Raw genomic sequence first — 72089 nt, forward strand, 5'->3', positions numbered from 1 at the left:
TGCAGCTTGTGATGGCATATTGCCGTGGCCTGGATTTCTGGAACTGATGTTGGGTCTGCTGGTGTGTTCTGGTGTTGTGGAGGCTACTTGTCACAGTGGCCAGGAGTGGTAACACCTACCTCTGGACACATGGCATCCGGACCTTGGTTAGGAGTAAGGTGAGGTGCGAGGTGTAGGTACAAGTGCGGCGGTAGAGATGACAAAGTCCCACTTTAAGCAACTTTCAAACTTTACTTGAAAACAGGTTTCTTAGTGCAAAAACAGTTACAAACAGTGCAAAAATAATCAGCAATAATACTCCAACAGGTAGATAGGTGAGTTATTAGAAGCAGCAGTAAAGTAACAGGTGTCAGTGACCGGATAGGAGGGCCCTTGCCTAATGTACTATGTACTCTGCCAGGATGTAGTGAAGTTTCTCTAGATTGTTGAAGATAATCTCATACTCATGTATGGATAATTCTCAGTTATCTCACCTTACCGCCTTCTGACCCACAGTTTCCGTCCGAATAGGGTAGTACGAGTCCCAGGTCTCTGCACTTTGTGGAGCTGTCTTGTAGAAACCTTCCTACAAAGCTAAGCATCTTGTCAGTGGAGAGCGGCTTGTTGGCACTGTGCTCTACTGCAGGTTCAGTTTTGAAATATCCGTCCCCTTTCTCTAAAGTGGTTGAATGTCCTGTTTTAGCGTTAAATCCACGGCTTAGGCAAGATTAAAGACTCCCCTGTCTCCGGTTTCCCAAGGGGTCTTGTCTAGTGACCCATAGTGGTTGGGTAACTAGCTGCAGGAACAACTATGTACAGGTCCTGCCTGGCCTGTAGCCAGGAGCTAACTACAAAAAAGAAGTAGTTACTATACAGGAAGTGTGTGTGTGTGTGTGTGTGTTTGTGTGTGTGTGTGTGTGTGTGTGTGTAGCTGGACCTAAGGTTAGCTGCAGCTGTGTTGTGAGAGTGTGACATCTAGTGGCTGGAGTAAGGAACAGCAGCCTCCTGTCCAAACCCGTGACACTAGAATGATGCTCTTTTACCAAGGTGTAAGAAGAAAAGAAAAAACACGTAGTGGGACACTACAATATCACTAGGATATGGCATTATTTTATGATCAGTGGGGGTCAGATCTCTGGAACCCTAATTGATTGATGTATTAAGTGGGGCCATCGCCCCATCAGTGCCCAGTTCCCCTTCTAATTTTCTCCCTCCCAGTGTCCCCAGCCACCTAGCTGTGCAGGGAACTGCAGACAACTCTTTTGACTTGCATGGAACTGCACTGCATATTCCTGCACAGTGAATGCAGAAGGGATACAGTGAAGGGGATGCAGCAATAATTCAGCACTGCATCCCTTCATTTTCAGGGTTGTCAATGGTTCCAAAGGTTGGACCCCACCAATCATATAAGGATATATAACATAGCAGTATGCCATCATGGTATAATATGGAAAAATAATCAATTTAGACCAACCCCATTCATGTAAATTTCAGCAGGTAAGAAGAGCTTTTTATAATTCTATTTAGCTTGACCTGTAACCCATGTACAAGTAAAAGCATATCTCAAATAACGATAACCCCTTTAATAAAATGTCTTATAAAAAACAAAGGAGAAGTAGCCTTGTGTCTGGTGATACTTACTTAAAGAGGAGTAGTAGACTCATGATCCAAGTGGAGTTGTTCCAGTGATTTGAGTCCTGATTCCATTGCTGGTGCCATTCATTTCTACACCTGACAGGTCATTGACAGCCTAGATAGCCAAGGGGGTGGTAAATTTTGCGCTCCCATTAAGGACTGAGCAGTGGTGATTATCTTCTTGGCTATATACAGTATGCCCTCATATCAGGATTTAGTACGAATGGCACCGACCGATAGCTAGGAAACAGGAGGGCCCAGAAATAAAATCCTGAATCCACAAAGTGGCAGCTCCACCTGGATAATTATAGAGCAAGGTTTGTCTAGAGACTAATGCTGCGTTTACATGGAACGATTATCATTTGAATTTTTGCAATAACGATCGCATTAGAGCGATAATCGTTCCGTGTAAACACAGCAAATGATCAAGCGCCGAGCGAAAAATTGTTAATTTTGATCTTTCAACATGTTCTCAAATTGACATTCGTCGTTCGCTAAAAATTTGCAGATCGCTTTGTGTAACCAGTCTTTCAAAGATTCACCCTATGTGAAAGATGGGCTTAAGTGATCTTAAAAACCATCACAATAACGACTTTTCTTACAAATTTTCTAACGATTTATTCGTCTAAACGCTGATCGTTATAAAACAGCAAACTGTTGCTTCAAAATCGTTAAACGATTGATTGGGTGAATTATTGCTCCGTGTAAACGCAGCATTAAGCTCCTCTTTAACAGAATAAAACTACGAAGTTAAAATCAGCATACACTTTGGTGAAAGGTTGGCTGACTATGTCTCTATGTGTGTATGTGTATTGAGGCCTCCATCTTTTCCCTGACAGATGATGCTGGTGGTGAGAAGGGTCCGAGAGGTTGGATTTCAACTTGACCCTATAGATTTCCTAGAGATAAGCTTCACCAGGGATGCCTGGGAGCAGCTTACCTTCCCCCGATGAAGTGTAGGAGGGTGCAACTTGACTGTGCAAAAGCTCTTTAAAGGAGAAGTCCAGTCAATGTTTTTTTTAAATATTTTGTATTGCCCAATAAAAGTTATATAAATCACCAATATACACTTATTACAGGAAATCCACATAAAGTGCTTTTCCCCTGCACTTACTACTGCATCAAGGCTTCACTTCCTGGATAAAATGGTGATGTCACGACCCGACTCCCAGAGCTGTGCGAGCTGTGGCTGCTGGAGAGGATGATGGCAGGGGGATGCTCAGTGTCCCTCCATTGCCCTGTGTCCCTCAGTGTCCCTCTGCCATCATCCTCTCCAGCAGCCACAGCCCACACAGCTCTTGGAGTCGGGTCGTGACATCACCATTTTATCCAGGAAGTGAAGCCTTGATGCAGTAGTAAGTGCAGGGAAAAAAGCACTTTATAAGCATTTCCCGTAATAAGTGTATATTGGGGATTTGTATAAATTTTGGGGGGCAATACAATATTTTAATTAAATTTTTTGCCAGACTTCTCCTTTAAATGGCAGTGACACTTTAGCATATAGGAAGAGGTACTAACTTTTCTTAAATATGTCTACAAATGTTTCTGAAGGTTCTTCTTACAGCTTTTAAGAAAAACTTACTGTGGACAGAACTTTCTAGCCTTCCTGTCACATTGAGAGGAATATAGTCAGTCTGTACCCAGTTGGCCATGGCTGCTTTAAAGAAACAATATGGCATTCATTGGCACAGTAAGTAGAAGGTAATGCAGAATGAATGTTCAATAAATGTCCAATGATTCAAGCACTATACAAATAGGTATAATATATGTAACATTTGTATCCCACCATTATAAATAAAGCAGAAGCCCTTTATCCCGGTGTAGATGGAGTGCTGAGTGCCGCAGAGATATGTGGTTATATAAAGCAGTACTTCTATGATCCATGTGCTGTGTCGCATCTTATCTCACTTTGTCTCTGGTTACTGTATGTTACTCTTTCTACTTCATTCCACAGGCATCTACAACACCCACTTCAGGCTACTACTGCCTAGTCTTATAATCAGTCCCATTCCACTCCATGATGTCACCGGTGGCTCACCGCACACTATTTGTCATCCCCATCTGGTTCTGTGCATGACAGTATCTAAATTGTTGTATTTTATGGGCTCCTTCACGAACTACCAGCATATTTCATAGTATATAGAGCAGTATGTGCTGAGGATGCTGTGTATGTGCTGTTATCACAAGCCAATGAAACAGCTTGTGTAATACAATACTGCAACAAACTGTTAAAGGGGTATACCACTCAAACATAACTTTTCATATGTTGCTGCCCATGGTGAGACTAACAATTCATCCCACACTTATTATTATCTATTAAGTCTCCTTCACCCAGTTCTAAACTGCTGATTTCTGCTGAAAACACAAAAATCTGAGTGTGAGCTTTTCTCTCTGTCTCCCCCTCCTCCCCCTCCTTTCTGAGACAGATAATGTACACAAGTTCCTTGACTAATTGAGTCATTTTCACCTGTGAAACAATCATCACTGATTGGCTGCATATCTCCCAGGCTAATAGGGATGTGTGGGCGATGAGTGATGGCAGCAAAGGGCCACATGAACGATCTAGGGACCAATGAACGTGCTCTGTAAATGAGCTGGGATCTACAAGATCAGTGACCATTTACAGCATGGCCCAAGCCATCTAAAAGGGCCCTTAGGATGGTTCCCTGTTCCTTATGTCCCATTCCTTGTGTCCTAACTCTAGATTGGTAATTTTGCGTAGATTCCCAACATTTATGGACCAGGATCATGTAACCAACCTAAGCATGTGATCCCCCTCCCAACCAGCAACCCTACAGCAGCAGTCAGTAATATGGGCATCATTCCTAATCTCTATGGGAATTCTTACCAGCTATTTCCACTCTTTCCCTGAGCCAACAGATGTCTGTGGACAACCATATATTAGTTGGGTTTACAGACCAGGTAAATACTTTTCATATTTGCACTAATATATAAATCTTCCATGTAAAACATCCTCCAGTTATGTCACTTGGTATCCTGCTTCGTAATTCCCCACATGGTATTACAGCTGCTGACCAGTTCTGCATAGCCTAGAGCGCTGGAACGTGTCAGCCTGTGCATGACATGTGCTCCTGGTTTACATCCTGCACAATAAACATGCAGATATATTCATGGAAACATGGTCAGGTATGTGAGGGGTGCATATGAAGTATTGGAGCAACTGGCATTCATCAAAGTCATTGCCTATGGTGACCTTGTTTTTACATATATCATATCATATATCCTTTAGATATGTTACACTAGTCTAATCATTTCCATTTATTTGGATACATTCAAAGACAGGGTTGGTGGCGTTGCAGGGGGACTGAACATTTACTGCCCGCATTTCCTATACGTTACATGCTCACTGAAGATCACATTATCAGAAGATACTTCTAATAAAAAAAAAAGGTAAGTGTTTCTTTATTTATGTACACCACAGATGTGTCCATAGGACCCCATGTACATGGCATTGGCCAAAAAGGTAATACTAATGTATACTGCGCAGTACATATTTTTCCTACAATGAAAGCCTGGTGTGAGATTTGTTAGTTTTATTGCAAATAGACACAATTGAGGCAGATTTATCAAAACTGTCCATAGTAACCAATCGGAGCACAGGAGAAATGAAAGCTTTGTGGTTGATTGTTTTTCTTCTAGTTACTAGTTCCCTCCAAGAAGGAAAGAGCATGCTCTTTAGCGCCACCTGTTGGAAGGTACCATGCCATCAAGTCAATGCTTAAAGGTTCCCTAACACTTTCAAAGACTGAAGGGCCAATGATTGTTCGGTGGTCAGTTATCTCTCCCATTCTCCCCATTCACCAAACCGCTAGTACCACCCATTTGATGAGTATGAATACTTACCGGTCGTGTCTTTTAAAATCCGCCTGGTGCCTTGGTTAGAGCAAAAAATTATCTTTTAATCTGTAGCAGGCAAGTCAATGTGGCCTAGAATGTCTTTGCCCCAGGTCTGCGACATCTCTCCTTTCTTCCTCCCCACTCTCCTCATCATTAGGAACACCCCACGGCAGGATTTCTCCTATTCATTACTTGTCTAAACTGCACCTGTGCTGTAAAGACAAGCAATGAATAAGGGATGAATAGAAATCTTGCCATGGGGTGTTTCCAATGATGATGAGGGTGGTGAGGAAAAAAGGAGAGGCGTCACAGACCTGGGGCACAGACACTCTAGGCCACACAAGTTTGACACAGCGCTGCAGATTAAAAGAAAATTTTTTGGTCTAACCAAGGCACTAGGCGCATTTTAAAATACACGACGGGTAAGGATTTACTGTCATCAAATGAATGGTACTAGCGGTTTGGTGGGTGGATACAGAGTTGTTTTAACTCTTATGGAATTCTACTATGCAAGACAACTTGCACTGACTGGATTACCAAACAGGCTCCATATTGTGAACTCTAGATCATCCATTGCAAACTGTTAGCAACCAACATCAGAGGGTTGAACACAATGTACTCTCAATGGCAAAAATAACAACCAGAAATGGACTTTTACATTTATTGTGGAAAACTGTAAAATTGAAAGGAAGCTCTAGTACCCTGTTGGGCCTCCTCAAGCCTAGATACAAGATGAGATATGGCTGGGCATGGGGATTGTAGGCCCTCATCGGTAGGGTCTATCCCTATGTACCAGTCTGCCACTTACCTTAGTCATATGATGTGTTTTGATTTTGTAATGTTCTGTTTGTTAACCCTTATTGCTTGTATAGCGCTCTGACATCAAGGGCACTTTAAAAATAAATAATAATAATAATAATAATAATAATAATAATAATAATAGAGTATTTTCCTACAGATGTTGCAGCTGGGCCATCATATACAATGGCTCCCTATATCATCACACCAGCAATTGGGAGAGTGTGTCGCTCCACAGCAAAGGCAGGATTGAAATGCTTACCGCAAGCCCTCCACACTCCAACCTGACAAAAGTCAGATCCCAAGACCTTACACTTCCAGTGTGTAGCAGTTCAGATTTCTCATTCATGACACCACTGCAAACGGAGGCAACAGTGGGTGGTTGTCAATGGCTGGTCACATAATGGGTGCTGTGACACCAAATTACCTTCTGCTAGGCTCCTATAAATTATCAGGGCAGAGGCAGGGGTGTGAAATGAAGGCTGACGTCTGTGTCTGGAAAGTCGACAAGGAGACCATGGGAGCTGCTCAAGCTTATCTGCAGAGCAAATGATCCTCTCTTCTAGTGATCTGGCTGGGCTATCCAAAGTTTGTTTCCCCTTGTATGACTTCAAGTAACCAGTGCTCCCAACATCTTGGTAACAATGGTTTAAATGGGGGGCAATGAATCGAAATGACCAGCTTCTCTCAGGCCAATGATGTGCTCTCTCTCAAGGCCTGATTCCCATGTGTGGCACAGTCCTATTCACAGGCACTGGCCGGGGGTGAAGCACTGGAGGCGGGCCGGCCCGTCTTCAGTGGAAGGAAACCCCCGCTCCTCTGTGACGTGGCCTCCAGTGCTTCAACCACCGCCGGTGCCCATTAATAAAATGGCGCTGTACATGGGAACCAGGCTGCTGGCTGTGGCACCGTCTTCCTCCGTGTTGCGCTGTTCTATCCATGGGCAAAACTTAAAGCAAATGTACCTGATGGTACATTCACTTTAAGCCCTATGTCATCAGTTTTCTGAAGTTTGATAATTACTTTAAAACAATTGTTAGTTGATCTCATATCATATGTTAGGTGAACTAATAAGTAGGATGATCCTGAAAATCTTCTTCATAAAATCAGGTAAAACCTCTTTTTTTTCTCTATACTGTCTATAAGATAATAGTACTAATAAATTACCATCCTATAACCAGAATTCTACTCTCTAAGCATCATGGGCAGATGTTGCACGGCCATCAAGAAAAAACCCTACCAACGTGTGTCAGTTCCAGTGAAGTAAATAAATACCACAAATTCTCCTAATTCCAACCTAGGGCTAGCAAATTTATCATGAAGGTCACTGTGGGGTTTGTGCCACATTTTAGACTTTAGTGATTGGGTTACATTGGCATTCCTCTTTACAAATGTCTTAGGTCAAAGGGTCGCTTTTTCTAAATTAAATCATGGACCCAGTGGAGATGTGATATTTTACTGTTCAGGAGCTGGTAAAACACTAAGAGAACTCGGTCCAGCCTATCCCACAAGTGGTTGACAGTGAGTAGGGGTGTGTTCTGCATGAGGAGTACATCTGCTCTAGAAAACTTAACGTGCACAGCAAAGGCTTCCAAGTCTGACTGCAAGACTTTTTGACATCTCACTGAAGCGGTCTTAAAACCTGAAAATGAGACACTGTCTGGCTGCCTCTGTTCAATGGGACATGTTCACAGTCCTTGCTCTAATGATACTAACAGCACAAGCTTTTCCCCAGACAGAGATTAAACTCAGTCAAGGTGAGTGCACTCCATTTTTTTTCAATATTAGAACACTATATATTAAGTTAACACTATATGACAGTCAGTGTCATGTAAAATTTGGCCTATTTGTTTTAAGTGATGAGAATATATATTCTCCTAGGTTTGGAATGCAAATTGTTAATCTAAATTATATGGGTTTATACCTTTTGAGTAAGTTTTATGGTATCCTAATGAGTTTTATGAATGGGTATCTCCTACTAAATTAATTACAACCCTTAAAGAGATAAGAAATCATTAACTTGCCTAACTGTCTAGAGGGGTACCTATAACACCAATACGAGTAATTATATTACTTTTGTTTATGTTACTTTTTGTTTTCTTTAAAGCGACTGGTAACCAATTACTATATCTTCTCCTATGTCTACATTTACCACCACTAATCCTCCATGGTATCATTATCTATCTGTATGTCACACTATATAAGTGTCTAGAGTATGGCCACCCTACCTGTGCCTATATATCAGGACAAGCTCAGTAAACATGAACCAAGATTTTTATAAAATCACCATGTGTTCATCTCAATTTACTTAAAATGTAGAATCTGCTTTGACTCATCGTTCGATAGCTCTCATTCCTTGGATAGATTTTTGTTTTCTCTCTAGCAGCCAGAATATATGGGATGTACCCGTATAAGCTTGATATAACTATATATATCTTGGTTTACATCTGAAATTGACAGGGGTATACCTTTACTAACTGAGTTTAAAAAGTTTTCTTGGGCATTTTTCTTTGGCAGAGATTTGAGGGATCTGTTGCCATTCTAAGCTTTGTCACCATTCAAGTGAGGAATATTGGCAGCAGTGCAACTTACATGATGTCATGTTTCCTCATTCTTCAATTTCACTTAAAGAGCAACTATCACATATTTATAATTCCTATAAAGCGCACGTAGGAGAGTAAACTAGACCGATCCTTTAGATTCTGCTTGGAGCTTTAGTTTTATAAATATCAAAAATATAAAATGTTTGTTTCATTAGTTTTACATGTTATTCAGAATAATTAATCATTATTTTTGGGGTGTGGAACCAATTGTCTGCATTTCAGTGATTTCTTATGGAAAATTTTTCTTTGGTTTAAGAGTGATTTGGATCACAAGCATGGCCCTTGAAAGAATTATGCTCGTAGTCCAAGGCACCACTGTATTTGATTTATTTGTGACCTCAATTCTTCAAACGAAATAAACCAATAAAGATCATCTAAGCAACATATTTAAGAAGTCCTACATCAGCTTTGACTGTCCATCAATGCTCATCTTGCAATTGGGGTGTTGGTAAACTGACACTCTTACTTTAACTGAGAGGAGTATTACCTACCCCCAAGGTTATCTCCTGTCCACAAGATAGGGGATAGAAATCCCATTGGTGGGGGTCCAACCACTGGGACCTCCCTCCCAATCATGAGAACAGAGGAAAATGAAGAGTTCACATGCATGTGAAACCCGCACTCAATTTATTCCCCCCGTATGGTTAAGTTACCACCAGATTAACTCTTTCTATGAGTAATGAAACCCCCAGAAGACCTTTTGCATTGAAGTTGTTATAAATTGTGTTCAAGCTTGTTGCTGTGTACAATGCAAAGTGTACCAAGACAATGAAGCGCACTGCAAACCTAGATCACAAGTGATGAATGTGCTCACTTTTCCATCTTTGTAGTTTTGGGTGTGTATGTATTAATCTTCACAATTAATGATTTTTGTGTCATAACTACATCATCCAGTGATTGATGAATACGGCACAAATCACCTGCAACACTTTTCAGGATCCTACTAAACCCCTCTGATAGAATCTTATAGCAAGCAACTAATACCACAAAACGTCACTTACACCAAAGATGTGCCAGATTTATCAAACCACATAAGGTGTGATAAATATGAGAAAGGAGGTACCATTGTAGACTGTCTAGTCTAAGTTTATGCAAAGTATTAGTAAATCTGCCCAGTGAATTCACATTACACTATACACAACTGGTCCTGCATTAAAAAGTTTGTTGCGATTACCACTTTCTCTTTCTGCATTTTAGCTTTCACAGATGTGGCCCAGCCATACGCCTGTCCTCTGTTTTGGACTGAGTATAGCGGGAACTGCTACAGGTTCTTCCCAATAAATAAGACGTGGGCAGAAGCAGACTTCTACTGCGCTGAGTTCTCTCTCGGCAGGACTACAGCCAAATTAGTTTCTATCCACAGGTACAGTATACAGCTAGTTCTCCGCAGGAGCTGAATATAAGAGATGTTTATTACCACCAACTTGCAACAACTGGGTAAACAATGGGTTTTATATCCAAAGACATAGAACAGTAGGATTGCACTCCTCCAGATTTGTCTTGGTTTTTAGTAGGATTTCTCTATTACTGTAGACAGTAAAATGGAAGTTTATGGTAGGTATTTGAAGGAACACTCTAAACAAGACTAATACCTTATGTTATGACTAGGACAGCATGAGACCACGTATATAGCAGGGGGTTAACTTTGGTGGTCTTTGAATTCCTGTGACAAGCTTTGCCCTGTGTGGATATAATAAAATGTATCACTTTGCACATCTATACACATATTTTACATAGAATTGGTATCTTTATATATGTATTCTATTACTTATCTTGTACTGGTACCAGTTTATAGCATGTATTATACTTCACAGCTGCACTGACAAATCTAGCCTGCTGATAGCCGCCTATAGTGATGCTGAGGAGAAAGGTACAGTATGTGTCCGCCAGTCCTACAGAGTTATTCACGGTAAGCTCCACTCCGGAGCACCTTTAGGAGCACTGCCGTGTCATGTGGCCCACCCCTCAATTCATTCATCAAGGGACGGGCTGGATGGCACAGCAGTGCACCTAAAGGGGCTCCATAGCGGAGTTTACCCCGACTTACAGCGCTGGATCGGCTTCGAGGAGAAAGGTGAGACACATACATTTCTCCTCAGCGTCCCTGGCGCTATAGGAGGCTGTCAGCAGGTAAGTAATGATGCAGTCTCCTAGCATTCGTTACTGGCTCAGTCTCTGCAAAGTGAGAAATGAAGCTTTTTTAGAGACAAGTGTTATACAGGTATATATTGGATGTGCAGCATCTAAGCTTGTGGATGGTGGGGTGACCTGCACCTAGAGTAAGGGGGTGACAGTATCATTTTAACATTATAAGACTATGATGTTTTCATCATGTATCCATTAATGGGATGATAGGCATCTCCTCAACACATATGTCATAAAAGGTTATTAAGAAGCTCAGGCTAATATCGTAATTGTGAAGCTATGTTCATTCAACGTCCTATTGTGCCCGTTTTTCGTCCATCTTTTTGGGCAGCCGCCATTGTGTTGAATACGGACATATTTTGGCATCAGAATAACAGCCATCCAAAAAGGGGTTGTATGAATATAGCCTAGAATGGATACTTATCATGGGATCCTATTGATTGGAGTAATGTAGTCTAATATACAGTAGTTTATAATATAAATAAAATATTAATTCTATTCTCTATTTGTGTTATGCTAATGTATATCAGCCATGTGAAGAAGTGTCCTGGCACTAACCAAATTTGTTAAAGGAGTACTCCGGCAATTTACTTTTTAAGGCTATGTTCACACTATGTATGTGTGCGGCTGTATTTTTTATGCGGCTGGAAATGTGCGGCTGAAACTACGGCCGTGGGAAAAAATAGACATGCGGCTGAAAACATGCGGTCATTTACTTGGAAATCTGGTTCAACTAAAAATAACAAATAAAATCTTAAGAAAGTGATGGAAACACCTCTGGATGCATCTGGGAAAGCAGGGAAACAGTTTACATGAATTGCTATTACCGGGGTTTGCGATCCTCTGCAGTATGCCGATGCCTCTCATGGTTAATATATTGAATTAATAAAACACATTTTCGTTGTAATAAAGTCCCTTTCATTGTTCAATAATTACATTTAAACGAATCCATCATTGTGCAATTAAATATACTGTTAAAATAAATATATATATAAATAAATGTATATTTATATATATATATTTATTTTTTGACAGTATATTTAATTGCACAATAATTAATTCGTTTAAATTAAATTATTGAACAATGAAACTGATTTTAGGGGGGACCCTATGTGTTATTTTTTAATTATTTATTTATTTTAAAAAAAACCTGCATAGGGTCCCCCCTATTTTTATAACCAGCCGGGTTAAAAACCAGACGACAGCAGCCTGGTAACACCAGGGTGGGAAGAGCCATTGGTTTAGGCCCTCCCCAGCCTAAATCTTACCAGCCTGCTGCCGCCCGATCCAGGAGCGCCAATTTTGACTCTCCGGGACCACTGGCACCCGGCTCTTCCCAGTACCCCTGGTGGCATTGGGTACTGGGGTAATAATGGGGGGTTAGTGTTAGCCATTTTATACCGGCTAACACTAGGCCCCGACTTAGTAATGGATTCCGTCTATTAGACGGCTTCCACTACTAAGTCTATAAAGTAAAGAAATAAAGACAAGACACAAGTTAAAAAAATTTTTATTCAAATAAAAACACCCCCACACCCCTCATTGACCATTTTATAAAAAAAAAAAACAACAAACAACCGCTGGTCATCGACGTAGTCCACGGAATCCGACGTAATCCACAGGATACCGATATCTGAAAAACAAAAAGGGAGAAACACACAAAAAAACACACAAACAGGAGCACAACACCCATCATTGTAAGCGGTGTTGTGCTCCTTACAGTATGCAGCATCTTTACAGATCGCTGCTTACAGTCTGGCCCCCAAGGGGTTAAGGGAGGATGTATCGCATCCCCCTTAACCCCTTGGGGGCCAGACTGATGTCAGACTGCACCCATCCCAGCAAGGAAGGGGTTAAGTGACCCCCCTTCCTTGCTGGGAGGGATGCAGTGCAGGGGAGGGGGTGGGGAGAGCTCTATACTCACCCCGATGTGTCCTCTTCGCTGGTCCGCAGCACAATGAAGTCACTGTGCTGCGGTCCCGCTAATTATATGTGCGCTCAGCCGATCAGCCAATCAGCTGAGCGCACATATAATTCTAAATGTTTCTTCTAATAATGCTATTGTGATAACATAATTAGAAGAAACATTTGATGTTTTAATTAAAGTAAAGTGATGATTAGTACAGAAAGCTCTATTGCCGGCAATATGAATTAACGGCTTATGGAGCTTCCTGTACTAATTAATATTTAATTAATAAAACACATTTTCAATGTAATAAAATCTGTTTCGTTGTTCAATAATTTAATTTAAACGAATCAATTATTGTGCAATGAAATATACTGTCAAAAAATAAATATATATATAAATATACATTTATTTATATATATATTTATTTTAACAGTATATTTAATTGCACAATGATGGATTCGTTAGAATTAAATTATTGAACAACGAAAGGGACTTTATTACAAAGAAAATGTGTTTTATTAATTTAATATATTAACTATTAGAGGCATCGGCATTCGGCATCATTGCCGGCTATTTTTTAAGTACTCCGTATGGACCGCCTGTCAATCCACGGCCGCATTTCCAGCCGCAAACAATGGTCTTGTTCATTTTTTACGGGTCTGTTTACGATCGGGCTGTAGATTCATACATAGTGTGCACTGTGCAGCCGCATATCCTATACTTTCCGGCGTACGCATGAACCGGAAAAAAACGCCCGCAATACAGCCGCATAGATACAGAGTGTGAACCTAGCCTAAAGCTTAAAGTGTACCTATAACTTTCAAAATCTAAATAAACAGTAGATGTAAAATGAAACAAGTTTGCAATATACATTTATTTTATTTTTTTGCTGTAATCATGCTGTAAAACAAAGCTAAACTTACCAGAAATCCAGGTCCAGTCCCTTAAGGCAGATTTTCGAATTGTGCTGCTTGTAAAAAACAGACTAAATAAACACAGGAATTCCGGCCAGTACAGAGAGTCACGGCTCAATGAGCCCATCAGTCACATGACTGCCTTCTCTCTGTGAGTGCTCAGATGGCCCGGGATACACAGGACTTCCTGTTTTCTGACTATTTCCTTTTTCTTGAGAAAAAGAGTCAGAAAACAGGAAGTGCTGTTTTCAATGATAACTAAAAAAAAATAATAATTAATGTAAATTGCAAACTTGCATTATATCATATCTACTGTGGATTTAGATTTTGAAAGTTATAACAACAGGTACACTTTAATTACCACACATTACAAAGTTAAATAACCTTGTAATGTGTGTCAAAAAGGTATCTGGCCCCGACACTTTTTTAGCCTCGATCTTTTAGCCTACCCGTGATGCACAACCTTCAGCTGTGGCAAAACTACAAATGCCATCATGCCAGAATAGCCAAAGTGTCTCTAAACATGATGGAAATTGCAGTTCTGCAACAGCTGGGGGCTGCAAGTTGTGTAACCCAACATGTGCAAGATGTCAGTCCACCCTAAAACAAAAGTTATGATGTAACACAGAGTTGTTTAGTTGGGGTCTGGGTGTTCATGGTCACGAGATAGAGTTGGGAGAAGAACACTTCACTCCCCAACTTGTTGTTGTATCTGTCTTCATGCAGGACTTAATAATGAACCCAACTTCTCCCCGAGGGAGCTAAGACGCACTTCTCCTGACCCCAGACCCCAACTGATCAAAGATTTTGACATGTCAGTGTCAAGAAATGTTTAAAGTGACTTTAATACTTGAAAATCAGTGCAAAAAAGTAAGTTACAAAGTTAGGCCAGTTTCTCACAGCTTGAAAAACCTGGCGTTCTGTGACGCGGCCGGGTCACAGAATGGCCGGTGTTAGTGAAGATCATCCAGGCGGGTACTGCAGTACCGGCCAGATGATCTTGAATTTGGATTCAGGCGCACCCGTGTGCACCCGCATTCCAAATCCCCATTGTACACAATAGAGAGTGCAGCCGAATGAATAGCGGCCACACAAAACTGACATGTCAGTTTCTCGTGCAGCCGGTTGAAATCCCGGCCGGAGCGTATACTATGGGGGACATTTACGCTCGCTGGCGTAAATCATGATACAAATCTACACCTGCTCGGAAGCAGGTGTAGATTTCGTACCCCGGGCGCAGGTACGAGCGCCCAGCCGGATTCACTAAGAGGCGTGTTCGCCTCTTAGTGAATGCTGCCAGGGAAATGGGGCGGGGCCTAATATAAGACCGGCGTACGCCGTTCTACATAAATCCCCACCTATGTGTATATGCTCTAGTCAGGATTCCATTCATTCAAATACAACATATGTTTTGCATAAATCACGTCTGTTGTTGCAAATTGCAACAACCGCTGTGATTTATGCAAAACATACGTTGTGTGAACATGGCCTTACTCAACTTCACCATATACACAGTGTGTGTGTGTGTGTATATATATATATATATATATATATATATATATATATATATATATATATATATATTGTGGTGTTTGTTGGAGTTTTCTATTTTAGATTTATACATACTGGATATTCCTCAAACTGTTCATGCATTATTTATTACCCAAATAATTCACTATGAATTACAAAATGTAATTGTAAAAATCTGACTGCCAGTTATTTTAGTTATTGAGATGGATTACATAGAAAACATTTCAGGTATTGAGAGTAATACTTGGATAAACCACATGTGGGAAGTGCATGAAGCCGTCAGCAATGAAGGATTATAACAAGATGCTTCGCTACCTAACAGTTTGGTGTTTTCTTCTCTTCTCAGCTGGGAAGAAAACATTTTTGTGTTTGATCTCGTGAACAGTCAAGTCCCGGGAATACCTACCGATATCTGGATAGGATTAAGTGACAGAAGGCAGGTATGTATCCTATTAGACAGCTATAAATCATTGTCCTCATTCTATCTACAATATTCATAACTATTGTTCTGTGGAGAGGCCGAACTTTTCTGAACCCCCTTGTGGCTTCTGGGGTTGTGTTCTAAAACAGAGTTGGTAAAATCAGATGTTTACCATATACATTTATTTAAAGTCAATGTGCCACTAGGTACATCACTATGTTTTTGTTTTTACATGAACAGACTGGCACCAGCGCGGGGATGCCGATGTCGCGCAATGGCGTAGCTACCATAAAGGCAGGGAAGGCAACTGCTACGGGGCCGCGGCAGGAAGGGGGCCCAGGAAAGCCTGCTCTGCCTTCATGGTAGGTATGCCAGGGACAGCCAGCCACCGCATCCCCCCGTCCCCCAGGGGCCCAGAGAGGGACCTGCCACTGTACTGTTCAGCCTGCTCACTCTAGTGCAGAGTGAGTGGGCTGAACATCCGAAGACAAAGGAGCAGGACCTGTCAGGTCCTGCACACACAGAAGGAAAGGAATGAAGGACCTGATCACATGATCCAAAGGTCCTAAATACTTCTGTGTAAAAATCAGCCCGACTACAGGAGAAGGAGGGGAAGCCTGGGAGCTGTAAGTGCTGTGTCTATGTATGTGTGTCAATGTGTATGTATGTATCTGTGGCTATATATTTTTATGTCAGTGTGTGTATGTATGTATGTGTGGGTATATATATACAGAAGGAAAGGAATGAAGGACCTGATCACATGACCCAAAGGTCCTAAATACTTCTGTGTAAAAATTTGCCCGACTACAGGAGAGGAGGGGAAGCCTGGGAGCTGTAAGTGCTGTGTCTATGTATGTGTGTCAATGTGTATGTATGTATCTGTGGCTATATACTGTATTTATATGTCAGTGTGTGTATGTATGTATGTATGTATGTGTGTGTATATATATATTGTGACAATCTGGGGGTTACTCACTTGCTGGGATCGCCACCTCCTGGGCCTGAGACGGTGGACATATCACAAATTGCAGTCCAGTCAGTGCGGTATGCTTTATACTGACCACAGTCAGCTTTATTTATCTGTTCAAAAAAAACACAAGACATAGGCAACACTGCCAATAAAATAAAACCTGGGCTGTCTAGCCACTAACTAACACATTACAGCTTCCCTAGCTGACTTTCTGACCAGGAGCTCCACCTGAACTCCAATTCCCACTCCAGAGGCACAGAACTGCCTCTTACAGCCCCACCATGCCACAATATGTATATGTCAGTGTGTGTCGGTATCTGTGGGTATATATGTATATGTCAGTGAGTGTATGTATGTATGTATGTATCTATCTGTAGGTAGATATAGATATATAGATATATATATATGTGTATCTGTGGGTATATATGTTTATAGGTCAGTGTGTGTAGGTATCTGTGGGTGTATATATATGTCAGTGTGTAGGTATCAGTGGGTATATATATGTCAGATTGTAGGTATCTGTGGGTATATATATATATATATATATATATATATATATATATATATATATATATGTCAGTGTGTATAGGTATCTGTGGGTGTATATGTACAGTCATGGCCAAAAGTTTTGAGAATGATACAAATATACATTTTAACAAAGTTTACTGCTTCAGTTTTTAAAATGGCAATTTGCATATACTCCAGAATGTTATAAAGAGTGATCAGCTTAACAGCAATTACTTGCAAAGTCAAAATTTGCCTAGAAAATGAACTTTATCCCCCAAAACACATTTCAACATCATTGCAAACCTGCCTTAAAAGGACCAGCTAACATCGTTTCAGTGATTGCTCCATTAACACAGGTGTGGGTGTTGATGAGGACAGGGCTGGAGGTCAATCTGTCATGATTAAGTAAGAATGACACCACTGGACACTTTAAAAGGAGGCTGGTGCTAGGCATCATTGTTTCTCTTCTGTTAACCATGGTTATCTCTAAAGAAACATGTGCAGTCATCATTGCACTGCACAAAAATGGCCTAACAGGGAAGAGTATTGCAGCTAAAAAGATTGCTCCTCAGTCAACAATTTATCGCATCATCAAGAACTTCAAGGAGAGAGGTTCCATTGTTGCCAAAATGGCTCCAGGGTGCCCAAGAAAGACCAGCAAGCGTCAGGACCGTCTTTTAAAGGTGTTTCAGCTGCGGGATCGGGCTACCAGCAGTGCAGAGCTTGCTCAGGAATGGCAGCAGGCAGGTGTGAGTGCATCTGCACTGTGCACTGTGAGGCGGAGACTCTTGGAGCAAGGCCTGGTCTTAAGGAGGGCAGCAAAGAAGCCACTTCTCTCCAGAAAAAACATCAGGGACAGTCTGATATTCTGCAAAAGGTACAGGGAGTGGACTGCTGAGGACTGGGGTAAAGACATTTTCTCTGATGAATCCCCTTTCCGATTGTTTGGGACTAGAGATGAGCGAACCACGAGCATGCTCGAGTCGATCCGAACCCGAACTCTCGGCATTTGATTAGCGGTGGCTAGCGGTGATTAGCGGTTTCCAGACAACCTTAGAGCTTTATCCAAGTTCAGCAGCCCCAGCTAATCAAATACCGAACGTTCAGGTTCGGATCGACCCGAACCCGGTTCGCTCATCTCTATTTGGGACATCTGGAAAACAGCTTATTTGGAGAAGACGAGGTGAGTGCTACCACCAGTCTTGTCTCATGCCAACTGTAAAGCATCCTGAAACCATTCATATGTGGGGTTGCTTCTCAGCCAAGGGAATTGGCTCTTTCACAGTCTTGCCTAAAAACACAGCCATGAATAAAGAATGGTACCAGGATGTCCTCCAAGAGCAACTTCTCCCAAGAGCAGTTTGGCGATCAACAATGCCTTTTTCAGCATGATAGAGCACCTTGCCATAAAGCAAGGGTGATAACTAGCTCAGGAAACAAAACAGAGAGATTTTGAGTCCATGGCCTGGAAACTCCCCAGATCTTAATCCTATTGAGAACTTGTGGTCAATCATCAAGAGACGGGCGGACAAACAAAAACCAACAAATTCTGACAAAATGCAAGCATTGATTGTGCAAGAATGGACTGCTATCAGTAAGGATTTGGTCCAGAAGTTGATTGAGAGCATGCCAGGGAGAACTGCAGATGTCCTGAAGAAGAAGGGTCAACACTGCAAATATTGACTTGCTGCATTAACTCATTCTAACTGTCAATATAAGCTTTTGTTACTCATAATATGATTGCAATTATATTTCTGTATGTGATTGTCAGGATGGTATCTCTGCGGAGCATTATGCGCCCCTCTGCTCGTGCTGTTCGGCCGAGAAGGCACTGATTTTCTTGTATCCTGTTTCTGTGTTTTTTTTTTGCTGTGTGTGAACTCTGGTTTATTGCTCACATGGGTTGGGAGACACACCCGACTTTACCTGCTGAGTTCTGTCTGGCCATGTCATGGTTAATCTGTGTTCTGGTTCTGCTGTGACTGACAGGTCTTCCTGCCAGTGGATCTGTCTTGTTCTCAGGTGTCTGTGCTTGGAGACCAGGGGGATGGTCCAATTACGTTCCTATATAACAAACCTCAGTCTGTGCACTTATGGCTGGTTATTGACTTGTCTCTGCCCGCTTGTATCCTCTGTGTATTTGCTATCCCTGATCTTTGCCTTATTCCTTGACCTCCCTTGCTTGCCGCCTGCCCTTGACTATATTGCCTGGACTTTGACTACGTTTATAGGATTGTGATTTTGTACTTTTGCTGCCCGATTGTTGTGACCCGGACTGTTTACTATTCTTCATTATGTTTGTCTGTCTGTCTTGTATTTGTGTTCCACCTAGCCAATGCAGGGACCGCCGCCTAGTTGCTCGCCGCCATCTTAGGGCGGATTGTGGCAAGTAGGTAGAGGACAGTGGGCGGGGCTGAGCTTTGGGCTCACTGACTTGTCTTGTCCTGCTGTCCGGTTCCTGACAGTGATAAAAACATCTGACAATCACACATAAAAACCAGAGGGCAGCAGATCATGTGAAAATATAATATTTGTGTTATTCTCAAAACTTTTGGCTATGACTGTATATGTCAGTGTGTGTAGGTATCTGTGCAGGTGTATATATATAAATGTATATGTCAGTAAGTGTAGGTATCTGTGGATATATATGTATATATTAATGCTGGGCTCTAATAAAAGAACCCACCACTAAAAGAAAATGCAGCAGATATTATTTCTGGTTCAATAGCTCTTATTACACTTGGAAGATGATTTCCCTGTATACAGTCTATTAACGGAGTATACATCTGCACTAGTGTAATCACATTACAGTGTAAATGTGTGTATGTCAGTGGTGGCCTCTGTGTGTATATATGTGCGTCATTATGTGTATTTGGGAGTTTGCCATATATTAGGAAGGTGTACAGGATTCATGGGGTCCCATGATTCATACAGTTTTTGGCTATGGGGCCCCATGAATCCTAGCTACACCCCAAAAGCCGCTGCCTTTTTTTGAACCGTGGCCCAGTTCTTGCACATGGAACAGGTTTATTCCCCAGCCCTGCATGAAGCACTGGGGGGTGGCCTGTTGGCAGTGGCGTAGCCACCGTGGTCGCGGGGGTCGCCGCCGCGATCGGGCCCGCCACAAAGGGGGGCCCGCGGGGCCCTCAGGGCCCCGCAAGGCCCTCCCTTTCAATCACTCTTGTGACCGCAAGCATTGTTTTGCTCTGGGATGCGCGCGCTGCCGGGGATAAGACGCGACACCCCCGGCAGCCGCGCAGCAGCCGGGGACAGACCAGGAGGAGTGAGGATCAACGTGGGAGCGCGTTGTGAGTTAAGTTTTGTTTTTTATCAGCCTGTACGGGTGGGGGGAAAGAGGGGGGCATCTATGAGGGTGGGGGGGAAAGGGGACCATCTATAAGGGAGGAGGGGGGGTGAAGGGGACCATCTATAAGGGAGGAGGGGGGGTGAAGGGGACCATCTATAAGGGAGGAGGGGGGGGTGAAGGGGACCATCTATAAGGGAGGAGGGGGGGTGAAGGGGACCATCTATAAGGGAGGAGGGGGGGTGAAGGGGACCATCTATAAGGGAGGGGGGGTGAAGGGGGCCATCTATAAGGGGGGGGGTGAAGGGGACCATCTATAAGGGAGGGGGGGGGGGTGAAGGGGGCCATCTATAAGGGAGGGGGGTGAAGGGGGCCATCTATAAGGGAGGGGGGGTGAAGGGGACCATCTATAAGGGAGGGGGGGGTGAAGGGGACCATCTATAAGGGAGGGGGAGGGAGAGGGGGCCATCTATAAGGGAGGGGGGTGAAGGGGACCATCTATAAGGGAGGGGGGTGAAGGGGACCATCTATAAGGGAGGGGGGTGAAGGGGACCATCTATAAGGCAGGGGGGGTGAAGGGGACCATCTATAAGGGAGGGGGGGGGGTGAAGGGGACCATCTATAAGGGAGGGGCGGTGAAGGGGACCATCTATAAGGTAGGGGGGGTGAAGGGGACCATCTATAAGGGAGGGGGGGAAGGGGACCATCTATAAGGGATGGGGGGAAGGGGACCATCTATAAGGGAGGGGGGGAGAGGGGGCCATCTATAAGGGAGGGTGGGGGGAGAGGGGGCCATCCATAAGGGAGGGTGAGGAGAGAGGGGGCCATCTATAAGGGAGGGGGTAAAGGGGGCCATCTATATGGAGGGGGGAGAGGAGGCCATCTATAAGGGAGGGTGGGGGGAGAGGGGGCCATCTATAAGGAGGGCAACATGGGGGGAGAGGGGCCATCTATTTGGGGGGGCAACATAGGGGGAGAGGGAATACACAGAGGGGGGCATATATTATTAGGGGGTCACATAGAGTCAGGCTACCCACTAAATGAGGGTGTAAAGGGGCCAATACAAATGTGCAGTATGTATATAGATGAGGATGGTGCCAGAGTGAGGAGACTAATATGTCTGTCTGGCAGATTCTGTGGATTCGTGGCTCGGAGAAGTTCTCATAACGGCCCAGGGCAAATGGAGAAGAAGATGAAAAGGGAAGAACTCCGATCAGAGAAGACGTCCCCCTGTGAGTCACCTGATATATCTGCACTGTAATGTATATGGTGTATAGAGCCTGTGTAGAGCTGGGGCCACCTCTATATGACTGGATGAGGTGATTTAGTGTACTGGATTTGGTCAGTAACAATATGGTGGTGATGGTAGTGGTTGTGGTGTGGCAGTAATGTTTCCTCCCTATATACTGGTATTACTGGTAATATAGGTCTCAGTATACAGGATTTGGTCGGTAACAGTATGGCAGTAATATGTACGGTGATAATACCTTCTCTTCCAATATGCTGGTGTTAGTGGTAATATCTGTCTTGGTGTGTGTATATATATATATATATATATATATATATATATATATATATATACATACACACCAATAGCATCACTTGGTCGTGAAAGGAGGGGGGGGGGCCCAAGTTGGCCTCTCGCACCAGGGCCCAGGAGACATTAGCTACGCCCCTGCCTGTTGGCCCCCAATGTGACAATCTCTCCTCCCCTCTGTGACACGGCTCTATTGATTATAATGAAGCCACATCACAGAGGGAAGGGGAGATCATCACACTGGGGGTCGGCGGGCCTGCCCCCAGTGCTAAATGCCAGGCCGGTGCTGGGGAACAAACCAGCGCTGTGCATGGGAACAGGGCCGCAGTTCAAAAAAAGGACAACAGCACTGGCATTGTTCATGTAAAAAACACATAGTGATGTACCTAGTAATTTACTGTAAAGAAGTACAAATGTGTTGTTGTTTTTTTTTTGTTTTTTTAGTAAGGTAACTGAACACTTTTTACAATAATTAAAAAAAAAATTAATAATAAGACCATTAATAGCAACTAATCTTCACACGCCATTTCCTGTTTTGCTTTTTGCTGATTGTATTTTCTATGTAAAGGAAGGTGAGTTTGAGTGGACAGATGGCACACAGAATGACTACAGCTACTGGGATGGAAACCAACCAGATGATGTCAGCAACAGCTCCCCAGAAGATGAGGACTGTGTACAGATATGGTATAGATACTACAGTGGTACGTACAGCACAATGCCAGGAAACTTTATGTGATACTTTTTCTAGATGTGGTCAAACACATTGGATGGACAGTGGTTGTATTTTGCTTTACACATTATGTATTTGGCCCCTTTAAAGGAGAAGTCCAGTAAACATTTTTATTAAAGTATTGTATTGCCCCCCAAAAGTTATACAAATCACCAATATACACTTATTATGGGAAATGCTTATAAAGAGCTTTTTTTCCCTGCATTTACTACTGCATCAAGGCTTCACTTCCTGGATAACATGGTGATGTCACTTCCTGGATAACATGGTGATGTCACTTCCTGGATAACATGGTGATGTCACGACCCGACTCCCAGAGCTGTGCGGGCTGTGGCTGCTGGAGAGGATGATGGCAGAGGGATGCTCAGTGTCCAGTGCCCTGTGTCCCTCAGTGTCCCTCTGCCATCATCCTCTCCAGCAGCCACAGCCCGCACAGCTCTGGGAGTCGGGTCGTGACATCACCATGTTATCCAGGAAGTGACATCACCATGTTATCCAGGAAGTGACATCACCATGTTATCCAAGAAGTGAAGCCTTGATTCAATAGTAAGTGCAGGGAAAAAAAGCACTTTATAAGCATTACCCATAATAAGTGTATATTAGTAATTTGTATAACTTTTGGGGGGCAATACAATACTTTAATAAAAAAAAAAAATCCGGACTTCTCCTTTAAGTGTATGTTCTCCTGGTTTATAGGGAGGCATCCCTAGACAGTGTACCCTTCTGCTGTTATTATTGTTAGTTTTAGCTATTGTGTTATACAGTAGACCTTCTCATGACTACAGCTGTTGTCCAGATGTCTTACCATTTTCTAAACAGACATGGTTCATGTTACCCTCTTATCTTTCCAGGACTTCCTTTGTATCATCAATAATTAGAGTTTACAGGCGTCTCACATGGTTATGTGTATTTTCAAACATGATAAAAAAAAAAAAAAAAAGAAAGAAACATCGCTAAGAGGCCCTGTAAGACAGCTAACAGCGGTGTTATACTGAACTGTATACTATTTTACAGGGGTCACAATATATGTTGTGTATATAAGCAGCTGTTGTTTTTAAAATACAGGTTGTTATTATTTAATGATGGCTGTAAATCATTATCATTATTAACGGACGTTATTATCAAAAAAGGCTGCTTTTCGCCTAAAAAAAAATGTTGTGTGAAGGAAGCCTGAAGAACCCATTTGCAATATTCTGCTAGTAAATGATGAGTTAATAAAGGGCCTCTCAGACTCTAGAGGATGCACCATATCTGGGCACTACACAAACAGCCTGTTGCTTTGAATTAGAACTGGGTACTACTTTATATTGCCTGTGGTGAAACTGCTGGGAAATTTAAAATTGGGATTTGGCAAGAGAAAATCAAACGATCGGTCTAGGGGACAAGATTATTCAACTTATACCCCTGACATATTAAACCCTGCTGAGCTCCCTGCATTTTCTACTTAAGGGTAAAAGGGGTAGTTACTCTCCTTAAGGAGAGCTCGTCATAAGGACGTGTGGAGACTTACAGACAGTCAATGTTCTAAGGCTCCTTGACTGAGCGAGACTTGACTTGAAGGGACATCTCTTTGCTTAAGAGGTGTGAGAGCTACTTTGCATATCCTTTCTACTTAAAGGGGTTGTCCGGCGATAAAAAATTATTCACAGAATAACACACATTACAAAGTTATACAACTTTGTAATGTATGTTATGTCTGTGAATGGCCCCCTTCCCCGTGTCCCACCACCCCCACCCGTGTACCCGGAAGTGTGGTGCGCTATACATTACCTGTCACGTGCCGACCACGGTCTCCGATCCTCAGCAGTGACGTCTTCTTCGGGAGGCCAGCGGATCTTCCCGAGTGCCGGCCGCCCTCTGCAGCGTCATCCGAAGCTCAGCCGCGATTGGCTGAGCATAACTGTGCTCAGCCAATCGCGGCTGAGCAGCTGATGACGTGGCCGCGTCATCAGCCGCTCAGCCGCGATTGGCTGAGCACAGTTATGCTCAGCCAATCGCGGCTGAGCTTCGGATGACGCTGCAGAGGGTTGCCGGCACTCGGGAAGATCCGCCGGCCTCCCGAAGAAGATGTCACTGCTGACGATCGGAGACCGTGGACGACACGATATGCGGTGAGTATAATGCACCACACTTCCGGGTCTAGCGTGGGTGGGGGGAAACACGGGGAAGGGGGCCATTCACAGACATAACATACATTACAAAGTTGTATAACTTTGTAATGTGTGTTATTCTGTGAATAATTTTTTATCGCCGGACAACCCCATTAAGGGTAGAAACATACGTATCAGATCCACAGCGGATTTCACCCTACAAATTCACAGAGAAATACACTGCGGATCACTTGCCTGTCAGTTTCTATGAGAATCCATACTCGCAGTGGGATTATCGGCCGGAGGATACTTTACCTGCTGCACAATCCGGCTTGCTTCGGGGGTTCCTGGCTGGACGTCCCGATCAGCCAATCAGTGCGCTTCCCCACCGCAGCCACTGTTTGGCTGAGCGAAATGTCCAGATGCTGGGAGCCCCAGAAGCAAGCTGGAGCGTGGAGCAGGCATTTCCATACTCGTAGCAGGATGACAATCCTGCTGCGAGTATGGATTCTCATAGAAACAGGCAGGCAAGGGATCCGCAGCAGATTTCGCTGAAAATTCGCAGCGAGAAATCTGCTGCGCATCTGGTATGTGTGTTACTACCCTAAAGAAGTTTTCTGTTACTCACAGAGAGGTCACCAGCAACTTGACCTTGGATTAACCCTCCCAGAATTACAGAGTGCAGAAACAGCTGACCAGGGACACTTTTGGCGGGAAGGGAGGAGGATGGGGTTCAGAGTAGAGATGGAATGAACAGCTTATACACAATACACTGCAATACACTGGGCTCCCTGAGCTGTCATCATTTGCAGCACCAGGAGGCAGAGCGGGCCTCTCAGGTTCTGCAAATGTCCCCTACAGTACAGTACAGGAGCAGTCCGGTGTGTAAAAATCATTATGCGCAAAGGGGTGTGTGGGGTGGGAATAAAAAAGAAGTTATAGTCACGGTACCTGCTCCTGGACCCCATTGGCTGTCTTTTGAGCTTCCTGCCGCCAACTTCATGACCCTGCTGAGAGATTCCCCGCTCAGCCAGTCAGTGACTGCATTTTATTATGGCTGGACATGTGAAAAAATCCCTAATACACAAGAAGGAAGCCCTGTTATGACTTAGATGTAGCAGAGCTGTATGTGTAATTTACATGTAACTTTGGCCACTAAACAAGCTTTGCTAAGACAGCGTAATAAGTGTTATTGTCAGTGATAGAGCGCGGCAGGGAGGCAAATAAGAAACCATAATGTACTTGAATATGTCTTAGATTTAGCAGAGGTGTATATGTCATTTCCCTTTAGAAGATTCAAATGCTGCTGTGTTATGTCTGTGTGACAGCTGTCCCTCTTTGTTTTGTCAGTTAGAGGCTGAAAACGCCTAAAATTACATTCCTGATGCCAGGTATGACTATGAGGTAGCAGAGCTGTAATTGTCATCTGCCCATCTTGGGACTGGACACATTGAGAAGTTCCGACATGCGCCTATATGCGTTGAAAAGTATTGTGTCATTTTGTGAATGACTTTGATATAGTAGAGCAGTATGTGCAGATTAGAAAACTATGTAGAAACCATGTAGCAGAGCCGTGTATGTCGTATACTCTTATCTTTTATAGTTGATCAATTACTATCAGCTATGGCAAAGTTAGAGGTGTGGTAATTTCAGGAGCAGTGTGATCCAAAATCCGACCACTTCTCTCTCCAGAGCAGGAGAGGGACGTCACCAGCCCGACCACTGCTGATAACACAGAGAGGTGGTCGGGAACCTAGACAACCAGCCGTAAACATGAAAGACACATCAGAGGATCTAGCAGGGAAACAGAGCGAAAAAAGGAATCAGAACCAATTGTTAACTTTTTTATTAACTAAAGTTTTAGAGTCCTATTGAAGCTATACAATGATTATTGTCCCATGTAATAGGGCCCTTAGGTGAAGAAATGGGGATGGAATCATGGCCCATGCAGTTGTCCACATGATGTATAATGGGCCAGCATAGCTTTCTGCTATGTCTGTTGCAGCCTAGATGTTTTAGGCTGATGTCTGTTGGTATTGATGGGAATAGATGTTATTGATGGTATTGATGACATTGTCTCTCTCTCTACTCCGGCATATCTATGATGACATAATCAGCTTTTTCCTCCACAGTCTTCTCCACTCTTCTGATCTGGTAATATTCTGTTGCCGGCTCATATGTGTATCTTGTATACCGGAACAGACAGCTTCTCACTAAGTGTATTAGATACACAACAGGGATGGAAAGTACCGGAATGTCTGCAAAAAAGAAATAGAGAAATATGTGTTAACATAAACAGGGAACTATACATAATAGATTATGTGCCAGATGGACAGCAGTATGGTCATTGACAAAGAACTTATTCCTACCTCTCAGCCTCATGGCCACTCTCCTACCAAGATCCTCTTGAAACAAATAGCAGTAACTAGTCTTTTCTCAGTTCTCTGGGAAAGCGATGTTTACCTGTCTAGTGACAAAGTAAACTGACACTGATCCCCATCCAGCTGAGATTATTCTATCTGTGATGTCACCTTATATATGTATCTATGACATCATCAACAATTACGCATATTAATTTCCTGGTTGGTGTAAACAACTGTATGTGAGTGTATGTGCTGCACAGTAATGGCTGTATACCTTTGTAGAGTTATATACTGTGGCTTCTGCAATCTGAAGATTTTTACTTGGTGTTGAAGTAAAAACTGATCAGTGTATTATAGCGGCTTTGTGCTTGTCCCTACTTTTGAGTCCCTTTTAAAATAGATATAAAATACAGCAGTATTCCTAATCTAATAATGTGCTACATTAAAGTCTATTGAAAAATGTCAACCTGTGCAGCAGCCCTTTATCCGATTATAAATACAGATTGTTTTATACCTATTTTATGGCTTTTATTTTTGTGTGAACATAGCCCAAATGTCCCTCTTTTAGACCTGAGGCATAGATGGGCATTATTGCCACCAAAGCTATCTATATAGATCCAAACTGTATATCAGACCTAAGCCTGTCTACTTTTCTATCATTCTGATCAGTCATGTCAAAATCTGGCCTATGGTGCCCTTATTTTTGGCTTGCCACACTCTTCCATTGCTGTGTTAAATCTGTCCACCCTGACGTCGCAGCACATTATAATATGGGTGGTCCGGATGACCGCTCAGACCGCCCATATTATAATCTCGTGTGTCAGTAGTGCCCCGACACCAGCAACGCGGTGACCTCCCCGGGCGCCTCGTGCAGCCTTAGAAGACACAGAAAGGGTGAGTCCAAGCAAATGGGTCCAAGCAGGAAGGGTGAGTCCAAGCAAATGGGGCAGTCATGAACAACTACAGTAGGGGCTGGCTTCTAGTTTTAAGACTATTCTGGAGGGCTGGCTTCTACATAAGATACTTGGGGAGGGCTGGCTACTATATAAGACTATTGGGGAGGGCTGACTACTATACAAGAGACTATTTTGGGGACTGGCTTCTATATAAGACACTATTGAGGATGACTGGCTTCTACATAAGAAACTATTGGGGAGGGCTGGCCACTATATAAGACAATTGGAGAGGGCTGTCTACTATATAAATTATTGGGGAGGGCTGGCTACTATACAAGTGACTATTTTAGGGACTGGCTTCTATATAGGACACTATTGGGGAAGGCTGGCTTCTACACAAGAGACTATTGGGGAGGACTGTCCACTATATAAGACAATTGGAGAGGGCTATCTACTATATAAAACTATTGGGGAAGGCTGGTTACTATTTAAGAGACTATTCTAGGGACTGGCTTCTATACTGTATTAGACACTATTGGGAAGGCTGGCTACTATATTGGGTACTATTAGGTGTGCTGTCTACTATGTGGGGCTCTAAGAGTAGGCCTCGCTAGTATATGGGGTACTATTGGGGGGGGGCTACTACACGGGGCACAATTATGGGATTTCCTACTGCTTCAGGGATATAATGGGTAACTACCATGTGGGGACATTTACTTTACGATAGGCAGTGCCAGGAACACTGCATGAACTCTTCTTCAAATAAAAAGATCGGGCCGCAACTTTTTCTAATTTTTAAATTTTGGCCCACTGTGTATTTGAGTTGGACACTCCTAATTCAGATTCTAAAAATGACTATTTTATGTTGATTTTTGCTCTAATTAAAACCTCTCACACAATGAACCATGTGTCCCTGTTGGGAGGCATGCTTTACATGCAGGTCATCACTCCCCCAACAAAGCAAACATCTGTGTTAGGTTACTATCAATATATCTAATAGCAGGTCATGCAGTCTGCACATATGTGATCAATACACACCTACAATCCCACCAAGCGGGCCTTTCCTAACCCTTTCCATACAGAGAAGGCTCCATTCTCATTGTCACTGGTCGATGACAGCAATAAATACTTATCTAGCGGGCTGTCTTCCCCTTCTGCGCTGTGTGTCAGAGCGTGATATTCTAGAACATTCCAGCCTTGGGTTTTGTCAGCCTCTTATTGTAGAGGGTGACATTATGTGTCTGTGCCAATGCAATCTGCAACTGAAGGTGGTTGTTTGACACTTCCCCATTAGCATATTTCATCTAAAGGTTACTCATTTGCATACCTCCCGTCAGATCCCTGGAATTCAGATTTTATTTTACTCATTCCCCTTGCAATATCTATTAAGAGAGAGATATTAATATTTCACAGCCAGGCTTGTGGTGTGTCGGTGTCTACAGCGGAGCAGCTGTTTATTAACGTAATGATCACATCTCAGAATCATGGGAATTATTGGCTCTTTTTTAAAGGTTTATTATTCCTATTTATTAGTAATAGAAGTAACTATTTTAATACATCGGGGGCAGGGGAACTGGTCAAGGTCACCTGTCAGACTTGAGATTGGGCTCAGAATTATCAAATGTATTGCCCAGGGTTATCTCGTGTCAGGTTCTGCTTACAAAAATCTTGTCTGTGTACCCACAAGGAGGATGAGTGGAGTAGTCCAGGGCAGGAAGAATCACAGATAGATGACCCTGTGGACTGATGCGGCCATTGTAAAAGGGGACTTTGTGAAATATAGGAAGTTTTTAACCCCTGGGTAGATTTGGGGGTGGTGTCTAGGCGTATGCCTTTGATGTTGTGTGTGCAGCTGAGACAGTTCAGACACAATGATAACTTGTATACAGGGGTGAACTACTGAAAGTCACTGCACAAAATCCAAAACTATAATTTCTCTTATGGCAAAGGGTTGACAGCACTTAAATATGGATGAATTGAATGTGGACATAGTTCCCTTGGTAGTTGTTAGCAGTTCAATTTGATTTACACCCCTATAAGATGCTAGAGTGATGTATGCATTAAGTTACACTCTACTGTAGAGCGCCTTCATGGGTTGTCTGTTGTGTAGACACTTGGGAAGACTTTACACCTGGTTAAGTGAGGCACAATTTCCTATACTAGTATATACTAAGGCACATTGTGAGGTGTAAGCCATTGAGCACTAAATCTGGCCCATTTAGAGTTAAGTGGTTGCAGAAGAGTCCTTGCACAGCTAAATTCCCTCTTCTGGCTAGACCACTCTCCATCTTGGAGCAGGAACAGGAGTTTAGAGTTGCTTGCAGCTCACTTTGCTCATTGGAGAGAGATCCCTCAGCCTTCTTCACACTATAGTAACTAGGATACACGTACCAGGACACTGCATGTCAGTCACCAAACAATTCATTTAGTGCACAATAGTAAATATAGTATAAGGCAATCTTCACACAATGTAAGTTCTGTATTAATCACGGCCATTGTTGTACAACGGCAACAATGACCGTGATTCATACAGAACTTACATTTTGCTGCAGGCTGAGGGAATCCTGGACGGAGTGTATACAAATAGTATACACTCCGGCCGGGATCACTAGCGGCGCAGCAAAAATTTACATCAGTTTTCTGAGGCCGTTATTCATTGAAAAACCTGTCAGTGCACACAATGGAGTGTGCGGCGAATTGGGATGTGGCCGCACATGGATGCAACTGCATCCCAATTCATTTGGAGTGAAGATCATCCGGCCGGTACTGCAGTACCAGCCGGGAGAATTTCATCTGTGTTTAATTGGGATGCGGGCGGATCTCTGTGCGTCCGCATCCCAATTCACCACAGCACAAAATGGAGAGTGTGGCCACAGCCCCACTCTCCATTGGGTGGACTGACATGTCTGTGCAACCTCTATTCAATAAATAACGGCCGCACAAAACAGACATGTTAGTTTTCTGTGCGGCCGTTTGGAATCCCGGCCAGAGCATATACAATGTGTGTACATTCCAGCCGGGATTCTAATCATTCAAATACAATGCATCTTTTGCATTTATCACAGCCGTTGTTGCAAATTGCAACAACGGCTGTGATTTATGTAAAAGATGTGCTGGGTTCACATTATGTTTTTGCAATCCATTTTTTCATCCATTTTTGCAAAAAACTGTTGAAACTGTTTTTCCATTGACTTCCATTATTTAAAAACCGGATCAAAACAAATCAGTTTTTTTAAAGGACATAAAAACGTAGTTGACCTTATTTTGTGTCTGTTAAAAAAAAAATGATCCGTTTTGATCGGTTTTTTTTTTTTATAATGGAAGTGAATGGAAAAACGGCCGCACACAAATGCACAAGTTTTTCTATCCATTTTTTTCATCTTTTTTTGCAAAAACAGATGAAAAAAAAGTGATTGCAAAAACGTTGTGTGAACCCAGCCTAAGACATGACAGAGGGGAAAGGAAGGGATGCAGCTGCAGCTTCTTACTCAGTGTTCAGGCTTGCTTTACATCTAAAGATGTGACTACTTTGTGGGTATACTTCTAAATACTGTCAAAAAAGTGTTCAAATGCCATAAATCATACCCATCCACTCAACTGTACTATATCTAAGGCTAGGTTCAGATTTTTTTTTTTTCGTGCAAAAACTAACCCCAACTAATGTCACAACTGATGCAATATGCTGTCACATGATAACAGTAGTATTATGACTAGGAAAGAGAAAAACATTCCGATGAAGTGACCCAGAAACATAGGTGGTGAAGCACATGTATTCAGGGTGCTGAGTCCCATGGGAATGCCAACAGGCCACTCTGGCCAGATTATTCAGATACAGAACTAGGGCAAGCAAACAATCTTAAGGCCAAATCACATGGCCTGAAACCATGCTTTAAGAAAGCAATCAGCCAAGATCATGCATGTCGGCTGATCATTGCCTTTTAGCATGACATAAGTCACTAAACCATTATCGGCTGTAACGGCTCGTAATCGGCCAAGTATTGCCGATAATTGTTTGGTGTAATAGCCCCTAGTGCACCAAAGCTGTAATAACCATAGGAATTAAACTCCCAATAGCATAGAATCTGCACCGAGGATCAGTATAAAATACTTACCTTCATCCTCAGCGCCCCGTACACAATAGAGACATATCAGCAGGTTAGATTCTTCCTTAAAAAAACGTGTAAACTGGTGCTTATGTGCACTGTGTGATTCTTCTAGCCTGTTCATACTTAAAGTATACTCGCTATATAAATAGATACATCTGTATACATGTATGTATATAGCAAGACAGAGAGGGGTGAGAGAGTGAGACATAGATAGAGACTATAATAAGATAGATAACGTAACCTAAAACAAACTTTACACCATCTCATATCATTTGTTCTCTTTCACCAGCTTTACGTTCCTGGAATGACAACAGCTGCAATCGTGAATTTCCTTTTGTCTGCAAGATCCCTTCTGTGACCCATATGTGATAACAACAGCTCCCGGTCTGAAGATTCTGAGAAAATTTGTACAAAAGTTTACTCCAGGAAATTGTACATGATATAACATTCACCCACGGACTGACAGAAGGAAGATAGCCATCCAGAGTATTTATATATCGGAATTCAGATCACACGATTGGTTTCCCACGAAAATTATATCCAAAGCCAGTTCAGAAAAGATATTTATGGATATATAGAATGTGCCTGAGGTTTTGTGATGTAATATAATGAACGTTCAAAATGGTCTGCTATTTTATTTTTTTTTCTCGGTGTAGAATTTATCAGAAGGAATTTAAGCATTCAGGATTGTGCAAACCATACTTATAAAAGAAAAAAGAAAAAAAAAAAAAAAAAAGACAATCCAGCCTCAGTTCTGAATATGAGTTAAGGATCTGATTGTGTCTATTGATGCATTGACATGCAGATAAAAAAAATTGTGTGATTAAAAGGGTATTCAAAGGTCTTGGCACTTGTCCAGCCAGAAACAGAACAAGTCACACATTGTGGATCAGATAATAAAATGGCTCAGGAAGGTAACAGTATAATATGGATACAATTAACTACAATTATACAAGTAACAAGAATGTTTTCATCCCCTTGCATTTAACATTAGTATGGATATCTGACATTAGAACCTATGATATTTTATATTAATTCCCCTGATATTTGACATTTGATTCCCTGATACCTGACATTAATTCACTTGATATTTGACATTCATTACCCTGATATATTACATAAATTTTCCTGATTTTTGGCATAAAATTTCCAGCTATTTGACATTACATCCCCAAGTATTTGATATGAAGTCCCTTGATACTTGACATTATCTCCCCTAAGATTTGACATTTGATCCTCTGATGTTTCATAATAGCCACTTTAATATTTGATATTAGATCCCTTTATATTAATAATTCGTTCCCCTGGTATATGACATTAGTTTTCCTGATATTTTACACTTTACACAGTTTCCTGATATTTTACACTTTACACAGTTTCCTTGAACTTTGACATTAGGCATCTGATGTTTAACATTAGCTCCCATCAGGGGCGTAACTACCGCTATAGCAGCCACAGGGGCTGCTACGGGGCCCATTGCATCAGGGGGCCCCTTGAGCTGTCATCATTTGAGTGACAGGGTTCTGCAAATGGCCCTCCTGATCACCACTTTCTGTTATACAGTTATGACTACACTTGACGGCTCGCGGGGGCCCCAATTTGCTATGGGGCCCAGCCATTTCTAGTTACGCCCCTGGCTCCCATGCAACTTGACATGAGATTACCAGATATTTGATATTAAATCCCCTGTTTGACTATAGTTCTTCTGATGTTTGACATTAAATCCTCTTATGTTTGGTATTATTTCTGATATATGACACTAGTTTTCCTGATATTGGACATTCATTTCCATGATGCATTACATAAGATCCCCTAATATTTCACATAATGATTGACATTAGTTCCTCTGATATTTGACATGAGATAATTAAAATGAATGTAAAAGTGAGCCAGCCAGCCTGTCAAATGCTACTGTAGACAAGATTCCCACAGTCTGTGGTTCCTGATCTGGAAAATCCCTCTAAACATGTCCCTCATTTAGAAATAAACCAATAAGAGGAATAATTGTGACCATTACAGATTATTTTATCGTCCATCTGGGTTGAGGATAATGTGGCCTAGTAAAATCTGTGACCTAATAGTCCAATGTATTTTGTAAAATATATAAAAGCAAGCTAACATCACTTTGACAATACAGATCTATATCAATTGATTTTAAAATTTATTTTCACAGAAATCCCTTTACCATAAATGATAGTCTCTTCATCATAACTAGCAGTAAAAGTTAATATGGTTGTATCTATTGCCGAGCCTTAGATCAGGCTCCTTATGAAGGAGAACACAATTCTCTCGTTGCTAATATTGTACACATTCTAAGCTCTTCTAATGAAGTGAAAAGTAATTACTGTAGATTTTATGGTGCCTGAAATGTATATATCTAATCAGAAGCATATATCTAACCTGACGCATTGTATTTATTGGAACACTGTTTAAAAGCTTTCCTCAAAATGTTTAGGGATATGTTGACCTTTACAACCCATTTTTCTTCCATTATTGTGCATCTCAATGACAAGTAATCAATTTTCTGAATATTTATAATTTACACTATGGGGGAGATTTATCAAACATGGTGTAAAGTGAAACTGGCTCAGTTGCCCCTAGAAACCAATCAGATTCCACCTTTCATTTTCCAAAGAGTCTGTGAGAAATTAAAGGTGGAATCTGATTGGTTTCTAGGGGCAACCGAGCCAGTTTCACTTTACACCATGTTTAATAAATCTCCCTCTATGTCTCCATGGCAACAGACTACAATCTGATCTTGCAGTCACATTTCTATCCATCTTTTCCCTACTATTTGCTAACTTACCAACCAACCAACAGTGCTTTAGTAAGTAGTCAGGAACAAATATACTGTAGAGCATGGGTCTCCAAACTGCGGCCCTCCAGCTGTTGCGAAACTACAACTCCCATCATGCCTGGAAAGCTAAAGCCTTGGATTTGCCTGTCCAGGCATGATGGGAAATGTAGTTTTACAACAGCTGGAGGGCCGCAGTTTGGAGACCCATGCTGTAGAGCAGGCATGTCCAAACTTTTTTCGAAGAGTGCCAAATTTGATGAAGTGAACATGTGTGAGGGCCAACCATTTTACATGCTACATGCTATATGCTTTATAACACAGGCAGATAATAACAAGCTGTGAAACAGTCGCACATCAGATAATCGAATTATAGCACAGTGAAAGGCAGTCAGGGGTTAATGAAGGGTATGACAGCTTGCTGCCACAGATTCCTATATGTTCCCTTTATGTATCGTGAGTGTATAGCCCTGCTTTTCCTTGCCTACAGTAGCCAACTCCTCTTCAGAGACTACCACTACCTATGTATGGCTGCAGAAATTTTTTGTTCGAGGACCCTGCTGGTCTAACCCTTCTGGAAGAGTAGGGTGGCGTTGGAACTTTTAATATATATTATTTATATAAGATATATATAACTAAGCTGAGGTCATCAGCCTCCTTGACCTCTGAGGAGTTGTAAGAATCTCCAGCCCTAGAACTAACGACGTGCGAGATCTCCAGCTGGCCGGATCACCGTCAGTACTCACTACTGAAATCTCGGAAAGCCGAAATCTCACGATGTCCGAGATGTCAGTACTCAGTACTCTAGTGCACGAAAAAGGAAAGCCGAAATCTCGGACATTGCGAGATTTCGGCTTTCCTTTTCCGTGCACTAGAGTGGCGTGGCGACGAGAGCGGCAGCGGCAAGGTATCTGCTGCTGCTGGATACCTGGAGGGCCGTAAAAGTTCGGAACGCGGGCCGGACTTTGGACATGCCTGCTGTAGAGGATGCATTGGAATAACCACAAAATGGTTACAAAGTTGGAATTACCTATTCAGATATAGTACAAGCAAAGAGAGCATTACAACAGGATCCATGTATGGGATGTGTTGTGGGTTCTGTTTTGTAGCACTTTGATAATTTATTAATGACCAAATGAAAAACACTGGGGTTATCTTTATGGATCCCCCAAAAATCATAATTTGAACATAGCAAATTCAAAGCCCTAATTATTCTGAAGCATTCTACCATTTAATGGACTATGACTTTTTGACAATTGCCTACTATTATGTCTGTATAAACCTTCAAATCTGAAAAACCATGTGCATAATGGATAGACCAAAATCTTTCTTAGACTTATAGGACCAAATAGCGGACACGTTTTCCTCTGACTGTAAAAGTTTTACCACTGTTCCCTAATAGAAGCACATAGATTATGGTTATTATAATAGCATAATCTTATCACTTTACTAAAGACAGTGTGCTACCTATCTGTACTGTAATGTATTTAATATACTTTATTTCTGTATATAACTCCGGTATGAGCAACCCAATGCCGAGATGGTTCAGCAAAGCCTTTAGTTCCTGGATACAGCTGATGAATAGCATTTTCCATATTGCTTCATATAATAACATTATAATGTTTCATCAGTATAACCAAGGAAGCCTCGGGCTCAGAGTTGCTTATCCTGGTATAACTTATCTGAATTAAATAAACAAGTATTTCCTAGTTCTGCGCAAGTTTTTATTTCCTGTTAAATATTGCAAATAAACATCTCCTCTTGTAGGCAAATCTCTATCGGTAAAGGTCATTGCTTGCAGGTAGAGATGAGCAAGGTGCTTCGTTTGATCAATGCTTCGCTCGTCAAGCCTTTCAGCGCTGCTCCGCTCCTTGCTGCTCCACCCCCGGGGACCAGGGAAAAGATGGATCCAATACTAGGAAAATGGGAAAAGTTTCCCAGGATTAGATCCAGCTTTTCCCAGATTGGATCCAGCTTTTTCCAGCATCCTGGGAGGAGTAGGATCAGCAGGGAGCGGAGCAGTGCTGATAGGCTGGAGGTTTAATGAGCGAAGTGCTGATCAAACAATGCGATTCGCTTCGTTTAGATCATCGATTTGCTCTTCTCTACTTGCAGGCATTGAATAGGAACCTTCATTGCGTACTTCAAGGGTATGAAAATCCTCACAGGTGAACAGCTAGGTACAAAACAGAGCTTCGATACATTATACTTGTAACACGCCATGCTTTATGTTTCTACATACTAAGTTATGGAGGGCACCATTACATAGAGCATTTATTGGCCTAATAGGCCAACATAATTATTATTAATTGTAACCAAAAAATCTTTGTCAGTTGGCCTCACCTCTCCTCATGATGGCAGCATAGGACAGCGCAAATGATCCTGGTAAGAGATGAGCAAACCTTAAGCACATTCGGGTTTGTCCGAACTTGAAAGCTCTACATTTGATTACCAGTGGCTGCAGAAGTTGGATGCAGCCCCAAGGCTGCCTGGAAAGCATGGATATAGCCATAGTCTGCTGCAGCCACATTTTCTAGGACTCCCTAGTTATAACTTCTTCAGACACTGGTAATCCAATGCAGAGCGTTCAGGTTGGGACAAACCCGAATGTGCTCGAGGTTCTCTCATCTCTAATCCTGGCACATTGGTCAAGTCTTATAATAGGCTCAGTAAATGTGTACTAATCTACAAGATCAGCACTTGTTTACAGTAGATGTTGGGCCATCTAATAGGTCCCTAATAACTATACAATTTCTTTTTACCCCACCGATGAATCCTGGCCCTGCTGGACAAAAGAGTTCTGCTGGAGTTCTGTCGGATAGGGAGATGCACCAAAGGTGACTGCCTATCCGAACTGGGAAAATTGGGTGGAATTTTTTTCTTTTAGAAAAATAAAGTATGTGAACATTTTTTTTTATTCTTTTGAGTTGCTGGTGAATTTTGTGCACTACTGATGGTTCTCTCAGAAGCTTCATTTTCATAGCCAATACGAGGACAGTGGTTTTCATCGTTTAGTAATTAAGTTCAATTTAATAGAGTAATAGATTCTAATAAATGGACACATACTTACACAGCAACAGTCACGGCAAGAGGCCTATGGCTTAGGCTAAGCCTTGACTGAGTCACGAGGAAGAAGTTGAAGAAGCACCATCAATGCCTGTCATTGCTTTGGTATATGAAAGAATTCTATTATGTGATGAATCTGATGATGCATAAAAAATGGCAATGTTCCTGACTAATAGCGTTGAATATCAAACTAGTCGTGACTAGAGCACATTAACAATAGTTTTCCCTTGAACTCTAAATATGAGGATAGTTTGAGGAAATGTATGCAACCCAATTCATCTTCATACACAATAGCCATCGTTTCTTGGAACACTATCTTCTCTAGAGAGTTGTGATTCAGTGGGATAGAGAGCATTAATGCAAGTGAAAATTTATACTGTTATCTAAACTATGGACCCTGGGAAATGTCTCCACTGGTATACAGCGATTTATTATTGTCTGTGTTAGGGGTCTGAGTTAGACAGGCTTTTATTTTAAGGTAGTTAAAATTTGGAATTTGGAAGTACACAGTAGTAAAGTCAGTTCTATGTATATGTTGGCACTGAAATGCTGATTTCAAAGAGGGTAATAATTATTTACTGGGCCACATACAGTACATTCAATGTCCCCTTATGAGATCATATACAGGAGTTTTTCAGGAATGTGGTGTTATATAGGACCACATGTAGCTCAGTTAAAAAAGAAAGTTAAATATGACTAATGCAAACTAGCGTTGCTCAGAAGCCCTGTGTGCTACACAAACATTTTCTTTCTAGAAGGGTTGAACATATTCGAATTTCTGCAAATACAGTTTCTATGGAGCCAGAGGAAGCCAGAGGAATTAACCCAAATGTAGTGATGTGTGTAAGGGTGCAGAAGAGACAAGCCAAAATCTGGTGCTTCTTAAAAATAAAACAATTTACTGAAAGTACCGTAGAGCAATACAAGGAATACTGATAGCACAATAAAGTCGAGTGCAATACAATCATTACAATCATTAGACTACATTACTTTTAGTAACTCAGGTGCTCACAGTTGATGGAGTAGTTGCCAGAGGGGTCCTGCCCAATGTAGAAATGTACTCTGCCGAAACAGTAGAGGTGTGTAGTAGAAGAAAATAGAGAATACTCATATTCACAGATGACTGTCCTAGTCTTGAGCGCCTTATGGCCCCTAGTTGCAAGCTACCCATCCTAGGTGGGTAATACGAGCCCCAGGCCTTGTTATCTGGGTTAAGCAGACTTCCAAGGCTTCCCAGTTGTCCTGCGCTGCACAGTGGGATATGTAGACTTTCCGTACCTTTGTCCCACTGGAGTCAGTTCCTATCACTCTTGAGGTAACTGCCCTGCATGGTTTAGAAAGGTTCACGGCATGGTCAAGATGATCTCTATTAGGCTTCTCTCCTCTTGTACAAGCTTAGCACTGCATAGTGGTTCTAGTGTTCATAAGGAAGAAACTTGTGGTTTGCTGGCTGGGTCTCAGGTTAGAGGACCTGGCCTGTTTAGCTCCATCTCCAACAAACTCAGTAGACTAGATTACCTCCACCTACCAGGTACTAGGTCACAACCTCAAGGAACTAACTAACCCCGGCCGTGATTGGTGGGCTGCATGTGTGCACATAAGAGAGAGGATAGGATAAGAAAAGAGGGAAGAGCACCTGCACCTGTGAGTGAACAAAAGGCAACACGTCACATACGGTAGTTAACCCCTGGAATACTTCAGCTGTGCAAAAGACAGGTTACAGAAGACACAGTAGTGACACCTAGTGGGAAAACATGCTGACACTATATCCCACCTGTGTGAGCCCTAGAGTTACCTTACTCAGGTGCAACTAAGCTTAGGGGCCCGTACCGGGTCACTACAGAAGCATGTTACTTGTTTAGTGTACAGTCATGGCCAAAAGTTTTTAGAATGACACAAATATTATATTTTCACATGATCTGCTGCTCTCTGGTTTTTATGTGTGTTTGTCAGATGTTTTATCACATACAGAAATATAATTGCAATCATATTATGAGTAACAAAAGCTTATATTGACAGTTAGAATGAGTTAATGCAGCAAGTCAATATTTGACCCTTCTTCTTCAGGACCTCTGCAAGTCTCATTGGCATGCTTTCAATCAACTTCTGGACCAAATCCTAACTGATAGCAGGCCATTCTTGCACAATCAATGCTTGCATTTTGTCAGAATTTGTTGGTTTTTGTTTGTCCACCCGTCTCTTGATGATTAACCACAAGTTCTCAATAGGATTAAGACCTGGGGAGTTTCCAGGCCATGGACCCAATATCTCTATGTTTTGTTCCCTGAGCCATTTAGTTATCACCTTTGCTTTATGGCAAGGTGCTCCATCATGCTGGAAAAGGCATTGTTGATCGCCAAACTGCTCTTGGACGGTTGGGAGAAGTTGCTCTTGGAGGACATTCTGTTACCATTCTTTATTCATGGCTGTGTTTTTAGGCAAGACTGTGAGAGAGACGATTTCCTTGGCTGAGAAGCAACCCCACACATGAATGGTTTCAGGATGCTTTACAGTTGGCATGAGACAAGATTGGTGGTAGCGTTCACCTTGTCTTCTCCGAATAAGCTGTTTTCCAGATATCCCGTTTTCCAGATATATCAGAGAAAATGGCTTTAGCCCAGTCCTCAGCAGTCCACTCCCTGTACCTTTTACAGAATATCAGTCTGTCCCTGATGTTTTTTCTGGAGAGAAGTTGCTTCTTTGCTGCCCTACTTGAGACCAGGCCTTGCTCCAAGAGTCTCCGCCTCACAATTCGTGCAGATACACTCACACCTGCCTGCTGCCATTCCTGAGCAAGCTCTGCACTGCTGGTAGCCCGACCCCGCAGCTGAAACACTTTTAGCTGGTCCTTTTAAGGCAGGGCTGCAATGATGTTGAAATGTGTTTTGGGGGATAAAGTCCATTTTCTAGGCAAATATTGATTTTGCAAGTAATTGCTGTTAAGCTGATCACTCTTTTTATAACATTCTGGAGTATATGCCATTTTAAAAACAGAAGCAGTGGACTTTGTAAAAATTAATATTTGTATCATTCTCAAAATTTTTGCCCATGACTTTAGTTTCATATCCAATGAATGATCAGCAACAACATAGGTATTAGTATGAACACCTACAAAATGATAACCTACCATACCATAAATTAGTCAATATGTTCAGAGTATTGGTTAGTAGAACGTATCCATCTTATTGCAAACAACTGTCCAGAAAACATAAAAACAGCATGGAGGTATGAGGGCCCTTGGATTGCCAATACAGTACAATAGACAATATACAATTGAATACAGTACAATTTTTCTATACCATGTATAGAAAAAAGTTCAAGTGCAGTACAGTACATAGAATAAGTAAACATGTAACAGGTATTGGGGTATTCGAGTATATTCACACTGAGTAATATAGGTGGAATTCCATTTGCCTCAGTGTCTCTATGGGATGGCTCGTGCGCCTCCGCTTCATTTCGGACTACTAACTTGTTCCATTTTACACTCTCGATTTTAGACTAGTAACTATTACTTTGTTCTGTTTTACACACTTCAGACTACTAATAGTGCGTTTACACAGAACGATTACCGTTCAAATTTTCGCGATAAAGATCGCATTTGAGCGATAATCGGCTCGTGTAAACACAGTGAACGATCATGCGACGAGCGATAAATCGCTCATCGTGATCTTTCAACAAGTTCTCAAATCGTCGTTGGTCGTTCACTGAAAATTCGCAGATCGCTTAGTCTAAACAGTCTTCACCCTATTCACCGATTCACCCCATGTGTGAGATAGGCTTAAGCGATCTTAAAACGATTGCAATAACAATTTTTTCAAATGATATATCATTCCGTCTAAATGCTGATGGTTATTAAAAACTCATTTTTACTTCAAAATCGTTAATCATTCGATTGGGCGAATTATCGCTCCGTGTAAATGGACCATAACTATAGCTTGTTCCATTTTAGACACTTGATTTTAATCCAGTAACTATTACTATTTGTTCTATTTTTTACACTTGATTTCAGACCAGCAGCTATTAAAACAATGTTGTTTTCTTTGTACATTAATATAATTAGATGAACCTGCAATTTGCCACATCCAAACGACATATCACTTGGTTTCCATAGATACTTTTGTAAATGACATAGAAATCATATTGATTTCTTCTTGGTTTTCTTTTCTATACTAATAAGGATGGACTTGGCTTTTTAGGCACCAGCTGTCTTAAATGAGCCTGAAACAAGAGAGAGCTAAAATCTCTGAAGAACAAGATTGCACATGGAGATATTAGCATTTGAAAGAACATTTTGCTTCTCGGCAGGTCCCTATAAACTTAACACTTCTGAAACCTCACAGCTATATCGTTTCTGGAAGGGTTGTCACAGGCTATATCAGGTAATACAGATAATTCAGACACCCGAAGATATTAGGGGATTATTCATATTGCTATATTCAGAGTCTGCCTGATATGGATCCTATATATTGCGATAGCACTAGAGATGAGCGAACCGGGTTCGGGTTCGAGTCCATCCGAACCCAAGCGATCGGCATTTGATTAGAGGGGGCTGCTGAAGTTGGATAAAGCTCTAAGGTTGTCTGGAAAACATGGATACAGCCAATGACTATATCCATGTTTTCCACATAGCCTTAGGGCTTTATCCAACTTCAGCAGCCACCGCTAATCAAATGCCGAAAGTTCGGGTTCGGATCGACTCGAGCATGCTCGAGGTTCGCTCATCTCTAGTTAGCACATATCACTATGCAGCATTTCTTTATATAAAGTCTACATATAAAATTGAGCATTCTCCCTTCAATGTCCTATAACCATGCACTTCAATAAATCTTTAGGTGCCTCTAGAGTAATATTGGGCTGATTGGTTCCCTTTAAAGGGGTAGTGCGGTATAAAACCTTTTTTTAACCAAATAACACACATTACAAAGTTATACAACATTGTAATGTGTGTTATTTATTTGAATGGCACCATTCCCCATGTTTCCACCCCCCGACCGTTGACCCAGAAGTGTGATACTGTAAATTCTGAGTGTATTTGTAATTGACAACATTTTAACAATGACCCCTTATCTCAGAAAAACAGTTCAAAGTCTTGGCCCTTACATGTCTCCCTTCTTTTCCATCTGCTGTCCACTGCCTGTTGTGAGGGTAAAACTGTCTCTAGTAACATGTAGATCAGGACAAATTACAGGAAGTGAGGGTGGGGCTAACCAAATGTTCTGTGCAGTAAAAGAAAAAAGCCTGAAAAGCCTGGGCTTTGTATCTGCAAGCTGAGACAGCCTGCCTGCTGGAGATGATGCACCGTGTTCCAGCACTCCAAAATTATTTAAAATTATAACGTTTCATTCCATCTCAAAGTAGATAAAAATTCCTCATGGGATACCTGTACCTACAAGTTTCACGATCTAATGCTTAAAGAGGAACTGCCCCCCCCCCCGTGGTGACAGGCTCCGGACCCCCCTTAAAACCCCCTATACTCACCTGATCCCGCCGGGTCCCGCTTCCTGATCCGGTCGGGTGACTGAGATTTCAGCGCCCGAAGCCCGGCGCGCGCGCTGACAGCAGAGTCAGATGCCCATAGAGAATGAATGGGGAGTCCGATGCTCCGTCATTCTCTATGGGCATCGGACTCTCCTGTCAGCCCGTGTGCGCTGATATCTTCGGGCGCTGATATCTCAGTCACCTGACCGGCTCCGAAAGCGGGACCCGGCGGGATTAGGTGAGTATAGGGGGCTCTAACGGGGGTTGGGAGCCTGTCACCCCAGCACGGGGGGTGACAGGTTTCCTTTAATCATGGCATGACAGGAAAACAGATGCAGGTGAATTAAAAACCATTAAGTGACCAATCTTAGGTAACATGCATGGTGTGACATGGTTTCACATAATCAGCCTACACCATTAAATCACATGACCAAAGCATAAGAAAAATACATTCTTGCAGGCTGTTCTGGGCGCTATGTCATGGCACAGCAGAGAGGAATGTGTGCTATGCCGTAATTACCAAGAAAAGTAAGAGAAAGGAAGTCCATGTATATGTTCCACTGGAAAATGGCACAGCTGTGGTCCCACACCCTGAAATGTATAGAATGAGAAATAGCTGTGCATCACGGACGGGACTCCCAGGAGCTCAATAACAGCAATGAGAGCACTAACATCACCTTGTCACCACTCTGAGGTATTAAAGGGGTTATCCAGCGAAAATCTTTTTCTTTTAATCAATTGGTTTCAGAAAGTTAAATAGATATGTAATTTACTTCCAGTACTTATCAGCTGCTGTATGTCCTGCAGGAAATGTTTTCTTTTCAGTCTGACACAGTGCTCTCTGCTGCCATCTCTGTCCAAGACAGGAACTGCCCAGAGCAGTAGCAAATCCATATAGAAAACTTCTCCTACAGTTCCTGTCTCGGACAGAGGTGGCAGCAGAGAGCACTGTGTCAGACTGAAAACACCACTTTTTAAATAGAAGTAAATTACAAATCTATATCAATTTCTGAAACAAGTTGATTTGAAAGAAAAAGATCTTCGCTGGATAATCCCTTTAGAGCTTCACTGTCATGTAAACTAGCTTTTGACATGGCGCCCAAACATGTTAAAGGTTTTGATGGAGGTCTCATTGCTATGTCTGTGCATTATTTTTTATTCAAACAATAGGTACATGTTAATTATTTTAGTAGCATTGTTATTAAATTACATTATATATACTGCGTATCTGCAACAATTGTGAATTTATTATGGATTTTTACTATTCAATTTAGATCAATGGGCAAAATCTACACTGCATCCTCAGTGTTGCCATAGTATAAATTTACAAATTTATACTGTGGATTTAAAGCTTGCACTGATTTATAGGCAGGTTTTGTGTGTATGTTAAGTAGTATGTGGAGGGGATTTCTATAAACCTAATGCACTTTGCTGCTACTGTAATGGTCGGTGGATTTTCCGCACACAATCCAGGTACTGTATCCGTTCTGTATGATCCTGTTAATATACAGTAATTCACTTGTCATTTCACTAATCTCCTAAGGGTCTGCTACCAAAGCAGAAGAGAAACCTTAACCCAAGGTATGCTGCCGAGCTGGTGTCTCACTGTAATTGCTGTCGGTGAGCAGCAGCTTTGGTGACTATACCCTTAGTTACATTGCTCTGCCTATGGAAAAACATGGTTCATAGTCAGAAACCTGGGTGTGACATTTTGTAGTTAAACATTATGCCGGTTTGTTACTATGGCATTATGCGGAGACATCTGGAAGCTGCCTCACTTTGCTGCTGTAGGAATTTTCAGGTCAATGAGAAAGGTTCGTAAGGGACCTCACCCATCCCTTGGGCGAAAACAAGAAATGGCCATTATGACCGCACAAGGGAATTGAGCTCTTCTCTTACACTCGACCTCCAGATGTGCTTTTGACTTTTCTTGGACATTTCGCAGTAAGGAATGTCATCCTGTAATGCTAGAAGGTATCAGGTTATTATTTTTCTTCCTATATGTCACACAGCTAAATGCCATTTAATCATGTAAAACCCCTTTAGAACAGACAGGGAGATTATTTTAACACTTTGCATCCTTTAGGATAGTAGTACTGGCAAAGTAAAGGTACTGCCAGGTATCAGTCCTACAGGAACCAAAAGGTCTCAATCGCGAGGCCACCCGAAATTTACCCTATTCACTGTCTAACTGGCACACCGCAGTGTGTTTCGGGAGTCCTGATCGGTTTGCGTGACTGTGGGAGTTATCGGTAAACTTCTGATAGAGTCTGGCTCGAGTAGACTCTATGGGGGAGATTTATCAAAGAGTGCAAAATTTAGACTGGTGCAAACTGCTCACAGCAACCAATCACAGCTCAGCTTTCCTTTCAGCACTGCCTAAAGCTGAGCTGTGATTGGTTGCTGTGAGCAGTTTGCACCAGTCTAAATTTGACACCCTTTGATAAATCTCCCCCTATGGGAAGATCCCTGATAATACTGATCAATGCTGTGCTATGGCATAGCAACGACCAATATATGCAATCTAATGATTGCATGTAAGAATCCCCTAGGGGGACTAAAAAGTGTAAAAAAAAATTAAAAAAAAATAAAAAATATGACACAGCCCCTTTCCTTATACAAGTTTAAATCCCCCTTTCCTATTTTAAAAATAAAACACATTAAAAAACATATCATGGTGTGCATAATTGTCAAATCTAGATATATCTGTCATATCTATCTATCTATCTATCTATCTATCTAATATCTATCTATTATCTATTATTTATTTATTTAATGCTGCGCTTACATGGAACAATTATCTTGCGAATTTGCATGATAACGATCGAATTCGAACGATAATCGTGCGTGTAAACGCAGCGAGCGATCAAGCGACGAGCGAGTAATCGTTCATTTTGATCTTTGAACATGTTCTCAAATCGTTGTTGGTCGTTCTCAAAAAATTCGCAGATCATTCCGTGTCGTTCACTGATTTTACCTATGTGCGAGATAGGCTTAAGCGATCACAAAACGATCGCGAAACGATTTTTCCATACAATATATCGTTCCGTCTAAACGCTGATCGCTATAAAAAAATCGTTACTTCGAAATCGTTCATCGTACAGTCTATCTATCTATCTATCTATCTATCTATCTCCTATATATCTATCACCTATCTATCTATCTATCTATCTATCTATCTATCTATCTATCTCCTATATATCTATCACCTATCTATCTATCTATCTATCTATCTATCTATCTATCTATCTATCTATCTATCTATCTATCTATCTCCTATATATCTATCATCTATCTATTTATCTATCTATCTCCTATATATCTATCACCTATCTATCTATCTATCTATCTAATTATAATCGTAATCTTTTATTTGGAAAAGATATTACCGGAATTGAAATATAATACCCAATGTCCCAATGTCCTTTTTAGCATATGGTTAAACAGCCGCTATGGCTAGGAATAGCTTTGGTTTGAAACCTGTTTATTATAGATTGTGATTACTGAATTTCTCTTGGGTTTATTCTGTGCTACTCTTTTAGTAGAGTGAGTCACATCTTGAGAGTTATTCAACATATTCCATCATTGTGAGTGGATTCTTCTCTGTTGCAAATTGTTGTGAGATTCATATAAACATCATTCTTGGCAGGGATCTTTATAGCTCCATTTCTGGCCTCAGATTATATTTTTCAGTGGAAAAGAACATACAAGAAGCATTTTATAGATTGTAAAACCGGGGGGGATTGCAGCATATATTAACACCAAAAAACAACACAGTGGCTTTACAGTTCTGAGAGATCTTCTTATACAAAGTTGACTTAGAATTTCAAAGTGAACATGATCAGAAATATCAAACATTTTATATATGACCACAAAATGTGTGTGTGTTTTATCTCATTGCATAACAAAGTGTCGAGGTTACAATGCAGGCTTCTATATTGCACATTTCTTTAAAGAAGCATGCCACATTATTTCTCCCCCTGGCACATATACTTACCATTGATGATCGGGGTCCCAGGGCACGGCTTCATTCTGGTCTCCTGGGGAAAGGGGGGGGACTAAACCTGGAGGCACTTCAATACCAGGTCAATGCCTGAAGAGGACAGAGCAAGCTCTTTTTTAATCTCCCTGTTCTATGAATCCATTTGATATATGGCCCCCAGACAGGGGATGTGTCCAATATTAAACTGATAAGAACATATACTACACTTGATCTTAGCCAAGAGGTCAAGAAGTGATATCTTCTTCAATGAATTCAATGAATAACGGCCGTAGAAAACCCTGTCAGTTCACAAAATGAAGCGAGCGGCTCCGGCTTCTTGCTTCATTGTGTGCTGTGGGAGGCTCTGATGCGGGTGCGCGCTGATGCGCCCGCATCAGAACCCGGTGGCCAGAAAGATCATCCGGACGGTACTTAAGTGCTGGCCGGGATGATCCAGGCAGAGAGCAGCCGTTTCACGACACAGCCGGGTCACGGACCGGCCGGTCTCTTCCGATGTGTGAACATGGCCTTAAAGTGATGGTAACCACTTAAAATATGCCTAATGTTGCAAGGTAGTTAAACGTTTCTTGCATGAAACACAAGGTAGAGAATATATACAGTACCCATTAAAAGATTTGCTTTCAAATACCATGGTCATACATTACACGACCAGCGCTTTCATTGCACCAAGTGTAATGCTCCTTAAGCTCCTGTAGTGGTGATGCAAGGAAGTTGAACCCTTTTGCTTACTAAGTAGTGGTGCAGTGGACATCTGATCTCTGGAGATGCCATTAGCAGAATACCCTGTTTCAGATGGCCCTATGTCCAAAGCAGATACGGCTTTTGCAAATTTGTCTAATACAGTAATTGTGCCTCTTAAAGATATAGAGGATTTTATGTAGTGACACTGTTAGGCCCTGTTCACATCTTTGTCTTGGTTTGTGCTTATAATGGAAGCTGTGATGTGCTGCCAGATCCGTCACATGAAGGATACCGCAATCCCCACAAGTTCCACAGCAAATCTACAAACAATCTGCAGGGAAAGCTAATACAATGCTTGTGGATTCCTAACCGAAGTCAATGTAGTAAATACACAACCAATCATAGAACAATATACTACACACATTGACATGAAGAATTTTGCACTTATAAGTCAATGTAAAATGTTTAAATGTAATCCATCTATCTAGTATTGTATTTACAGCGGAAAAACTGCAGTTTTTTGTCCTATTTGAATTGATATGGGAAAAAGGTGTTGGAGGTGGGAGCGGGAAAGCTATGTATAAATGTTTTATGGTTTCCAGCAATATCAGTTTTACAACTCAGAAGATCCCTTTTAACCCAGAAATGTCCTGCTGTGAATTTATTTATTAAAAGTAGGAAAGGATTTCTCTTCAGCATTACCTGCAGGATGACCAGCTGGGACAGTGGGAAATCCCAGTAAAGAACCATTGGCTCCTTGCTCTGTTAATGATCCATATGGCCACAGGCAGCAGTATGCCAATGGTCACAACAGAGCACGCATCTCTACCTCTGTGCTCTGGAACAAGTGAGTGGCCCGTGAACTGACCCTTCCCCCCCCCCCCACGCCCACAGCAAGCCTAATACCCTGACCCCCTCCCCCCGAGACCTGAACGCCGCAGCATGACCCCCGCCAACCCTGTGGCTGCAGGGTTGCTGTCATTTTTGTTAAGTGAAACTTAACTAAAATAACAACAGGGGGAACATTTTGCCACCCCCTGCAGGACCGCAGAATCTGCTGCCTGAGGTGGAATGCTCATTCCGCCTCATGGCAAAAGCAGCCCTGACTGGGGGCATCTGCTTAATCAGGGAAACTACATACTGGATGAGCCTACATACTGAGGAAGCTACATACTGGGTCAGTCTACATACTGGGGAGACTTACCTACCAGCTACCAGTTAGCAGTGTAAATTTATTAAGAAATAAAATAATTCAAATGATATCTATATTATTTTCTTTCTTCTGTCACATTCCCTCACAAGTTCCCCGTAGATTATGTTGCTTTTTGTCCCTGTGTCACCTTTTCCATTGACACAGAGACTATTTAGTGAATACTGTATGAGCTGGCGCATAAGAGTATATTGGCAGGGAGTGGCACTGAAATGTGGCCATGTCTAGGTCTAGGCTCTGCCTTAACACCACTGCTTTAAAGCTCAAGTCTGTACAACTTTGGCATATTTTCAGAACATTTAAAGAAGCTTTTTAAGAAATATTTATTGTCTTGCCCCTTACTTCATATAAAAGGTTGCTCTGGGCCTCCATCTTCTCCTAATAGTATGATCTCTTCTGCATCCCTCCAAACTCTAAAGAATGGGAAGGGGAACATATTATATAGCACATTTTTCTTTTATACACTTCTGATCTTGCCCCCAAAGGGCTCGTTCAGACTAAGGAATCCGCATAGTTTCACTTCTTGCCCCCCACAGTCTCCCACTTGAATCTCCGCTGGTCCCATAGACTCCATTCTATGCTCAGACGGGTTCCCACAAAGAATTGACAAGTCAGGAAAATCCGCCTGAGCATGGAATGGAGTCTATTGGACCGGCGGAGATTTAAGTGGGAGAACGCGGAGCGAGCAGCGGAATCTGTGAGAAGTTCTCTGCGTGGATTCTGTATTCTGAACGTTCCCAAAGGGTTTACAATTTCCATCATGCCCTTAAGGTCTACAGCTGTAAAGTCCTGCTGGAAGTTGTTGCTTCCTAAAAGAATCTGTTAATTATATAATACACGGTATATCATACATCCAGTATTTTAGTATATACAGTTCCTTTGATGTATATTCAATCCCTCAGCCAATCACTAGCTGGGTGGGTCACTGGTATGGTAAGCTCTACCGAAAGTGATGTATAGGCAGCCGACCCATTGCGTCTGGACGATTGTACGAAGAGCCACTCATGTTTAACCCATCATTCATAAGTGTAAGTGTATTCTCCATTCACTTTAATGGAACTGAGCTGCAATATCACATACAAACTGAGGACAAGAGTGGCGCTGTTTCTGAAAGGAAGCAATGACATTTTTCTAATGTTGAACATTATCTTCAATAAAGCCATGGTATATTTGGCACAGGTCTTGGTAGGGAGTGAGGCCCATTCGGAGTTCTGTAATGATTTCAGTGTATGCCCCTGCAACATAAGCCACCTCATCACATAATTTCTGATCTTATTGACTGTATCAGTCTGTAATTGTTGACAAGACAAAAAAAAGTTAAAGGGAAAAAGTAACTAATACCAGGGCTGCCAGCAATCACAGGAAGGGGGCGCCAATCAAACCTGAAAGGGCATGCACATCATTATTGCATGCACAGATTATGGGATAGCAGCGGTTTCTAGTGTGCAAGAATGAGTGACAGGTTCCCCTTTAATAAGAATACTCTCATCTCCACATCAGAAACCTGTGCATCTGATCTAAGAAAGACTGATCCTTAAAGGTATTTCATGACATGAAGCCATTGTCCAGCAGCATCTGCTTTTAGCTCTTGTTGCTTTGTATTTCACTCCTAAATATCTGGCTAATTAGAATCCTCTGAATCATAGGAGCCAAGCAAATCCTCAGAAAATGCTCGAGATAGAAATAATTACTATCATATCCCTGTGTATCCCTTTCTTCTGGGAATGATGTATTCAGTATTGATGTATCATACCGTTCATGTCAAAGAATAGTTTTTTTAATAATCACATTTTTTTTCCGAATTTTAGAGAAAATTAAAAGGATATTCCAGTAAAAAGAAAACATTTTTTTTAAATAAAGTTACGTAACTTATATATAGGACTTTGTATTATAATTGTGGCTGCTTCTGTGGTAGTCATGTTGGAGGGTTTACCCTCTATAGATAGCTTCTTACTCCTTTCTGCCCCACGGGCAACTGACTGACCTCTCACCAATTGATGCGATACGGGACCCGCCGCTGGAACCGGGAAGGTGAGTGGATGTTGTTTCCCTCAGCCACCTCCTCCCCGGTCCCAGGAAAAAAATGCCTCCCTGCTGGAGTACCCCTTTAATACAATGTGTACCTAGAAGAACTGATGCTTCGAAGGCAAAAGGAGGTAACACCAAATGTTTAAAGCAATTTCGATTTTTCTTTTATTCATTCACTATTTATTCATTCAATTTAAAGAGAACTTTCCGGCGCCGGTCTTCACTTCTTTATTGGTCCCGACTTTTTAAAGAACTGTCTTCCTACAACCGTGTACCTCATCTTTCCAGTGCCGGTCTTCTTCTCTTTGTTGGTCCTGCCATTCTCAAGAACTTTATTAAGAAATTGGTAAATGAGTTGGTAAGGAGCACCAGAGGCGTTCCTCCGCCCCCAGTTAATCGTCCGTTTGGCCCGCCTACTTCAGTGACACCTACCTATGCATATTCAATTATGCATAAGCAGACTGGTCTTTAGGTTGGGGTGACCAAAGGAGCTAGTGGATGGGCTGAACAGTGCTGCACCTTGGGGGTGAGGAACATCAATCTTTTATATTGCTTACCTCCCCAATTACTACTTACTCCCTTTATTCCCTAGTTCTCCCTTAGTGCTTCATACACAAAATGCTCCCTTAATTGTCTATACACAATGTACACCCTTAGTACCCAACACACATAGTGCCCTCTAGTGTTCCACAAAGTGTTCCCTTGGTAACCCCCCCACAAAGCTCCCTTTAGTACTTCATACACAAACCACTCTGAATGTGCGCCATACACAAATTATTCCCCTAGTGCTCCACACACAAGGCATCCCCTTAGTGCAGAGAGAGCGAGGAGGTAATGAGAGTCAGTTGTGATCCCGCAGCCGACTCTCATTAACCCCTTAAACGCCTTGATCTACAGCGATCGCATCGTTTAAGTTACTCAGTGACAGATGAAGCATCTGTCACTGAGTGATCGGGACCCCCATAGCCGAGCTGCGGTGGTCCCGATCTCATGTTCCGACAGGCAGGGGTAAGCTCTATACATAGATACCCGATAACACTGATCTATGCTATGCTATGGCATAGCATAGATCAGTATATGCAATCTAATGATTGTATATATTACAGTGTTAAAAGTTTAAAATACCCCCTTGCCCATTATAAAAATATAAATATAAATAAATAAATAAACATATTACATATCGTAGCATGCAGAATTGTCCAATATATTAAAATATAACATTATTGTTCCCACACGGTGAACGGCATAAATGGAAACAAAACAAAACCCACCATGATTGCTGACTTTATTAAATTATATATAACAAAAAAATTCATAAAGAGCAGTCAAAATTTTTCTGCTCCACCAATATGATATTAATAATAACTAGAGATCAGCCCTGTAGGTGGAAAAAGAAAAGCGCTATGACACTAGAAGGTGTAACGCCTGGAGTAGTGGATCCACTGGACCGTCACCAGCGATGGCACTAACCTCACTAGGGAGCGGAGTCTAAGGGGCCGCTGGTTTTCACCAGAGCCCGCCGCAAGGCGGGATGGACATGCTGCAGCAGGCGACCCCCAGGTCGCTACCCCTGGCTTGGTTGCTAGTGACGGCAGGCAAGGCGTGGCAGGAGCAGTAGGCAGGAGATAGTGCTGGCAGAGGTCTGTAGGCGTAACCGCAGGTGACAGGCTGAACACAGGAGCAATGGTGTAACAGAGGAGCAGGAACAAGGACTAGGGACCAGGTAGCGGATAGGAATCAGGAACAAGGACTAGGGACCAGGTAGCGGACAGGAATCAGGAACAAGGACTAGGGACCAGGTAGCGGATAGGAATCAGGAACAGGGACTAGGGACCAGGTAGCGGATAGGAACCAGGAACAACAGGGAGCTGGGCCGAACGCTATGGGAAGCATGTAGAGGCTCCAACACCTGGAAGGGGGCAGGGCTGGAACTTATAGGGAGTGATTTTGTGCAACACCAATTAGGGGCGGACTGGGCCTTTAAATCTGAGACAGTCGGCGCGCACGCGCCCTAGGAGGCGGGGACGCGCGCGCCGGCCGGCACAGACGGAGACAGTAGCGGAGGAGAGGTGAGGCGCCCCCAGGGGCCGAACTAGCAGCAGCGCCGGGTCCCTGCACAAGGACCCCGGCGGCTGCATGGGGCAGGAGGAGGTCGCGGCGGCGGCCCGGAACACGGGACGCCGCCGCGGCCGTGACAGTACCCCCCCCCCCCCTTTGGCCTCCCCCTCTTTCTTGCCTGCAGATGAAGGCATCAGGCAAGTCTTGGTATTCCGCCGGTAGGCCGGACAAAGGCTTGGCGGGCTCGGGTGACAACATAGAGTACTTGGGCTGAGGTGACCTCAGACACTGGTTGGAACAGTCCTGACCCCAACTAAGAATCTTCCCGGTTCTCCAGTCCAGCTTAGGGGCATGTAATTGCAGCCAAGGGAGTCCCAGATGGATGGTGGAAGAAGAATGGGGCAGGACGTAGAAGGAGATCTTTTCCAGATGTGAAGTGCCCACCTGGAGGACTAGAGGTGCGGTCTGGTAGTGCACATGGTCGGTAAGAATCTCGCCCGTGACCGAGGAGATAGACAGGGGTCTGGCTAGTGGGGTCACGGGTAGCCGCCATCTCTGGACCAATGTAGCTGCAATAAAATTGCCTGCTGACCCAGAATCGAGAAAGGCAGTAGTCTGGTGAGTTTGTCCTGAGGGTGTCTGGATGGAAACTGGCACAGACAAACTTGGAGAGGTGGCATTCACACTTAGGGAGACCTCTCCCACCGGACCTAGGTGCTGGCGTTTCCCGGACGCTTGAGGACGTTGGGGACATCTCAGCCGAAAGTGATCCGAACCACCGCAGTAGAGGCAGAGATTCAGCTCCAGACGACGAATTCTTTCATCAGGCGTCAGGTGAGCCCGTTCCACCTGCATAGGAATCTCAGGAGTCGACTGGGACACCAGAACGTCAGGATTCTGGAAGACCGGCGCCAGCTGGTGATGGCGACGGGACAGGCTTAGTCGCCGTTCATGCCAGACCTCCTCCTCTCTCTCAGAAAAACGAGTATCGACCCTGGTGGCCAGTAGGATGAGTTCGTTCAGGGAGGTAGGTAGGTCTCGGGCGGAAAGCACGTCTCTCACCCGACTGGACAGGCCCTTCTTGAAGGTGGCTATTAGAGCGGCCTCATTCCAGTCTAATTCTGCCGCCAGGGTGCGGAACTGGATGGCGTAGTCACCAACAGAGGAGCTCCCTTGAGAGAGGTTGAGGAGAGCAGTTTCAGCTGAAGAGGCACGGGCAGGTTCCTCAAAGACGGAGCGAAACTTGACTAGGAAGGTTCGGAGATTGGCAGCAGCAGGGTCATCTCGGTCCCACAGCGGCGTGGCCTAGGCCAGAGCTCTACCCTCAAATAGGCTGATGATGAAAGCCACTTGATGAAAGATTCTCTCAGGAATCCTCTGCACAACCTGGAGTCACCAGAGTATTTGCTTGGGAGAGCCAGTCGAAGTGTAGAAAAAGCAGCGGGAGGTGGTGAGCGCTGGGCTGTAGTATGCTGCTGTAAGGCGGCAGTGAGTTGCTGGATCTGCTGCGACTGTTGCTGGATTTGTTGAGCCTGTTGGGCGACCACTCGGGCTATGTCACGGATATCAGGCACCTCGCCGGGATCCATGGTTGGAGCCTACTGTAACGCCTGGAGTAGTGGATCCACTGGACCGTCACCAGCGATAGCACTAACCTCACCAGGGAGCGGAGTCTAAGGGGCCGCTGGTTTTCACCAGAGCCCGCCGCAAGGCGGGATGGACTTGCTGCGGCAGGCGACCCCCAGGTCGCTACCCCTGGCTTGGTTGCTAGTGACGGCAGGCGAGGCGTGGCAGGAGCAGTAGGCAGGAGATGGTGCTGGCAGAGGTCTGTAGGCGTAACCGCAGGTGACAGGCTGAACACAGGAGCAATGGTGTAACAGGGGAGCAGGAACCAGGAACAAGGACTAGGGACCAGGTAGCGGATAGGAATCAGGAACAGGGACTAGGGACCAGGTAGCGGATAGGAACCAGGAACAACAGGGAGCTGGGCCGAACGCTATGGGAAGCATGTAGAGGCTCCAACACCTGGAAGGGGGCAGGGCTGGAACTTATAGGGAGTGATTGTGTGCAACACCAATTAGGGGCGGACTGGCCCTTTAAATCTGAGACAGCCGGCGCGCGCGCGCCCTAGGAGGCGGGGGTGCGCGCGCCGGCCGGCACAGACGGAGACAGTAGCGGAGGAGAGGTAAGGCGCCCCCAGGGGCCGAACTAGCAGCAGCGCCAGGTCCCTGCACAAGGACCCTGGCGGCTGCATGGGGCAGGAGGAGGTCGCGGCGGCGGCCCGAAACACGGGCCGCAGCCGCGGCCGTGACAGAAGGCTAGGAGGAACATTGCACTAATTTGACCCGGACTTTTGTGCATCAAAGGGCTCTGTCTTGAAATGGTTAATATAATCATTCTTTGCAGTGATACTTTTTCAACAAATGGACTGTCACATAGACTGTACTGTTATCAAAGAGAACATCAGACAAGTAACAACGTTCACAATAACATCCTAAATACAGGTTATGCATTGGCCACTTTTCTTGGTTGACGTTTTATTAACATCACATTTCGGCTCAATAAAAGGAGTTTGAAATCCTGACTCATCCTGATCAATACTGTTCTATAAATGGCATTAAGACTATAAAACTAAACCTCATATCTCCGAGGATAACAACAGGATTCACTATCAATGAATGACGACACCAGTCTCGTGGGTTTAGAGTGAATCATTCCTTTTCAAGTAGAGGAAAGTAGAAACGTATGTACAGCAAAAGCGACTTGTGAACTGTGAGCGCAATCTACAGATATCTTTCAGATGTTTGGACATTTGACCATATATATGAGATTAGTCGACCTTCTCCTATGGCAGCTTCCTTAACTGCAGCTCTAGCTGAAAATAAAAATCATCAGTACTCCTGAAATCTTAAATGTCTCCACCTTTTATTATGCTGTGTTAGGGGGCAAAATCCTATGTTAAATGGAATCAGTCGCATCCCTCACCCTGTTTAAACCCTCCCCAGTACTGCAAAGCTGTTGGGCACGGTGCCTGAACGCCAAGGGTGGTATTTTCTTTAAATAACAAGCTTGTAGCACACTGGCCCTGCCCTCCTACCTGCAAAACATGCTTGGTTGGCACCCTGAATGCTGGGCTTTGCATTAAGTTCCTAGCACAAATGATCCCAATCAAGCATGAGCGGCTAAGAGGAAGGTAAAAGCAGTGTGATGGTTACAGCTTCACCCCTATCTACCGAGGGCGGGGATTACTTGTTACTTTAAAAATGTCCCCCTGCAGTGGACTACTGGGTGTCCAAACTGCGGGGTAATAGGGAATGGCAGTGGCGTAGCTACCATAGAGGCAGGGAAGGTGGTTGCTATGGGGCCCATGGAGGGAGGGGGCCCACGGAAGATAAGAGCCTCCTGTGTTCTTTTGCTTAACCCCTTATGTACTGCAGTGTGTAAGTGACCCAGTGTTGTTTTACATGCTGCAACACAAAAAAGGGTTACTATAAGCTCAAGACAATTAGCTCTCTGATAACCTCTGACCTCTGAGCTCCTGCAGAAGTCAGGGGTTATCAGTACAGAAGTAGCAGGAGAGAGCTAATTGTTTTCTGCATTAACCCTTTGTGTTACAGCATGTAAGAGAACACTGGGTCACTTACACACTGTAAATAAAGAGTTAAAGAAGAAGCCCTGTGAACATTTTTATTAAAGTATTGTATTGCCCCCCAAAACTTCAAATCCCCAATATACAATTATTACAGGAAATGCACATAAAGTGCTTTTTTTCCCTGCACTTACTACTGCATCAAGGCTTCACTTCCTGATAAAATGGTGATGTCACGACCCGACTTCCAGAGCTGTGCGGGCTGTGGCTGCTGGAGAGGATGATGGCAGAGGGATGCTCAGTGTCCTTCCAGTGCCCTGTGTCCCTCAGTGTCCCCCTGCCATCATCCACTCCAGCAGCAACAGCCCGCACAGCTCTGGGAGTCGGGTCGTGACATCACCATTTTATCAGGAAGTGACATCACCATGTTATCCAGGAAGTGAACCCTTGATGCAGTAGTAAGTGCAGGGATAAAAGCACTTTATAAGCATTTCCCGTAATAAGTGTATATTGGGGATTTGTATGACTTTTGGAGGACAATACAATACTTTAATAAAACTTTTCTCCGCACTTCTCCTTTAAGGAAAAGATAGTCTGCTCCTGCACCTATGTATATAACCATGAGGCTCCTAATATGCTGTTATAGTTAAATACAGTGGATGGACAGAACAAGCAGACATTGTCTTTCTTCTCTGACAGTCACTGTTGTGGCTGCATGCGGGATTCTGCCTCTGGCCCCAAGAGAATTTTTTTTTGCCACATCACCGAGTATATATATATGGGAGGGGGGCCCCATACAGTTTTTTGCTATGGGTCCCTAGCTACGCCTCTGGGGAATGGGGTTAAACAAGGGGAGGAATGTAAATGGTAACTTTTAATACACCGTATCTGTGTCTTTAAGAGGGGTTAAAGCAATGCAAGATTTTAATAATCTGTCAGCACCCGGACCCGACCACAAGATGCTGACAGTGAGCAATAAGTGGCAGCTCACTAGTAAGTTTCATATTTTGTACTGTAATCACGTGTCAAAGAGGAGTTGTGGTGAAGCACTCACGGCATGATGGAGTGGACAGGGGGAGAGGCCAGTTGCCACTGAATACTCAAGCGGAAGTGGGGGGAGGACGGAGTGATGAAGCTTGCCAGAGTGCGGCACAAGCGCTTCACCAGAACTTCTCTTTGACACTTGATTACAGTACAAGAAGTGAAATTTTGCAGCATCCCCTCCACTGACACCTATTGCCAAGGTAAGGCTGGGTTAACACTGCGTTTTTAGCATACTTTTAACGGATCAGTTTTTTTTTTCCGCCTAGTTGCTATAAATTTTGTGACTTTTTGAAAAAATAAAATACTCAATGCACTAAATATTCAATACACTAGTTTATTACTCACACTACAGAAATAGTTCACACACAAAAATACCCTGATGATAAATACCCCCATGATAATGTTGGCAGAGAATGTTGACATTGAATGTAGGCATAAAATATAGGCTTAGAATGTTAACACACAATAGAATGTTGGTACACAATGTTGGCCTAGAATAAAGGCTTGGAATGTTGACATCTTGGTAAAACTGTCATGAAATGAAGGCTTAGAATGTTCACATAGAATGTTGTCGTAGAATGTAGGCTTAAAAAGTTTACAAAATGTCAACCCCCACTGTACATTGGGGAGTCCCCCAGTATATACAACTGACGGACACTAAAGATGTAATAAGGGTATAAGGTGGAGATTGTTTGTTTCTTGGAATAACAGCTTCATTCGCAAGGTACTGCAGAACCCTTCTTATGGGAACTTGATCAAACCTTAATATTCTGGTAACCAATTAGCTGACAAGGAGAGATTGGGACATGAGAAATCATGTGCCCCCTTTATAAAACCACCATGATGGTATATACAAACTAGGACAAGTAATGAGGAAACACAATGCTGCAGACTGACAGTAGTTTTGCTGGTTCTGTAGTTTGCTCTGAAGCAGTTATGTCCCCATAAATAAACAATCACTTCTGATAGGAGCCCTCGCTTTCCTTTTATATATCATAGAGAATAGCATGAGTTATATTCTTTACTCTGTCTGATCAATATGAGTATAAAGAAAGATTTGGAGGGGGTAGCAAAAGGGCAGAAACCCGCAGAACATAAGCGGAGATAAATCATTTATTTGGAGAATCTTTGGAGGGATAAATACAGAATATTAAATTTACTAGCCATATGAAACAGTGAAGGGGTGTCAGAAATGGTTCTATATAAATGTATACCGTGAGGTTTCCAAAGTTACAGAAGCCTCCCATCTGTGATCACTTGGCAGAAATGCTTTGTAAAGTCAATATATGTTATGAAATGGTTGGCAAATGTCTATGCCGCCATATGTCCTAATCATGTGTATGGACTGGGGTTTTCCACTTTGAGTCATGTCTTGAGATTTTATTGTTGCTGAAGAAATGGGCGACTTACAGAATTTACAGCAGGTTTAACCCCTTAAGGACCGAGCCAATTTCAATTTTTACGTTTTCGTTTTTTCCTCCTTGTGCTTAAAAGGCCATAGCACTTCCATTTTTCCACCTAGAAACCCACATGAGCCCTTATGCGCCCTTTTGCGCCACTAATTGTACTTTGCAATGACAGGCTAAATTTTTTCATAAAGTACACTGGAATACCAGAAAAAAAATAAATGTGTGGTGAAATTGAAAAAAAAACCACGCATTTTGTTTATTTGGGGGGTATTTGTTTTTACGCAATTCGCCCTGGGGTAAAACTGACTTGTTATGCATGTTCCTCAAGTCGTTATGATTACAACGATATGTAACATGTATAACTTTTACATTACGAGATGGCTTGTAAAAAATTCAAACCATTGTTAACAAATATATGTTCCTTAAAATCGCTCTATTCCCAGGCTTATAACGCTTTTATGCTTTGGTCTATGGGGCATTTTTTGTGCCATGATGTGTTCTTTCTATCGGTACCTTGATTGCGCATATATGACTTTTCGATCGCTTTTTATTACAATTTTTCTGGATTTGATGCGACCAAATGCGCAATTTTGCACTTTGGGATTTTTTGGCGCAGACGCCGTTTACCATACAAGATCAGGAATGTGATTAATAGTTTGGGCGATTACACACGCGGCGATAGCAAACATGTTTATTTATTTATTTTTATTTATAACCTGGGAAAAGGGTGATTCAAACTTTTATTAGGGGAGGGGGCTTTTTATTGACAACAATACTTTATTTTTACACTTATACTAGAAGCCCCCCTGGGGTTAGGGTTATTCCCCCTGGGGGACTTCTAGTATATACACTCTGATCTCTCATTGAGATCTTTGCTGTATACTTATACAGCAAAGATCAATAAGATCGGCACTCGTTTGCTTTCGGCAGCCGAAAACAAACCAGTGCCGAGCCGGGATCAGCGCCATCTTGGCGGAGACCCCGGCCAGCTAAAGATGCGGAGATCGCTCCTCCGGGACAAGGGGCGATCTCCGCCACTAGACACCAGGAAAGTGCTGCATCCGGTAATCGGATCCAGCTGTCAACTTTGACAGCTGCATCTGATTACCTGATTAGCGGGCATGGAGATCAGACCATGCCCGCTTATAGCCGCAGTCCCGGGCTACATGCGGCACCTGGGATCGCGGCGGTTCAGAGCGGGGTTGGCAGCAGCACATTCATCCTGGTGGCAAGATCCATTTTTTAAATCCAATTCCCAACATCTGCATCAGGTTTCTCAATATGCAATTCAGCCTGCTCTATGTACTGGAGGCGGCCCAGTGTCCCCATATCTGACACGGCCAGATTTGATTTTAATGGAGATGCTTCACTCAAGGGAGGAGATATCAGAGCACTGAGGCCGAATAACAGATTGAGAAACAGATGGTGGGAATCGGGCGGCGGTTTGAAAAATGGTCCGGGCCTCTGGGATGTACACGCCGGCACCAAACAGGTAGAATCAAATCTGCTGTTATATTACCACAGGGCAGGGCAGGTAGTTTTATTACATTCATCCTCAGCTCCACTTTCTGCAATCAGTGGCGTAGCTACCATAGAGGCAGGGTAGGCAGTTGCCATGGGGCCCATGCAGGAGGGGGGCTCCGGGGGGTAGAAGGTAAGAGCATGTGTCCTTCTGCTTAACCCCTTATGTCCTACATTGTGTAAGTGGCCCAATGTTTACTTACATGCTGCAACACAAAAAAAGGGTTAACAATCAGAAGACAGAGATCTCTGCTTCACTGCTCTGATAACCTCTGACCTCTGTTCTCCAGCTGGCAATCAAGTAGGAAAGGAAAATGTGCAGAGCTCCGTGCAGAGGTCAGGGGTTATCAGCGCACCAGCAGTAAAGCTTCCCATTCCCCTGGTCAAGCCAGGACTAACCTGGAAAGTTCCATCCCTCTGGGGAGAGGTAGTAAGCTGCTATGCTAAAAAAAAAAAAAAAATTCTCCCATTGGTCAAATCCACATGGATCAGACCTGGTGCTAAATTTACCTACAGATTTGAAGCCTCAGTCACTTATTTTGTTGCGGATGTGTGAATGATTTCACTACTTTCTGTGTATAAGGATGAGATGCACAGTGAATCTACCACAGCGAGTGCCTAGGGCAGCACAATGTGTGAATATGGCCCTGGATACCCAAGACTCTTAGTAGGATATTCCTGAGCCACACAATAACTCTAGGCTGGGACTAGGCACTAGGACACTGCACATGTACAACACATGGGTTGCAGCTTCGTGTGAACATATATGTGACATCATTGCAGCCGGCATCAGCATAGAGACACTGTGAGTTGTTTCTTCCAAACCTGTAGTCACAACTCTCTCGAATAGCTGACCGGAGCGAGACCAGAAAATCCTTTTAAGCAGGCTACTGAAAGAAGCAACACAGAGGTCCCCTCTTGCACAGCGCAGAGGTCCCCTCTTGTCTGGCTTGCATGGTCTCCATAACAGACATAAGACTCGGGGCAGGTTTCTGCTTTCTTTCATTTTTCAGATATTATGTAAAGTATTACATCAGTTGTGGAAGCGAAAAAGCCAGGTGGCTATTTGCTTCCAATCACACAATTTTATATAATAATCCCAGAATATCTCAGTGTTGAGAACAAGGGAATTACTTCTGAATTTGCAGCTGCGAGAAGTTAAGCAAACATGTTGTCAGGGATCCAAAAAGGAAAAGAAAAATGAGGCTTGGGCTGAATATTTCTTGTCAAACTTCAAAATGTATTATGTATTAATATGATCTCATTAGAACGTCAAGCGTTCCTCTGCTCAAGGTCAGCGATCGCCCATAAAGGGCAGGGAAGCTTGTTAACTTCAGCGTCTCCAGTCATCAGCTGCATGGCCAGACCTAGTACTTTAACCCAGCCATATGATGCCGAGTCTCTATCGTCCCTTTCTGTGATTCGCTAACAATATTCACAGTAAACAAACCCAGCTGCTGGTAATGTCCCCCAGCTTATCCAGAACGTATGTTAGATGTTAGTCAAGTGTCCCCGGAAGCTGGAATATGTACCAGTGTGAAGCAGCTGCTTGTAGACTTTTGACATTTCAGGCAGGAGACACAATCATTGTGAATATTATGGGGAAAATGCAGTAACGACTGGCATCTCATATGGGAAAATAGACTGCAGCACCATGCACAGGCTTCTTAATAGGGTTTATGCACCTATGGCAGTTTGTGCACCACAATCTCAGCTGTAACTTTACTACTTAATCTGGAATGATTTACAATAAATGTGTTGGCTATTGGATGGTTGTGTGCCCTCCTATTATGGCCTAAATGCTTTTTTAAAAATAAAAATAACAAAAGCATTAAATTGTCGATTAAAGAAGAAGTCTGGTGAAAATTTTTATTAAAGTATTGTATTGCCACCCAAAAAGTTATACAAATCACCAATATACACTTATTACAGGAAATGCACATGAAGTGCTTTTTTCCTGCACTTACTACTGCATCAAGGCTTCACTTCCTGGATAAAATGGTGATGTCACGACCCAACTCCCAGAGCAGTGTGGGCTGTGGCTGCTGGAGAGGATGATGGCAGGGGGACACTGAGGGACACAGGGCACTGGAGGGACACTGAGCATCCCTCTGCCATCATCCTCTCCAGCAGCCACAGCCCGCACAGCTCTGGGAGTCGGGTCGTGACATCACCATTTTATCCAGGAAGTGAAGCCTTGGTGCAGTAGTAAGGGCAGGGAAAAAAAGTAATTTATGTGCATTTCCAGTAATAAGTGTTCATTGTTGGTTTGTATAACTTTTGGGGGGCAATACAATACTTTTATAAACATTTTCGCCGGACTTCTCCTTTAAGGCTGCATTCACACGTCTCGTAAAGTTGAATAGAAAGTGTCTGTGATTTTGCACAAGCTGAGCCATAGTGGAGACAGTGGATATTATGTAATGCCAGCACACACCATTTACTACAATGCATGTGATGCACATTACTAGGCAAACAGAATTTTCTGCAGAGTAAACATATGTCTCCAAGGCTTTCCCCCTATGTAAACACATAGCTTCTGCATTCTGTACACAGCACTATATGATCTGCAGACACAGCATCTCTGCTATGTACACTAAGTGGCTGAGACTCCATGTGGTCCTCACATCACATGACACATAAACTAATGAAGCATACACATACTCCATAATTAGTACAAGGTCCTTCTATCCACATCTTTTCTACTCCTGTTCCACTGATCACATGCTGATGCCTGTTCCCCAAATCATGTGTATTATATACTTCTCAACTGTGCATGTACTGAACTATTTTAAACAGTCATTTTTATAGTTTAACATATTGTACATTAACACATTAATAGCTTTTTGGAAAGAAACAGCGAGACATGTAAAACGAATAAAACTGTTTAAAAACAGTCACCATGCAGTGGCAATATGTAGTCATGGTGTGGTATTATTATTTGTCTCCTCTATGGTCATATTAGAGGTAATACTGGGCTTGGTGGCAGAACAAAGGAGGATATGAACTGTTTTGGGGTCCAAAAAAAAGGATGTATACTGTTAGGGGCAGAAAATGGGCCTAACTTTAGTGGGGCACAAACGTGGGTAAGAGGCAAATAAGGGGGCTAACTAAAAGTGTGGGGGCAGAAAGGGAGCTAACTCTAGAGTTGGGCACACAAAGGCTTTAGGTGGTGTGGGAACAGAATTGGGGCTAACTGAGGAATATAGGAATAGAAAGATCCTAACTACTGTGTGGGGACATAAATGGGGCCCTGTTACTGTACTAGTCTCATTCAGATGTAGGGTCTAAATGGGGTACTATTACTGTATGGGCCATTGTTATCATTTAGGGCATAATGAATGGGTGGTTTTGTATAGTAGCCAGGAGGGTTCTGGAAAAGCAAGGAACTTCAGATGCTTTTCTGGCAAAACCATGGCTCAAAGAAAAGGCAAGTGAACAACCCCAATCAGGGAAGACACCACCTAAAGCCACTGGATGTATATACTCTATTAATAAAAACAACTATTCTTTATATACCCTGGCAATACTGCCACAAAAGGGGGGCTTGGGTTTGAAATTTGGACCCCAAGAATGATTTCCTCTGGTAGGCCCAATATACTCCAGTCGGAAACTGTCTATGTTTTTGTGGGATTATATTTCTGGCTTATATTAAATCCTTAAACACTGAAAACGTTGTGCTGGCAAAGTTCAATGAGGACTACAGAAGCTACAGCCATATTTATAAAATTCTTAAATGAACCAAGCAAATTATCTAATACAAGTCATTCTATTCTTTTAGACTATTAACTTGTAAGAACTATTAGCTTAAATCCCCAAACAGACCACCAAGACGAGTTCTTAGTCAGGGCGGTGCTCAGTCCTCTTCCTATTATCTCATATGAGGTAATGGTATTTAGTCACGTCAGTTACCAATTCCCCCGCTATTGAATCACCAGCACGTGTGTGTAAGAACATGATAAAGAGCGGATACGTATTGGCGGTTTAGTATTAATGACAGAGCACATTCAATCTCTGTCCCTCAAGATAAGCAAGTAATGAAGGACTCTCAGCTGAGATGAAATTTAAAGTGCGGGGACAAGTTTGGAAGAAGAAAGAGGACCTGTAATCTTCCTATTTTCTACACCTGACCTGATCTAATATTTCTTCCCCAACGTGCCTATAAGTTGCATTTAAGCTACTGTGTGATTTCTCCAACAATGCTTTGCCAACAGCAGCTGAGCAGGCCAGCTGCATCTATTCTTCATCACAATGACTTTTCTTCTTTGCTCTTTCTTCACTTTGAAATGTCAACACCAAAAATACAGTATCAATGAGACTCCTGCAGATCCCTCTTTTTCCACTTCATTAACCCCTTCAACATTTACGCCTGAAGAAGTATTTCTACTTTGACCCATTATGGTTAACAAGAAAGCAAGGCAGCTTTAGTCTGTTCAAAATGATTTTTTTTTTCTCTCAATTGAAATTTCTCTGTAAAAAATATAACAAATGATAAAGACTGAACACAAATTGTCCCTCTCCTTCTACCTGGTAATCTATAGATAACCCCAATAATAAGTATTTCATTTTCCCTGCAGTGCCACCACAGGGAGGATGAGGCATTACAGTTTGCCTATTTAAATAACTGGGAGATAGGCATGGATCCTGAATCGGGGCCCACCTCCCCACCCCCAGAATGCTGATCGACCCCTGCTGGACCCCTTCTTCAAATGATTACCGATGGAGGGGACCTGGCCAGGTGGGGCGGACCGGATCACTGCTCTGGGGGCAATAGCCCAGTCCCCAGTGCTTGTAGCGGCCTTACCAGAAACACAATTGCTTGGATGGGAACATCGCTGAGGATGAAGGTAAGAGACATACCTTCATCCTCAGCACCAGTTGCGTAATAGGGAGCTATTAGCAGGTTAGATTCGTCATTCCTCTTTAAGGTGGCCATACACCTTCAGTAACTGACTGGCGAAAGTAATTTTGCTGGACTCAAAAGCTCCTATGCTTTGGACTCCAAACTTAAAGGAGAAATCCAACAGCCAGCAGGGGCAAGGGGGAAATTGATAACAAGTACTAAATTACCACTCACTGTGCCCCGGGACCCCTGCGGTAAGGCATTTTTCCCTTAGTTGTCATGATGTCACGACTCGGGGGGAAAAGGCCTATCCCGGCTGATCGACTGGCCACTCAGCTAATCACTGACTGGCTGAGCGGCCAGTCCATCAGCCTGGTTGTGATGTGTCAGCTCCGGTGATCCCGGCAGGGGTCCCGCCACTCACCACGGGGAGACGTAAATTAGTGCTTGTAATATTATTTATTATAATATTTATTATTATTCTGTAATACAGATAAAGGTAAGAGAAGTGATGGAAACTGTGAATCCCTTGCTATTTAACAATACAAAATAGAGCTGGCCTCATCTGGTGTCCAAAGGAGGAGCTCAACCTGGCACAGGTAAAGTGCGGTAAGGAATAAGTAGTAGCACAAAGTACTATAGAGAGATGCTGCTAGACAGTCATGCACTGCCGTAATACAGGTGTTTTACCACTGACATGCCCACACTGATTGGTCAGATTTTCCATCACACAGGCTGCAGATCTGGACTATCTGTAGCTAACTGACTGAATGTGGACTGGGTTTTACATATATAACACTAGAAATCCCCTTAAAGGGATAGTGCACCAAAAAAAAAATTCTTTCAAATCAACTGCTGCCATGAAGTGCCAGAGATTTGTAATTTACTTCTATTAAAAAATCTCAATCCTTCCAGTACTTATCAGCTGCTGTATGCCCAGCAGGAAGTGGTATTATTTCCAGTCTGGAGAGCAGGAGAGGTTTTCTATGGGGATTTGATCCTTCTCTGGACAGTTCCTGACATGGACAGAGGAGGCAACAGAGAGCACTGTGTCAGACAGGAAAGAAAACACCACTTCCTGCTGGACACACAGCAGCTGATAAGTACTGGAAGGCTTGAGATTTTTTAATAGAAGTAAATTACAAATCTCTGGCACTTCATGGCAGCAGTTGATTTAAAAGAAATTTTTTTTTTGGTGCACTACCCCTTTTAGGGTGCGTTCACACCTACAGGATCCGCAGCTGATTTTCTGCTGCAGATCCGCAGCATATTTCATTTAAATAATTGAACACAGCATCAAATCTGCACCATCAAATCTGCTGTGGATCTGCTGCAGATCTGCTGCGGATCCTGTAGGTGTGAACGCACCCGGGACAACATACTGATACATTAGGTTTAAATACCGTCCAGGGTAGCCTCCGCATAAAAAAAAGAATTCTTACTTCCATTATATATGGTTCCCTGATGAATAGGATTGATTTGTTACAGGTCTGTAAAGAATTCCAGTTTGGGAAATTCCATCATTCCATATACTGACTGCTCAATTTAAATAGCTATGATGCCAGGTATGAAGAAGTTCTGTCCCTGCATTTTCCTGGTATTTTCATTCCTATGAACCCTCGCAAGGAAAGCATGCAACATCAGGATTCTTAACAGGACAGCTTTTTACCAAAGTGTTTAACTGGAACCAGATGGGGGGAGTCTAGGATGGTCTCTGCCGTGCACCCCTACAGAGTGAGGAAAATGTGCCCCAATGTATTTACACAGTCATTTAGGGTCCTATTACACGGGGCGATGACAGCCCAATAATAAATGTCAACTATTACACGGCCCGATAATCGTTTAACAAGAGCTGCAGGAACATCGTTAGCGAAGTCCTTGCAGCCCTTGTTTAAACTTTATACATTACCCCTTCTCCCTTCTCCCCGGGTCCGTGCGCTCCAGCTTCAGGGCGGCCTGTCTCAGCTGACAGGCCGCTCAGCCGATCACTGGCCGCGGTGGTCCCGGCCAATGATCGGCTGAGCGGCCTGTCAGCTGAGACAGGCCAATCTGAAGCTGGAGCGCACGGACCCGGGGAGAAGCACAGAACAAGAGGAGCCCTGCAGCATGGATAGGTAATGTATTCTTCTTTGCATAATGTCAGCGCCAGCCGCGCACCAGTATTGCACGTAGCAGTGCGCGGTCAGTGGCCGACAATTATAGGTTAGAACCTATATCAATGATCAGCCGATGACAACAATAATCGGCTGATCGTTGTCTTTATTACACGGAACGATAATCGGCCGGATAGGGCCGATTTGGCCGATTATCGTTCCATGTAATACTACCCTTAAGGAAACTGTCCCTTATGGAGAAGACGTCTAATGAAATGTTAGGCCTGTAAGATTTGTTGATCCCCGTCACCCTCCTTAAAGCTACTGTAGTTAGTGACAGCGCACTTGGTATTTCTGGAATACGTTTTTAGTCTATAAGATTAAGTGGATGACAACAAAGAGAAACAGGAGCTTCTTTATTAAATCTTGTGCTGCCTCTAGCCAAAAGCTGTATATATTATAGAGTATACAGAGCTGAAACACAAACCTCTGATGCCTGCAAACAAAACAACGTCTACTATTGTTGATCCCGAATGATTACAAGTTCGACATTGTTCTTTTTCATTTAGAAATCGCATATTTAGCATTTTCACAGTCAAAGAGTATATATCATCAGAAAATGACATATGATTGAAATCACGAAGAGCAGAAATCATCCTGCTATTCTGTCTTCTTTTAAAGAGGTACTCCAGAGATTTTTTTCTTTCTAATCAACATGTGTCAGAAAGTTATATAGATTTGTTATTTACTTCTATTTGAAAATCTCAAGCTCTCCAGTACTTACCAGCTGCTGTATGTGCTGCAGGAAGTGGTTTATTCTTTCCAGTCTGACACGGTGCTCTCTGCTGACATCTCTGTCCGAGACCAGAACGCTCCAGAGTCTTAGAACTGTCCATAGAAAACCTCTCCTTCTTTGGACAGTTTCTGTCACAGACAGAGGTGGCAGCAGAAAGCTTGGTGTCAGACTGGAAAGAATACACCACTTCCTGCAGGACATTCAGCAGCTGATAAGTACTGGAAGGGATTTTTAAATAGAAGTTATTTACAAATCTAATTATTACAGGGACTACGCTGAGAGATTCTTCCAGCCCTGGCTTGAGGCCAGGACCCTGTGACAGGACTGTGCCTGATTTCTTTATGGCTGATAATACCCCAGCCATGTCCAGCTAGAGCACCTCAAGGAGGAAATGTGGTGAAAAACAGGACTAAACCTGTTCACGCTGGAAAGCTGTATCTACCTCTGAAGGCTCTGAAAGGAGTAAATTGAGGTATTGTACAAGGCGGTAGTCAAGCTATATGCAAAGGCCAAGTCTCTACTGCCACCCCCATTACCCAAGGGTTACCCCCAAGGGCTAGCTTTACCCCCTTAGCGTACCTATAATCCTTGATCTTGTGTCACTCGGTGCCCACAGAATAGTTTCGGCGGATGTAATTTCCCGTGGATGGAGGACTCTCTTCTAACAGCCGTAGCTGAACAGGTCCCCAGTGTGTAGTCCTCCGACCACTGCTGTGACTTCAGGCCACCGCCTTCTCCAAAATTATGGACAGCCAGAGGAGGCAGGGCCTGAAGATATAGCTGTCCCAGGGACTGGAGAGTCAGATACCAGATCACAAGCAGGGTGGCTGGTAAGCATAGACTGCTTGTGATCTGGAAACTAACAGCACGGATATATACATATCTGTGCTGTCAGTTTCCAGGGCTCCAGTGACTCTTTCTCTTCTGTAATGCTCACTAAGCATGCAATAAAAAATGTTTACTTTTTTTTACATCTGCGCCTTTGGGTCCTCCTCCTATGGGCTTGTATATGCGCCCAAAACTGCACCGAACAATGCATCTACACTAAACAAGCTAGCCATCTGTGTGAGTGGCACCATCTGCCTCACTTGGAGGAAAAGATGTCACTATTCTCCTACAGGTGGAACCCCGACCTATTAGATTTTTTGGATACATCCTGCGATTCACATAACTGTCTATTTTGGGAACCCCCTGTGAGGTCTTAATGGAAAGATCAATAGATTCCACTGCGTGAGAACTGAGCCCTCCAATCTTTTTAGTATTAATGTTGTTACTGTTTGAGAACTGTACCCTGGAGTCTATAAACCTGTTTATTCTCCTAAATAAGTTCATCAGATGCAGAGTCAGCCCAGCCGCTGCGATTGAGTCTAATTAACACGGAGCATCCAAGTCATTTCTGGAATCTGAAATTAATATTTGTGAAGCAAACATCTGCATGACGGCCGGATCTGCTCGGCTTACTTGCATTGCTTTTTAATTGAATGCCGGCACCTGTGCAATCTTAATGTAGATTTTTTATGTTACTGATCTGTCTGGGGTAATATGAAGCGAACATAACCATATTCCCTCATTTTAAATGGTCTCTACTAAAATTCATATATAGTTCAAATGCAGTTCAAACTGTAAACAATGAAGGAGGCAGAACTTTATTTTCTAGCTACCTCTTGTTAACCCTTTAATTATCTAGAGCAATGTTCCACTTAACCTCAGGTTCTCCGGCTGTTGCAAAATTCAACTACCATCAGGCCCTGGCAAACGTTGTCAAGACACGATGGGAGTTGTAGTTTTGCAACAGCTGGAAAACCTCACTTTCTTAAACACTACAATAGAGAGTTGCTGAACTGCAACTTCTCCTACTATATCTGCTTTTGTCTCGTTCATTTCTTTATATACATCATATACACCGGCCATTTACTGCTTACAAATAGGACCATACTGAAAAAAAGAATTAATGACAGCAGAATAGTAGACACACCCAATAATCACATGTTGTTGGTGCCCCCTGGTGGTTGGTTAAGGAATTATTTAGAAGCAAAAATAATCAACTCAAGTATTTTGACTGGTAATAAAAGGTAAAGGTAATAAAAGATTTCTACATGTTGTTTGAAATAACAATAAGTAAAGTAGATTTATTAATATTTGCTGTGCACTGCACCACAGCTCTTTACGGAAACATAAGAGGTGTCGATGGAGGTACAGGGAGGCACCAACACAAAACAGAAGAGAACTCCACTACTTGCCAAGGGAGGTATAAAATACAGCTTTTACTTTAGGTAACTAGCATTTGTCAAAGAGGGTAAGTAATGCTGATGACCCTAAGTCATGACTGAACGCTAGAAGGGCCTAAAACATGTTGGCGTCAGTTGTCTTGAGTCTAATATGCTCTTTGGATACCTAAAGCTGGATTTTACAATGACCATGAAAAGCACTAGAGTTTTCCACCAGAGCACATCTAGTGTCCCTCAATTATTTCAGGCTGTGATGAGATTAAATGGGTTATCTTGTGAAGCTAGTACGTCAGTCATGTCCAGCTCTTCTAACATGGAGAGATAAGTTGTAATATCCAGGGAAGCTGCTTCTGGTCATTTTCCATGAAGGGGAAATGTAGCCATACATGTAACATATCAACAGGCCGTGCCAACTTACATAGCAGCCCTGGGTTCTGGTTGATATAGATAGGTAGGTGCCAAAGGGTGGACAGAGCTCCTAACAGATAGTTTCCATCATTAGAATGGGTTTTCATACCTGCAGCCTACAAAAGTAATTGATGTGCCAAGACTCCTTGTGTACACCGATTCTAAATCAAGCCTTGTGCCCATCCACCCGATTTACTAAGAGGCGCATGTCTCTTAGTAAATCCAGTGGGACCTGCGCGTGCAGTGGTAAACCATGATAAATTAGGCTTGGGAGACGGCCGTGCCTCTGACCTTGCTGCACCCTCTGTCGGCCCATCAGGTAGGTGGAACTTACACCTGGTGTACGCTACAGAAAAGGCAAGGCCCAGGGTGCCCATTGATAAATGTGCCCCATTGTGTCTCACACATTATTAGTATATGCCTCAGTAAAATACAGTACCCTTTTTGAGTGACAAAGTTTCACCAGTGGTATACAGAAATTAGACTGATAACTCGAGTTTTGTGTTTTAGTCATACAAATACTACAGTAACTAGCCATATTTTTC

General features: G+C 42.9%; 1 protein-coding gene and 1 non-coding gene across 2 annotated transcripts; one reads left to right on the forward strand and one right to left on the reverse strand.

Moving 5' to 3' along the window:
* Positions 1–7874: 7874 nt before the first annotated feature.
* Positions 7875–34860, forward strand: CLEC19A (C-type lectin domain containing 19A). Its single transcript, XM_069981962.1, has 5 exons — positions 7875–8027; positions 10071–10236; positions 15718–15811; positions 22679–22811; positions 32585–34860. Exons 1-5 carry the CDS (start codon positions 7919–7921, stop codon positions 32662–32664), a joined length of 582 nt encoding a protein of 193 aa, XP_069838063.1. The 5' UTR covers positions 7875–7918; the 3' UTR covers positions 32665–34860.
* A 12821-nt stretch (positions 34861–47681) lies between these two features.
* LOC138802245 (U2 spliceosomal RNA) lies at positions 47682–47872 on the reverse strand. Its single transcript, XR_011364720.1, has one exon. It is a non-coding gene; the product is annotated as a U2 spliceosomal RNA (small nuclear RNA).
* Between the last annotated feature and the right edge of the window lie 24217 nt (positions 47873–72089).

The sequence above is a fragment of the Dendropsophus ebraccatus genome, chromosome 9, assembly GCF_027789765.1.
Source record: "Dendropsophus ebraccatus isolate aDenEbr1 chromosome 9, aDenEbr1.pat, whole genome shotgun sequence".
Lineage (NCBI taxonomy): Eukaryota > Metazoa > Chordata > Amphibia > Anura > Hylidae > Dendropsophus > Dendropsophus ebraccatus.

Bases quoted from the DNA above. Each gene is read 5' to 3' on its own strand.
- CLEC19A (XM_069981962.1), top strand. From the start codon at position 7,919: ATGAGACACTGTCTGGCTGCCTCTGTTCAATGGGACATGTTCACAGTC. The intron at 15,812-22,678 runs GTATGTATCCTA...TTCTATGTAAAG, and splicing joins GATTAAGTGACAGAAGGCAG to GAAGGTGAGTTTGAGTGGAC. The intron at 22,812-32,584 runs GTACGTACAGCA...CTCTTTCACCAG, and splicing joins ATGGTATAGATACTACAGTG to CTTTACGTTCCTGGAATGAC.